The sequence below is a fragment of the Rhinopithecus roxellana genome, chromosome 3 (assembly GCF_007565055.1).
Source record: "Rhinopithecus roxellana isolate Shanxi Qingling chromosome 3, ASM756505v1, whole genome shotgun sequence".
NCBI lineage: Eukaryota > Metazoa > Chordata > Mammalia > Primates > Cercopithecidae > Rhinopithecus > Rhinopithecus roxellana.
Window position 1 is genome coordinate 128,651,051 of NC_044551.1, and position 72,089 is coordinate 128,723,139.

The following is a 72,089-nucleotide window of genomic DNA, read 5'->3' on the forward strand; positions in this document are numbered from 1 at the left end:
TATTACGCAGTTTGGCAGCTCCATAATGCATGGATCCACGAAGGGACATTAGGGAGCACATTGACACCAAGAGTAAAAGAGGAGAAACCTGCAGATAAAACTGGATAGAAGCTTCCTGAGAAAGTATTTTGTGATGTATGCATTCCACTCTAGGAGTTATACCTCTTTTCTCACAAGGCAGCGTTTGAACACTGTTCCTGTGAAACCGAAAATGTGATATTTTGGAACACATTGAAGACTATGGCGAATAGTGAAATATACTGAAATAAAATCAAGGAAGAAGCGTTTGAAGAATCTGCTCTTTGATATGTCCATTCCCTTCACAGTGTTAATGCTTACTCTTTGCTGCCCAGTTTCGAAACTCTGTCTTCAAAGAATCTGTGAAAGGATATTTAGTGGGGGGCGGAGCAAGATGGCCGAATAGGAACAACTCCAGTCTCCAACTCCCAGCGTGAGCGACACAGAAGACCGGTGATTTCTGCATTTTCAACTGAGGTACTGGGGTCATCTCACTAGGGAGTGCCGGACAATCGGTGCTGGTCAGCTGCTGCAGCCTGACCAGCGAGAGCTGAAGCAGGGCGAGGCATCGCCTCACCTGGAAGCGCAAGGGGGAAGGGGGATCCGTTTTCCTAGCCAGGGGAACTGAGACACACAACACCTGGAAAATCGGGTAACTCCCACCCCAATACTGCGCTGTAAGCATACAGGCATTCCAGGAGAATATATCCCACACCTGGCCGGGAGGGTCCCACGCCCACGAAGCCTCCCTCACTGCTAACACAGCAGTCTGCCGCGATCTATCCGCAAGGCAGCAGCGAGGCTGGGGGAGGGGCGCCCGCCATTGCTGAGGCTTAAGTAGGTAAACAAAGCCGCTGGGAAGCTCGAACTGGGTGGAGCTCACAGCAGCTCAAGGAAGCCTGCCTGTCTCTGTAGTCTCCACCTCTGGGGACAGCGCACAGCTGAAGACCAACAGGGGAAGTAGCGGGAGCCGGTGCAGACGCGAACGACTCTGTCTGACAGCTTTGGGGAGAGCCGCGGATCTCCCAACGCGGAGGTTGAGATCTGAGAACGGACAGACTGCCTGCTCAGGTGTGTCCCTGACCCCTGAGTAGCCTAGCTGGGAGAAATCCCCCACTAGGGGCAGTCTGACACCCCACACCTCACAGGGTGGAGTACACCCCTGAGAGGACACTTCCAAAGGAAGAATCAGACAGGTACACTCGCTGTTCAGCAATATTCTATCTTCGGCAACCTCTGCTGCTGATACCCAGGCAAACAGGGTCTGGAGTGGACCTCAAGCAATCTCCAACAGACCAACAGAGAGTCCTTCTGACTGTCAGAAGGAAAACTATCAAACAGGAAGGACACCTATACCAAAACCCCATCAGTTCGTCACCACCATCAAAGACCAGAGACAGATAAAACCACAAAGATGGGGAAGAAGCAGGGCAGAAAAGCTGGAAATTCAAAAAATAAGAGCGCATCTTCCCCTGCAAAGGAGCGCAGCCCATCACCAGCAACGGATCAAAGCTGGTCAGAGAATGACTTGGACGAGAGGAGAGAAGAAGGCTTCAGTCCATCAAACTTATCAGAGCTAAAGGAGGAATTACGTACCCAGCGCAAAGAAACTAAAAATCTTGAAAAAAGAGTGGAAGAATTGACAGCTAGACTCATTAATGCAGAGAAGATCATAAACGAAATGACAGAGATGAAAACCATGACACGAGAAATACGTGACAAATGCACAAGCTTCAGTAACCGACTCGATCAACTGGAAGAAAGAGTATCAGCGATTGAAGATCAAATGAATGAAATGAAGCGAGAAGAGAAACCAAAAGAAAAAAGAAGAAAAAGAAATGAGCAAAGCCTGCAAGAAGTATGGGATTACGTAAAAAGACCAAATCTACGTCTGATTGGGGTGCCTGAAAGTGAGGGGGAAAATGGAACCAAGTTGGAAAACACTCTTCAGGATATCATCCAGGAGAACTTCCCCAACCTAGTAGGGCAGGCCAACATTCAAATTCAGGAAATACAGAGAACGCCACAAAGATACTCCTCCAGAAGAGCAACTCCAAGACACATCATTGCCAGATTCACCAAAGTTGAAATGAAGGAAAAAATCTTAAGGGCAGCCAGAGAGAAAGGTCGGGTCACCCACAAAGGGAAGCCCATCAGACTAACAGCAGATCTCTCGGCAGAAACTCTACAAGCCAGAAGAGAGTGGGGGCCAATATTCAACGTTCTTAAAGAAAAGAATTTTCAACCCAGAATTTCATATCCAGCCAAACTAAGTTTCATAAGTGAAGGAGAAATAAAATCCTTTACAGATAAGCAAATGCTTAGAGATTTTGTCACCACCAGGCCTGCCTTACAAGAGACCCTGAAGGAAGCCCTAAACATGGAAAGGAACAACCGGTACCAGCCATCGCAAAAACTTGGCAAAATGTAAAGACCATCGAGGCTAGGAAGAAACTGCATCAACTAACGAGCAAAATAACCAGTTAATATCATAATGGCAGGATCAAGTTCACACATAACAATATTAACCTTAAATGTTAATGGACTAAATGCTCCAATTAAAAGACACAGACTGGCAAACTGGATAAAGAGTCAAGACCCATCAGTCTGCTGTATTCAGGAGACCCATCTCACATGCAGAGACATACATAGGCTCAAAATAAAGGGATGGAGGAAGATCTACCAAGCAAATGGAGAACAAAAAAAAGCAGGGGTTGCAATCCTAGTCTCTGATAAAACAGACTTTAAACCATCAAAGATCAAAAGAGACAAAGAAGGCCATTACATAATGGTAAAGGGATCAATTCAACAGGAAGAGCTAACTCTCCTAAATATATATGCACCCAATACAGGAGCACCCAGATTCATAAAGCAAGTCCTTAGAGACTTACAAAGAGACTTAGACTCCCATACAATAATAATGGGGGACTTCAACACTCCGCTGTCAACATTAGACAGATCAACGAGACAGAAAGTTAACAAGGATATCCAGGAATTGAACTCATCTCTGCACCAAGCGGACCTAATAGACATCTATAGAACTCTCCACCCCAAATCAACAGAATATACATTCTTCTCAGCACCACATCGCACTTATTCCAAAATTGACCACATAATTGGAAGTAAAGCACTCCTCAGCAAATGTAAAAGAACAGAAATTATAACAAACTGTCTCTCAGACCACAGTGCAATCAAACTAGAACTCAGGACTAAGAAACTCAATCAAAACCGCTCAACTACATGGAAACTGAACAACCTGCTCCTGAATGACTATTGGGTACATAACGAAATGAAAGCGGAAATAAAGATGTTCTTTGATACCAATGAGAACAAAGATACAACATACCAGAATCTCTGGGACACATTTAAAGCAGTGTGTAGAGGGAAATTTATAGCACTAAATGCCCACAAGAGAAAGCAGGAAAGATCTAAAATTGACACTCTAACATCACAATTAAAAGAACTACAGAGGCAAGAGCAATCACATTCAAAAGCTAGCAGAAGGCAAGAAATAACTAAGATCAGAGCAGAACTGAAGGAGATAGAGACACAAAAAACCCTCCAAAAAATCAATGAATCCAGGAGTTGGTTTTTTGAAAAGATCAACAAAATTGACAGACCGCTAGCAAGGCTAATAAAGAAAAAAAGAGAGAGGAATCAAATAGATGCAATAAAAAATGATAAAGGGGATATCACCACTGACCCCACAGAAATACAAACTACCATCAGAGAATACTATAAACACCTCTACGCAAATCAACTAGAAAATCTAGAAGAAATGGATAATTTCCTGGACACTTACACTCTCCCAAGGCTAAACCAGGAAGAAGTTGAATCCCTGAATAGACCAATAGCAGGCTCTGAAATTGAGGCAACAATTAATAGCCTACCCACCAAAAAAAGTCCAGGACCAGATGGATTCACAGCTGAATTCTACCAGAGGTACAAGGAGGAGCTGGTACCATTCCTTCTGAAACTATTCCAATCAATAGAAAAAGAGGGAATCCTCCCTAACTCATTTTATGAGGCCAACATCATCCTGATACCAAAGCCTGGCAGAGACACAACAAAAAAAGAGAATTTTAGACCAATATCCCTGATGAACATTGATGCAAAAATCCTCAATAAAATACTGGCAAACCGGATTCAGCAGCACATCAAAAAGCTTATCCACCATGATCAAGTGGGCTTCATCCCTGGGATGCAAGGCTGGTTCAACATTCGCAAATCAATAAACGTAATCCAGCATATAAACAGAACCAAAGACAAGAACCACATGATTGTCTCAATAGATGCAGAAAAGGCTTTTGACAAAATTCAACAGCCCTTCATGCTAAAAACGCTCAATAAATTCGGTATTGATGGAACGTACCTCAAAATAATAAGAGCTATTTATGACAAACCCACAGCTAATATCATACTGAATGGGCAAAAACTGGAAAAATTCCCTTTGAAAACTGGCACAAGACAGGGATGCCCTCTCTCACCACTCCTATTCAACATAGTGTTGGAAGTTCTGGCTAGGGCAATCAGGCAAGAGAAAGAAATCAAGGGTATCCAGTTAGGAAAAGAAGAAGTCAAATTGTCCCTGTTTGCAGATGACATGATTGTATATTTAGAAAACCCCATTGTCTCAGCCCAAAATCTCCTTAAGCTGATAAGCAACTTCAGCAAAGTCTCAGGATACAAAATTAATGTGCAAAAATCACAAGCATTCTTATACACCAGCAACAGACAAGCAGAGAGCCAAATCAGGAATGAACTTCCATTCACAATTGCTTCAAAGAGAATAAAATACCTAGGAATCCAGCTTACAAGGGATGTAAAGGACCTCTTCAAGGAGAACTACAAACCACTGCTCAGTGAAATCAAAGAGGACACAAACAAATGGAAGAACATACCATGCTCATGGATAGGAAGAATCAATATCGTGAAAATGGCCATACTCCCCAAGGTTATTTATAGATTCAATGCCATCCCCATCAAGCTACCAATGACTTTCTTCACAGAATTGGAAAAAACTGCTTTAAAGTTCATATGGAACCAAAAAAGAGCCCGCATTGCCAAGACAATCCTAAGTCAAAAGGACAAAGCTGGAGGCGTCACGCTACCTGACTTCAAACTATACTACAAGGCTACAGTAACCAAAACAGCATGGTACTGGTACCAAAACAGAGATATAGACCAATGGAACAGAACAGAGTCCTCAGAAATAATACCGCACATCTACAGCCATCTGATCTTTGACAAACCTGAGAGAAACAAGAAATGGGGAAAGGATTCCCTATTTAATAAATGGTGCTGGGAAAATTGGCTAGCCATAAGTAGAAAGCTGAAACTGGATCCTTTCCTTACCCCTTATACGAAGATTAATTCAAGATGGATTAGAGACTTAAATGTTAGACCTAATACCATAAAAACCCTAGAAGAAAATCTAGGTAGTACCATTCAGGACATAGGCATGGGCAAGGACTTCATGTCTAAAACACCAAAAGCAACGGCAGCAAAAGCCATAATTGACAAATGGGATCTAATTAAACTAAAGAGCTTTTGCACAGCAAAAGAAACTACCATCAGAGTGAACAGGCAACCTACAGAATGGGAGAAAATTTTTGCAACCTACTCATCTGACAAAGGGCTAATATCCAGAATCTACAAAGAACTCAAACAAATATACGAGAAAAAAACAAACAACCCCATCAAAAAGTGGGGAAAGGATATGAACAGACATTTCTCAAAAGAAGATATTCATACAGCCAACAGACACATGAAAAAATGCTCATCATCACTCGCCATCAGAGAAATGCAAATCAAAACCACAATGAGATACCATCTCACACCAGTTAGAATGGCAATCATTAAGAAGTCAGGAAACAACAGGTGTTGGAGAGGATGTGGAGAAATAGGAACACTTTTACACTGTTGGTGGGATTGTAAACTAGTTCAACCATTATGGAAAACAGTATGGCAATTCCTCAAGGATCTAGAACTAGATGTACCATATGACCCAGCCATCCCACTACTGGGTATATACCCAAAGGATTATAAATTAGTCTACTACAAAGACACATGTACACGTATGTTTATTGCGGCACTATTCACAATAGCAAAGACTTGGAATCAACCCAAATGTCCATCTGTGACAGACTGGATTAAGAAAATGTGGCACATATACACCATGGAATACTATGCAGCCATAAAAAAGGATGAGTTTGCGTCCTTTGTAGGGACATGGATGCAGCTGGAAACCATCATTCTTAGCAAACTATCACAAGAACAGAAAACCAAACACCGCATGTTCTCACTCATAGGTGGGAACTGAACAATGAGATCACTTGGACTCGGGAAGGGGAACATCACACACTGGGGTCTATCATGGGGAGGGGGGAGGGGGGAGGAGGGAGGGATTGCATTGGGGAGTTATACATGATATAAATGATGAATTGATGGGTGCTGACGAGTTGATGGGTGCAGCACACCAACATGGCATAAGTATACATATGTAACAAACCTGCACGTTATGCACATGTACCCTAGAACTTAAAGTATAATAAAAAAAAAAAAAAAAAAAATATTCTAAAGCACCAAAAAAAAAAAAAAAAAAAAAAAAAAGAAAGGATATTTAGTGAAGCCTGGAGGCTTCTGGTGAGCAAGGAAACGTCTTCTGATGAAACCTGTAGAGAAACTTTCGGAGCAACTGCTTTGGGATTTGTGTATTTGTCTCATACCATTAAACCGTTCTGTTGATTGAGCAGCTTGAAATCACTGTTTCTGTGGAATCTGAGGATGGACATTTGGGAACGATCCTTAAAATATGGAGAAAGAATTATCCTCAAGTAAAATCCAGAAGGAAGCTTTCTGTGAAACTGTTCTGTGTCGTCTTAATTCTCTCACTCTGATAAGTCTCTCTTTTCATTGAATAGTTTTGTAGCCCTGTGTATGTTTAGCGTGTGATGGGATATTCGGGAGCACATTGAGGCTAACGGTGAAAAAGGAAATATGTTCAGACCGAAACTGGAGATAAGCTTTACGAGGAACTGCTTTGTGACGTGTGCATTTCAGTCACAGTGTTAAACCTCTCTTCTCATACAGTGTCGGGTAAACCCTTTTGGAGAAACTGGTACCAAGTGAATTTCAAGAGCATGTTGATGCCGATGGTGACACGGGAAATAGCCTCAGACAAAAACTGGAAAGAAGCTTTCTAGGAAACTACTCTGTGATATGTGTAATCATTTCACATAGATAAAGCTTTCTTTACATTACGCAGCTTGTAAACTGTCTTGGACGGATCCATGAAGGGACCTTCGGGAGCACATTCTAGACGATGTTGAAAAAGGATATATCTTCAGATAAAAACTGGAAAGAAGCATTCTGTGAATCTGCTTTTTGTTATGTTTATTCATCTCACATATATGAAGCGTTCTTTACATTATGCAGCTTGCGAACTCCCTCGTGGATCGATCCGAGAAGGGATATTTGGGATCATATTCGGGCCTGTGGTGAAATAGGAAATTTAGTCAGATAAAAACTGGAGAGAAGCTATCTGACAAACTGCTTGGTGATGTGTGCTTTCCACTCAGGGAGTTATAGCTTTCTTCTCATAAAGCAGTTTGAACACTGTTCCTGTAAAACCGAAAGAGTGATATTCAGAGCCCAAAGAAGACTATGGCAAAGAGTGAAATGTCGTCCAATAAAAAACAGAAAGAAGCACTCCAAGAAACTGCTTTATAACATGTCCATTCTTTTCACAGGGTTAAAGATTATTCTACATTTCCCAGTTTAGAGACGGTCTTTGAGGTTTCAGCAAAGGGGTAGTAGGTGGTGACCAGAGGGCTGTCTGAGGCAAGGAAATGTCCTCCCTCAAAAATCGGAGAGAAGCTTTCTACACAACTCTTTTGTGATGTTTGTATTCATTTCATAGTGTTAAATAATTCTTTGGAGAGAGCAGTTTGAAATCCTTGTTTCTGTGGAATCTGAGAAAGGACATTTGGAAACGCTCTTTAGAATATCCTGAAAAACAAATGACCTCAGAGAGAAACCAGAAGGAAGCTTTCTGTGAATCTGCTTTCTGTCACATGAATTCCGCTGATGCAGTTAAGCTTCTCTTTTCATTGAGCTGTATCATAACACTGTTTTTGTTTAGTCTGCGACGGGATATTCTGCAGGGCTTTGAGGCTTATGGTGAGAAAGGAAACGTCTTCAGATAGAAACTGGAGAGAAGCTTTCTGAGGAGCAGCTTTGTGATGTGTGCATTCCACTCACAGAAATATAGGTTTCTTCTCCTAGAGGATTCTGGAATCCCTTTTGGGGAAAAGCTACCAAGGGATATTCAGGAGAATAGTGACGACTATAGTGACAAAGGAAATATCCTCAGACAAAAACTGGAATGAAGATTTCTGTGAAAATGCTTTGTGTTAGATATATTTATTCATGTCACATTGTTAAAACTTTAATTATATTATGCAGTTTGGAAACTCCGTCATGCACACATCTGCAAATGGACATTCGGGAGCACATTCAGGCCTACGGTGAAAGAGGAGATATCTTCAGACAAAAACTGCGTAGAACCTTTCAGAGGAGCTACTTAGTGATGTATGCATTCCACTCTGGGAGTTATACCTCTTTTCTCACAAGGCAGTGTTTGAACACTGTTCCTGTGAAAGTGAAAAAGTGATATTTTGGACCGCATTGAGTTCTCTGGCGAGTAGTGAAATATACTGAAATAAAATCGAGGAAAAAGCGTTCCAAGAATCTGCTCTCTGATATGTGCATTCACTTCACAGAGTTAATGCTTACTCTATGTTGCCCAGTTTCGAAATTCTGTCTTTGAAGAATCTGGGAAGGGGTATTTAAGGACGCCCGGAGGCTTGTGGTGAGCGAGGAAACGTCTTCCGATGAAACCAGCAGGGTAACGGTCTGAGCAACTACTTGGCAATTTGTCTATTCGTGTCAAAGAGTTAAAATATTCTTTGGATTGAGCAGCTTGAAATCACTGTTTTTGTGGAATCTGAGGAAGGACATCCTTAGAATATGGAGAAAGAAATATCCTCAGGTAAAATCCAGAAGGAAGCTTTCTGGGAAACTGCTCTGTGTCGACTTAATTCCTGTCACTCAGATAAGCCTCTCCGTTCATTGAGCAGTTTTCCAGTCTTGTGTATGTCTAGCGTGTGATGGGATATTCGGGAGCACTTTGAGGCTAACGGTGAAAAAGGAAATATGATCAGACCAAAACTGGAGGGAAGCTTTCCGAGTAACTGTTTTGTGACGTGTGCATTCCAGTCACCGTGTTATACCTCTCTTATCATACAGCATCGGGGAAACCCTTTTGGAGAAACAGGTACCAAGCGACATTTGGGAGCATGTTGATTCCGATGTTGAAAAGGGAAATAGCCTCAGACAAAACCGGAAAGAAGCTTTCTAGGAAACTTCTCTGTGATATGTGTAATCATCTCACATAGATAAAGCTTTCTTTACATTACAGAGCTTGGAAACTGTCATGGACAGATCCACGAAGGGACCTTTGGAGCACATTCTGGACTATGGTGAAAAAGGAAATATCTTTAGATAAAAACTGAAAGAAGATTTCTGTGAATATGCTTTTTGATACGTTTATTCATCTCACATAGATGAAGCTTTCTTTACATTACACAGCTTGGAACCTCCCTCGTGGATGGATCCGTGAGGGGATATTTGGGATCACATTCGGGCCTATGGTAAAATAAGAAATAGAGTCAGATAAAAACTGGAGAGAAGCTTTCTGAGAAATGGCTGGATGAAGTGCACATTCCACTCAGGGATTATAGCTTTCTTCTCATAAGCCACAGTATGAATACTGTTCTTGTAAAACCAAAAAAGTGATATTCGGAGCACATTGAAGACTATGGCGAAAAGTGAAATGTCGTCCAATAAAAAACAGAAAGAAACACTCGAAGAAAATGCTCTCTGACATGTCCATTCTCTTCACAGGGTTAAATCTTACTCTACATGTCCCAGTTTGAAAGACGGTCTTTGAGGATTCTGCGAAGGGATAGTAATTGGAGACCGGAGGCCTGTGTGAGGCAAGGAAATGTCTTCCATCGAAAATTGGAGAGAAGCTTTCTGCGCAACTCTTTTGTGATGTTAGTATTCAACTCATAGAGTTAAATCTTTCTTTATATCGAGCAGTTGGAAATCAATGTTCAAGTGTTATATGAGAAGGGACAATTGGAAACACTCTTTAGAATATCCTGAAAAATAAATAATCTCAGATAGAAACCTGAAGGAAGCTTTCTTTGAAACAACTGTGTGTCACGTGAATTCCACTCACACAGTTAAGCTTCTCTTTTCATTGGGCTGTATCATAACTCTGTTTTTGTTTAGTCTGTGAAGGGATATTCTGGAGGGCTTTGAGGCTTATGGTGAGAAAGGAAATGTCTTCAGATAGAAACTGGAGAGAAGCTTTCTGAGGAGCTGCTTTGTGACGTTTGCATTCCACTCACAGAAATATACATTTCTTCTCCTAGAGGATTCCAGAATCCCTTTTGGAGAAAAAGCTACCAAGAGATATTCGGGAGTATAGCGGCGACTATGGTGAAAAAGGATATATCCTCAGACAAAAACTGGAAAGAAGATTTCTGTGAAACTGCTTTGTGTTAGATATATTTATTCATCTCGCATAGTTAAAACTTGAATTATATTACACAGTTTGGAAACTCTGTCATGCACAGATCCACAAAGGGACATTCGGGAGCACATTCAGGACTACGGTGAAAGAGAGGATATCTTCAGATAAAAACTGGATAGAAGCTATCTGAGAAACTACTTTGTGATGTATCCATTCCACTCAGGGAGTTATACCTCTTTTCTCACAAGGCAGTGTTTGAACACTGATCCTCTGAAACCAAAAAAGTTATATTTCAGAACGCTTTGAGGATTATGGCGAATAGTGAAATATACTGAAATAAAATCGTGGAAGAAGCGTTCCAAGAATCTGCTCTCTGATATGTGCCTTCACTTCACAGGGTTAATGCTTACTCTATGCTGCCGGTTTCGACACTCTGTCTTTGAAGGGTCTGTGAAGGGATATTTAGTGACGCCCGGATGCTTGTGGTGAACGAGGAAATGTGTTCCGATGAAACTTGCAGAGAAACGTTCTGAGTAACTGCTTTGCGATGTGTGTATTCAACTCATTGAGTTAAACCATTCTTTGCATCGAGCAGCTTGAAATCACTGTTTATGTGGAACCTGAGGAAGGACATTTGGGAACGATCCTTAGAATATGGAGAAAGAAATATCCTCAGGTAAAATCAGCAGGAATCTTTCTGTGAAACTGCTCTGTGCAGTCTTAATTCCTCTCACTCAGATAAGACTTTCTTTTCATTGAGCAGTTTTCTAGCGCTGTGTATGTTTAGCATGTGATGGGATATTCGGGAGCACTTTGAGGCTAACAGTGAAAAAGGAAGTATGTTCAGACCAAAACTGGAGAGATGCTTTCTGAGGAAGTCCTTTGTGACGTGTGCATTCCAGTCACAGTGTTATACCTCTCTTCTCATATACCGTTGGTGAAACCCTTTTGGAGAAACAGGTAGCAAGTGATATTCGGGGGCATGTTGATGCCAATGGTGAAAAGGGAAATAGCCTCAGACAAAAACTGGAAAGAAGCTTTCTAGGAAACTACTCTTTGATATGTGTGATCATCTCACATAGATAAAGCTTTCTTTACATTACGCAGGTTGGAAACTGTCATGGACGGATCCATGAAGGGACTTTCGAGAACACATTGAGGACTATGGTGAAAATGGAAACATCTTCAGAAATAAACTTGAAAGAAGCTTTCTGTATATCTCCTTTTTGCTGTTTTCAATCATCTCACATACCTGAAGCTTTCTTTACATTGCACAGCTTGGAAACTCCCTCGTGGATGTAACTGCGGTGGGATATTTGGGATCACATTCGGGCCTACGGTGAAATCGGAAATATAGTCAGATAAAAACTGGGGAGAAGATTTCTGAGAAACTGCTTGGTGATTTGTGCATTTCACTCAGGCAGCTCTAACTTTCTTCTCATAAGGCACAGTTTGAACTCTATTCCTGTAAAACCAAAAGAGTGATATTCGGAGCACATTGAAGACTACGGCAAAAAGTTAAATGTCACCCAATAAAAAATAGAAAGAAGCACTCCAAGAAGCTGTTCTCTGACATGCCCATTCTTTTTACAGGGTTAAAGCTTCCTCTACATTCCCCAGTTTGAAATACGGTCTTTGAGGTTCCTACGAAGGGATATTATGTGGCAACCAGAATCCTGTGAGCAAGGAAATGTGTTCCATCGAAAATCAGAGAGAATCTTTCTGTGCAACTCTTTTGTGATGTTTGTATTCATCTCATAGCGTTATATGATTCTTTGGATTGAGTAGTTTGAAATCACTGTTTCTGTGGAATCTGAGAAAGGACATCTGGAAACACTCTTTAGAATATCCTGAAAAAGAAGTAACCTCAGAGAAAACCAGAAGGAAGGTTTCTGTGAAACTCCTCTGTATCACGTGAATTCTGCTCACACAGTTAACCTTCCCTTTTCATAGAGCAGTATCATAACACTGTTTTTTTTTTTTTTTAGACTGCAAAGGGTTATTCTGGAACCCTGTGAGGCTTACGGTGAGAAAGGAAACATCTTTAAATAGAAACTGGAGAGAAGCTTTCTGGGGAACTGTTTTGTGACATGTGCGTTCCACTCACAGAAAAAACCCTTCTTCTCATATAGGATTCCGGAATCCATTTTGGATAAAAAGCTACCAAGAGACATTCAGGAGTATAGGGAGGGCTATGGTGGAAAAGGAAATATCCCCAAAGAAAAACTGGGAAGAAAATTTCTGTGAAACTGCTTTGTGTTAGGTTTATTTATTCATCTCGCATAGTTAAAACTTTTCTTATGTTATGCATTTTGGAAACTCCTTAAGGCACGGAACCAGTAAGGCACATTCGGGAGCACATTCAGGCCTATGCTGAAATAGGAGATATCTTCAGATAAAAACTGGATAGAAGCTTTCTGAGAAACTACTTTGTAATGTATGCATTTCACTCAGGGAGTGATACCTCTTTTCTCACAAGGCAGTGTTTCAACACTGTACTTGTGAAACCGAAAATGTGATATTTCGGTTCACATTGAGGACTATGGGGAATAGTGAAATATACTGAAATAAAATCGAGGAAGAAGCGTTCCAAGAATCTGCTCTATGATATGTGCATTCCCTTCACAGTGTTAATGCTTACTCTATGTTGCTGAGTTTCAAAACTCTGTCTTTGAAGAATCTGTGAAAGTATATTTAGTGACTCTCAGAAGCTTGTGGTGAGTAAGGTAATGTCTTCTGATAAAACTTGCAGAGAAACGTTCTGAGCAACTGCTTTGTGATGTGTGTATTCGTCTCATAGCGTTAAACCATTCTTTGGATTGAGCAACTTGAAATCACTGTTTTTGTGGAATCTGAGGAAGGACATTTGGGAATGATCCTTAGATTATAGAGAAAGAAATATCCTGAGGTAAAGAGCAGAAGGAAGCTTTCTGTGAAACTGCTCTGTGTCGCCTTAATTCCTTTCACTCAGATAAGCCTCTCTTTTCATTGAGCAGTTTTGTAACCCTGTGTATGTTTAGCGTGTGATGGGATATTCGGGAGCTCTTTGAGGCTAACGGTGAAAAAGGAAATATGTTCAGACCAAAACTGGAGAGAAGCATTCCGAGGAACTGCAATGTGTCGTGTGGATTCCAGTCACAGTGTTATACCTCCCTTCTCATACAGCGTTGGGGAAAACCTTTTGGAGAAACAGGTATCAAGTGACATTCGGGAGCATGTTGATGCCAATTGTGAAAAGGGAAATAGACTCAGACAAAAACTGGAAAGAAGCTTTCTACGAAACTACTCTGTGATATGTGTAACCATCTCACATAGATAAAGCTTTCTTTACATTACGGAGTTGGAAACTGTCATGGACGGATCCATGAAGGGACCCTCGGGAGCACATTCCAGACTATGGTGAAAAAGGAAATATCTTCAGATAAAAACTTGAAAAAAGCTTTCTGTGACTATGCTTTTTGCTATGTTTTTTCATCTCACATAGGTGAAGCTTACTTTACATTGCACAGCTTGGAAATTCCCTCGTGGATGGATTCGCGAAGGCATATTTGAGATCCCCTTTGGGCCTATGGTGAAATAGGAAATATAGTCATATAGAAAGTGGAAAGTAGCTTTCTGAGAAACTGCTTGGTGATGTGTGCATTCCACTCAGGGAGTTATACCTTCTCAGTTATATACAGTTTGAACCCTGTTCCTGTAAAACCAAAAGTGTGACATTCGGACCACATTGAAGATTACGGCAAAAGTGAAATATCGGCCAAGAAAAACAAAAAGAAGCACTCCAAGAGACTGTTTCTTGTCATGTCCATTCTTTTGAAAGGGTTAAAGCATTCTCTACATTACCCAGTTTGAATGTCAGTCTTTGAGGTTTCTGCAAAGGGATAGTAAGTGGCAACCGGAGGCCTGTGTCAAGCAAGGAAATGTCTTCCATTGAAAATTGGAGAGAAGCTTTCTGTGCAACTCTTTTGTGATGTCTGTATTCATCTCATAACGTTAAATCATTATTTGGACTAAGCAGTTTGAAATCACTGTTTCTGTGGACTCTGAGAAAGGACATTTGGAAATGCTTCTTAGAATATCCTGAAAAAGAAATAACCTCAGAGAGAAACCAGAAGGAAGCTTTCTGTGAAACTGCTCTGTGTCACGTGAATTCTGCTCACACAGTTAAACTTCTCTTTTCATTGAGCTGTATCATAACACTGTTTTTGATTAGTCTGAGAAGGAATATTCAGGAGCGCTTTGAGGATTACAGTGAGAAAGGAAACATCTTCAGATAGAAATTCTAGAGAAGCTTTCTGGGGAGCTGCTTTGTGACGTGTGCATTCCTCTCACAGAAATATACCTTTCTTCTCCTATAGGATTCCGTTATCCCTGTTGGAGAAAGAGCTACCTAGAGACATTCAGAAGTACAGGGAGGGCTATGGTGAAAAAAAAAATCCTCAGACAAAAACTGGAAAGATTTCTGTGAAGCTGCTTTGTGTTGATATATTTATTAATCTCAGATAGTTAAAACTTTGATTATATTACGAGGTTCGGAAACCCCGTCATGCAAGGATCCGCGAAGGGACATTTGCGAGCACATTAGGGCCTATGGTGAAAGATTAGATATCTTCATATAAAAATTAATAGAAGCTTCTGAGAAACTACTTTGTGATGTATGCATTCCACTCAGGGAGTTATACCTCTTTTCTCACAAGGCAGCGTTTGATAACTGTTCCTGTGAAACCGAAAAAGTAATATTTCAGAGTGCATTGAGGACTATGGTGAATAGTGAAATATACTGAAATACAATCGAGGAGGAAGCGTTCCTGGAATCTGCTCTGATATGTGCATTCACTTCACAGAATTAATGTTGCCCGGTTTCGAAACTCTGTCTTAAAAGAATCGGTGAAGGGATATTTAGTGATGCCTAGAGACTTCTGGTGAACAAGGTAACGTCTTTTGATGAATCCTGCAGAGAAACATTCTGAGCAACTGCTTTGCGATGTGTGTATTTGCCTCATAGAGTTCAACCATTCGTTGGATTGAGCAGCTTGAAATCACTTTTTTTTGTGTAATCTGAGGAAGGAAATTCAGGAATGATCCTTATATTTTGGAGAAAGAAATATCCTCAGGAAAAATCCATTAGGAAGCTTTCTGTGAAACAGCTCTGTGTCGACTTAATTCCTCTCACTCAGTTAAGCCTCTCTTTTCATTGAGCAGTTTTCTAACCTTGTGTATGTTTAGCGTGTGATGGGATATTCGGGAACACTTTGAGGCTTATGGTGAAAAAGGAAATATGTTCACTGAAACTGAAGAGAAGCACTCCGAGGAGCTGCTTTGTGACGTGCGCATTCCACTCACACTTTTATACCTCTCTGCTCATACAGCGTCGGGGAAACCATTTTGGAGAAACAGGTACCAAGTGATATTCAGGAGCATGTTGATGGCGATGGTGAAAACGGACATAGCCTCGACAAAAACTGGAAAGAAGCTTTCTAGGAAACTACAATGTGACATGTGTAATCATCTCACATAGATAAAGCTTCCTTTACATTACGCAGGTTGGAACTGTCATGGTCGGATCCACTAACTGGCCTTGGGGAGCACATTCAGGACTATGGTGAAAAAGGAAATATCTTCAGATAAAAACTGGAAAGAAGCTTTCTGTGAATCTGCTTTTTGCTACGTTTATTCATCTCACATAGATGAAGCTTTCTTTACATTACAGAGCTTGGAAACTCCCTCATGAATGGATCCGCGAAGGGATATTTGGGATCACATTCGCGCCTATCGTGAAAGAGGAAAAATGGTCAGATGAAAACTGGAGAGAAACTATCTGAAAAACTGCTTGGTGATTTGCGCATTCCACTCAGGGAGTTATAACTTTCATCTCATAGGGCACAATTTGAACACTGTTCCTGTAAAACCAAAAGAGTGATATTCGGAGCACATTGAAGACTATGGCATAAAGTGTAATGTTGTCCAAAAAAAAACAGAAGGAAGCACTCGGAAGAATCTGCTCTCTGACATGTCCATTCTGTTCACAGGGATAAAGCTGACACTACATTTCCCATTTTGAAAGTCAGTCTTTGAGGGTTCTGCAAAGGGATACTGATTGGCAAATGGAGGCCTGTGTCGAGCAAGAAAATGTCTTCCATTGAAAAGTGGAGAGAAGCTTTCTGCGCAACTCTTTTGTGATGTTTGTATTCATCTCATAGAGTTAAATCATTCTTTGGATTGAGCAGTTTGAAATCATTCTTTCTCTGGAATCTGAGAAAGGACATTTGGAAACGCTCTTTTGAATACCCTGCAAAAGAAATAACCTCAGAGAGAAACCAGAAGGAAGGTTTCTGTGAAACTGCTCTGTGTCACGTGAATTCTGCTCACACAGTTAAGATTCTCTTTTCACTGAGCAGTATCATAACACTGTTTTTGTTTAGTCTGAGAAGGGATATTCAGGAGCGCTTTGAGACTCGCGGTGAGAAAGGAAACGCCTTCAGATTGAAACTGGAGAGAAGTGTTCTGAGGAGCTGCTTTGTGACGTGTGCATTCCACTCACAGAAATATACCTTTCTTCTCCTACAGGATTCCAGAATCCCTTTTGGAGAAAAAGCTACCAAGAGACATTTGGGAGTATAGGGACGGCTCTGGTGAATAAGGAAATATCCTCAGACGAAAACAGCAAAGAAGATTTCTGTGAAACTGCTTGTTGTTAGATATAGTTATTCAACTCGCAGTTAAAACTTTTCTCATATTACGCAGTTTGGAATGTCCGTCATGTGCAGATCCGCAAAGGGACATTCGGGGGTACAATAAGGCCTATGGTGAAAGAGGAGATATCTTCAGATAAAAAGTGGATAGAAGCTTTCTGAAAAACTAATTTGTGATGTATGCATTCCACTCAGGGAGTTATACCTTTTTTTCTCACAAGGCAGTGTTTGAACACTGTTCCTGTGAAACTGAAAGGTATTTTGGAGCGCATTGAGGACTATGGCGAATAGTGAAATATACTGAAAAAAAATCGAGTAAGAAGCGTTCCAAGAATCTGCTCTCTGACGTGTGCATTCACTTCACAGAGTTAATGCTTACTCTACGTTGCCCAGTTTCGAAACTCTGTCTTTGAAGAATCTGTGAAGGGATATTTAGTGACGCCTGGAGGCTTGTGGTGAGCAAGGAAACGTCTTCCGATGAAACCTGCAGAGAAAATTTCTGAGCAACTGCTTTGTGATGTGTATATTTGTCTCATGGAGTTAACCTATTCTTTGGATTGAGCAGCTTGAAATCACTGTTCTTGTGGCATCTGAGGAAGGACATTTGGGAACGATCCTTAGAATACGGAAAAGAATATATCCTCAGGTAAAATCCAGAAGGAAGCTTTCTGTGAAACTACTCTGTGTCCTCTTAATTCCTCTCACTCAGTTAAGCCTGTCTATTCTTTGATCAGTTTTCTCATCTTGTGCATGAGTAGCATGTGATCGGATATTCCGGAGCACTTTGAGGCTTACGGTAATAAAGAAAATATGTTCATACCGAAACTGGAGAGAAGCTTTCCAAGGAACTGCTTTGTGACGTGTGCATTTCACTCACAGTGTTATACCTCTCTTCTCATACAGCATTGGGAAACCCATTTTTAGAGACGGGTACCAAGTGATATTCTGGAGCATGTTGATGATGATGGTGAAAATGGAAATACCCTCAGGTGAAAACTAGAAAGAAGTTTCCTGAGAAATTGCCTTCTTATATGTGAATTCATCACACAGCGATTCACCTTTATCTTCTTGTAGCTGTGTGCTAACACTGTTTTCGTGGATTCTGTAAAGTGATAGTTGGGAGCTCATTGAGGGCTATGATGAAAAAGGAAATATCCTCCGAGAAAAACCGGAATGAAGCTTTCTGAGAAACTCCTTTGTGATGTGTGAATTCATTTCAAAGTGTTACACCACTCTTTCATGGAGGAGTCTGCTAGCACTGACTTTGTGGAAGCTCAGAACTGATGTCTTGGATATCGTTGAATCCCATGGTGAATAATGAAATATCTTCAGACAAATCTGCAGAGAAGCCTTCTCAGAAACTTCTCTGTTGTGGGTGAATTCAGCTCACAGTGTTAGATGATTGTTTTCATTCAAAAGCTTGCTAACAGAGTTTCCACAGAAACTGCAATAAGACACACAGTGGTGCTCCGAGACCACAAATAACCTCAGCTCAAACAAGAAAGAAGCTTTCTGAGAAACTGCTCTGTGATGTGTGAATTCAACTCACCGAGTTACTCCTGTGTTTCATGGAGCCGTTGGCTAGCCCTATTTTTGTGGAATCTGAGAAAAGATATTTCGGATGCCTTTGAAGAGTATAGGGCCAAAGTAAATATCCTCCGTTAAAAATGAGAAAGAAGCGTTCTGAGAAACTTCAATGTGATATGTGAATTCACCTCACAGAGTTACACCTTTCTCCTCATGAAGCCGTTCGCTGAGACTGTTCTCGTGGAATTTGCAAGATGATACTGTGGGAGCCCAGGGAGGGTTATGTTGAAAAAGGAAATCTCCTCACATAAAAACTGGAAGGAAGCGTTCTGAGAAACTGCATTGTGAACTGTGAATACAACTCACAGAGTTACACTTTCCTTTTCATTGATCCGTTTGCTAACACTCTTTTCTTGAAATCTGCATTGGGATATTTCTTAGCACAACGAAGCTGACGGAGACAAAGGAAATATCCTCAAATAAAAACTAGGAAGACCCTTTCTGAGAAACTTCTTTGGGACATGTGAATTCATCTCACCGAGTTACAACTTTGTCTTCACGAAGCAGTTTGCTAACACTGTTGTCGTGGAATCTGCAAAGTGATATTTGGGATCATTTGGAGGCCCAGGGTGAAAACGGAAATAACCTCAGAGAAAATCTAGACAGAAGCTTTCCGAAAAATTGCTTTGTGATTTGTGAATTCATCCCAAAGACATTCACCTTTCCCTTCTTGTAGCAGTTTGCTAACAGTGTTTTCATGGAATCTGCAAAGTGATAGTTGGGAGTGCATGGAGGCCTATGGTGAAAACGGAAATATCCTCAGATAATAACTAGAAAGAAGCTTTATCAGAAGTTGCTTTCTGATGTGTGAATTCATAACACAGAGATTCACTTTTCCGCTCTTGCAGCAGGTTCCTAACACTGTTGTCGTGGATTCTGCCAAGTGATATTTGGGAGCCCAGTGAGGTTTATGGTGACAAAGGAAATCTCCTCAGATAAAAACTGGAAGGAAGCATTCTGAGAAACTGTATTGTGAACTGTGAATACAACTCACAGAGTTACACTTTCCCTTTCGTTGATCCATTTGTTAACACTCTTTTCTTTAAATCTGCATTGGGATATTTCTTAGTGCAATGAAGCTGACGGAGATAAAGGAAATATCCTCAAATAAAAACTAGAGGCCGGGCGCGGTGGCTCAAGCCTGTAATCCCAGCACTTTGGGAGGCCGAGACGGGCGGATCACGAGGACAGGAGTTTGAGACCATCCTGGCTAACACGGTGAAACCCCGTCTCTACTAAAAAAAACAATACAAAAAACTAGCCGGGCGAGGTGGCGGGCGCCTGTAGTCCCAGCTACTCGGGAGGCTGAGGCAGGAGAATGGCGTAAACCCGGGAGGCGGAGCTTGCAGTGAGCTGAGATCCGGCCACTGCACTCCAGTCTGGGCGACAGAGCGAGACTCCGTCTCAACAAAAAAAAAAAAAAAAAAAAAAAAAAAAAAACTAGAAAGTAGGGTTCTGAGAAACTTCTTTGAGTTATGTGAATTCATCTCACCGAGATACAACTTTGTCTTCACAAAGCAGTTTGCTTACACTCTTTTCGTGGTATCTGCAAAGTGATATTTGGGAGTGCATGGAGGCCCATGGTGGAAACGGAAACATCCTCAGATATAATTTGGAAAGAAGATTTCTAAGAGATTGCTTTGTGATTTGTGAATTCATCACAAAGACATTCACCTTTCTTTCTTGTAGCAGTTTGCTAACAGTGTTTTCATGGAATCTGCAAAGTGATAGTTGGGAGCGCACTGAGGCCTATGGTGAAAATGGAAATATCCTCAGATAATAACTAGAAAGAAGCTTTCTTAGAAATTTCTTTGTGATGTGTCGATTCATCTCACAGAGTTACACTTACGTTTCATGGAGCAGTCGATTAACTCTGTCTTTGAGGAACCTGAGAAGTGCTACCTTGGATCGCATTGAGGCCTACGCTGTTACAGGAAATATCCTCAATTAAAAACGTGAAAGAAGCTTTGTGACATTCTTCTTTGTTATATGTGAATACTTCTCACAGAGTAACAGCTTAGTCTTCATGAAGCAGTTTCCTAACAGTGTTTCATGGAATCTGCATAGTGACATTTGGGAGCGCATTGAGGCCTATGGTGAAAACGGAAATATACTCAGATAATAACTAGAAGGAAGCTCTCTCAGAATTTGCTTTCTGAAGCTGACAGTGAGAAAAGAAATATCATCGGATGAAAACTAGAAAGAAGCTTTCTTAGAAACTTCTTGGTGATGTGTGAATTCATCCCACAGAGTTACACTTATTTTTCGTGGAGCCGTCCATTAACATTGTCGTTGAGGAACGTGAGAAGGGATAGTGTGGACCGCTTTGAGGCCCACGCTGATAAAGAAAATATCATCAGATCAAAACGTGAAAGAAGCTTTCTGAGAAACTTCTTTGTGATCTGTGAATTCATCTCACAGAGTTACAACTTAGTCTTCAGGAAGGTGTTTGTTAACACTCTTTTCGTGGAATCTGCAAAGCGATATTTGGGAGCCCATTGGCGCCCATGATGAAAAGGGAAATATCCTCAGATAAAAACTAGGGAAAAACTTTCTAAGAGATTGCTTTCTGATCTGTGTCTTCATCACTCAGAGTTCCACACTTCCCTTCTTGGAACAGTTTGCTAACACTGTTGTCGTGGATTGTGCAAAGTTATATTTGGGAGCTACTTGTGGGCTATGGTGAAAAAGGAAATATCCTCATCAAAACTGGAAAGAAGCCTTCTGAAAACTGCATTGCGATGTGTGAATGCAACTCACAGAATTACACGTTTCTCTTCAGTGATCAGTTTGCTAACGCAGTTTTCTTGAAATCTGCACTGGGATATTTCATAGCACAATGAAGCTTATGGTGACAAAGGAAATATCCTGAGATGAAAATTAGAAAGAAGCTTTCTCAGAAACTTGTTCTTGATGTATAAATTTATCTCACAGGGTTACAATTATTTGTCATGGAGCAGTCCATTAACACTGTCTCTCAGGGAAGTGAGAAGGGCTAGTTTGGACCACATTGAGGCCTACGCTGATAAAGGAAATATCATCAGTTCAAAACGTGAACGAAGATTTCTGAGAAACTTCTTTGTGATCTGTGAATTCATCTCACAGAGTTACAACTTAGTCCTCAGGAAGCAGTTTGCTAACACTCTTTTCGTTGAATCTGCAAAGTGATGTTTGGGAGCCCATTGGGGCCCAAGATGAAAAAGCAAATATCCTCAGATAATAACTAGAGTGAAGCTTTCTGAGAGGTTTCTTTCTGATGTGTCACTTCATCACACAGAATTCCACCTTTCAGTTCTTTCAACGGTTTGCTAACACTGTTGTCGTGGATACTGTAAAATGATATTCGGGAGCTCATTGAGGGCTATGGAGAAAAAGGAATTATCCTCAGACCAAAACTGGAAAGAAGCCTTCTGAGAAACTGCATTGCGATGTGTGAATGCAACTCAGAGAGTTACACGTTTCTCTTCAGTGATCAGTTTCCTAAAACAGTTTTCTGGAAATCTGCAATGGGATACTTCTTAGCGCAATGAAGCTTACGTTGAGAAAAGAAATATCCTCAGATGAAAACTAGAAAGAAGCTTTCTTAGACTTCTTGGTGATGTGTGAATTCATCTCATAAAATTACACCTATATTTCATGGAGCAGACCATTAACACAGTCTTTGAGGAACCTGAGAAGGGCTACTTTGGACCGCATTGAGACCTAAGCTGATAAAGGAAATATCATCATTTCAAAACGTGAAAGAAGCTTTCTGAGAAACTTCTTTGTGATCTGTGAATTCATCTCACAGAGTTACAACTTAGTCCTCAGGAAGCAGTTTGCTAACACTCTTTTCGTGGAATCTGCGAAGCGATATTTTGGAGCCCATTGGGGCCCATTGTGAAAAAAGAAATATCCTCAGATAATTACTAGAGAGAAGCTTTCTGAGAGATTGCTTTCTGATGTGTGACTTCATCACACAGGGTTCTACCCTTCCCTTCTGGGAACATTTTGCTAACACAGTCGTCGTTTATTTTGCAAAGTGATATTTGGGAGCTCACTGAGGACTGTGGTGAAGAAGGACATATCCTCAGATAAAAACTGGAAAGAAGCCTTCTGAGAAACTGCATTGCAGTGTGTGAATGCTCCCCACAGAGTTACAAGTTTCTCTTCAGTGATCAGTTTGCTAACACAGTTGTCTTGAAATCTGCAATGGGATCCTTAGCGCAATGAAGCTTACGGTGACAAAGGAAATATCCTCAGAGGAAAACTCAAAAGAAGCTTTCTTAGAAACTTCTTGGTGATGTGTGAATTCATCTCACAGAGTTACACTTATGGATCATGGAGCAATCCATTAACACTGTCTTTGAGGAACCTGAGAAGGGTTACTATAGACCGCATTGAGGCCTACGCTGATAAAGGATATATCATCAGTTCAAAACGTGTAAGAAGCTTTCTGGGAAACTTCTTTGTGATCTGTGAGTTCACCTCACAGAGTTGCAATTTAGTCCTCAGGAAGCAGTTTGCTAACACTCTTTTCGTGGAATCTGCAAAGAGATATTTGGGAGCCCATTGGGGCCCATTGGGAAAAAGGAAATATCCTCAGATAATAACTAGAGAGAAGGTTTCTGAGAGATTGCTTTCTGATGTGTGACTTCATCACACAGAGTTCCACCATTCTCTTCTTGGATCAGTTTGCTAACACTGTTGTCGTGGATTCTGCAAAGTGATATTTGGGAGCTCATTGAGGGTAATGGTGAAAAAGGAAATACCTTCAGATAAAAACTGTAAAGAAGCCTTCTGAAAACTGCATTGCGATGTGTGAATGCAACTCACTGTGTAACACGTTTCTCTTCAGTAATCAGTTTGCTAACACAGTTTTCTTGAAATCTGTAATGGGATATTTCTCAGCACAATGAAGCTTACGGTGACAAAGGAAATATCCTCAGATGAAAACTAGAAAGAAACTTCTTAGAAATTTCTTGGTGATGTGTGAATTCATCTCACAAAGTTACACTTATGTTTCCTGGAGCAGTCCATTAACACTGCCTTTGAGAAACCTGAGAAGGGCTACCTTGGACCGCATTGAGGCCTACGCTGATAAAGGAAATATCATCAGTTCAAAAGGTGAAAGAAGCTTTCTTACAAACTTCTTTGTGATCTGTGAATTCACCGCATAGAGTTATAACGTTGCCGTCAGGAAGCTGTTTGATAACACTCTTTTCATGGAATCGGCAAAGTACTATTTGGGAGTCATTTTGGGCCCATGGTAAAAGAGGATGTCTCCTCAGATAATAACTAGAGAGAAGCCTTCTGAGAGATTGCTTTCTGATATGTGACTTCTACACACAGAGTTCCAGCATTCTCTTCTTGGATCAGTTTGCTAACACTGTTGTCAAGGATTCTGCAAAGTGATATTTGGGAACACATTGAGGGCTATCATGAAAAAGGAAATATCTTCAGATAAAAATTGTAAAGAAGCTTTCTGAGAAACTGCATTGCGATGTGTGAATGCAACTCACAAAGTTACACGTATCTCTTCAGTGATCAGTTTGCTAACACAGTTTTCTTGATATCTACAATGGGATACTTCTTAGCACAATGAAGCTTACTGTGACAAAGGAAATATCCTCAGATGAAAACTAGAAAAAAGCTTTTTTGGAAACTTCTTGTTGATGAGTGAATTCATCTCACAGAGTTACAGTTATGTTTCTTGGAGCAGTTCATTAACACTGTCTTTGATGAAACTGAGAAAGGCTACTTTGGACCGCATTGAGGCCTACGCGGATAAAGGAAATGTCCTCAGTTCAAAACGTGAAAGAAGCTTTCTGAGGAACTTCTTTGTGATCTGTGAATTCATCTCACAGAGTTACAACTTAGTCCTCAGGAAGCAGTTTGCTAACACTCTTTTCGTGGTATCTGCAAAGTGATATTTGGGAGCCCATTGCGGCCCATGGTGAAAAAGGAAATATCCTCAAATAATAACTGGAGAGAAGCTTTCTGAGAGATTGAGGAATTCTGACAAACCTGAGAAGTGCTATTTTGGACCGCATTGAGGCCTACGTTGATAAAGGAAGTATCATCAGTTCAAAAAGTGAAAGAAGCTTTCTGAGAAACTTCTTTGTGATCCGTGAATTCATCTCACAGAGTTACAACTTCGTCATCAGGAAGCAGTTCACTGACACTCTTTTCATGGATTCTGCAAAGTGAGATTTGGGAGCCCATTTGGGGCCCATGGTGAAAAAGGAAATATCCTCAGATAATAACTAGAGAGAAGCTTTCTGAGAGATTTCTCTCTGAAGTGTGACTTCATCACACAGAGTTGTACCCTTCCCTTCTTGGAACAGTTTGCTAACACTGTTGTCATGGATTCTGCAAAGTGATATTTGGGAGCTCATTGAGGGCTATGGTGAAAAAGGAAATATCCTCAGATAAAAACTGGAGGAAGCCTTCTGAGAAGCTGCATTGTGATGTGTGAATGATACTCACAGAGTTACACGTTTCTTTTCAGTGATCAGTTTGCTAACACAGTTGTCTTGAAATCTGCAATGGGATTCTTCTTAGTGCAATGAAGCTTACGGTGACAAAGGAAATATCCTAAGATGAAAACTAGAAAGAACCTTTCGTAGAAACTTCTTGGTGATGTGTGAATTCATCTCACAGAGTTACACTTATGTGTCTTGGAGCAGTCCATTAACACTGTCTTTGGGTAACCTGAGAAGGGCTACTTTGGATTGCTTGGAGGCCTACGCTGGTAAAGAAAATATCATGAGTTGAAAACGTGAAAGATTTATGAGCAATTTCTTTGTGATCTGGGATTCCCTCACAGAGTTACCACTTCGTTCTCAGGAAGCAGTTTGCTAACACTATTTTAGTGGAATCTGCAAAGTGATATTGGGGAGCCAATTGGGACCCATGTTGCAAAAGGAAATATCCTCAGATAATAACTAGAGAGAATCTTTCTGAGAGATTGCTTTCTAATGTGTGACTTCATCACACAGAGTTCCACCCTTCCCTTCTTGTAACAGTTTGGTAACACTGGTGTTTTGGATACCTCAAAGTGATATTTGGTAGCTCACTGAGGGGTACAGTGAAAAAGGAAATATCCTCAGATAAAAACTGGAAAGAAGCCTTCTGAGAAACTGCATTTCAATGTGTGAATGCAATGCACAGAGTTACACGTTTCTCTTCAGTGATCATTTTGCTAACAGAGTTTTCTGTGAGCAAGGAAACATCTGATTTCTGTGAGAATGGTGAGCAAGGAAACATCTTCCGATGAAACCTGCAGAGTAACTTTCTGAGCAACTTCTTTGTGATGTGTGTATTCGTCTCCTAGATTTAAACCTTTCTTTGGATTGTGCAGATTGAAGTCCCAGTTTTTGTGGAATCTGAGGAAGGACATTTGGGAGCGATCCTTAGAACATGGAGAAAGAAATATTCTCAGGTAGAATCCAGAAAGAAGCTTTCTGTGAAACTACGCTGTGTTGTCTTAATTCCTCTCACTTAGTTAAGTCTCTCCTTACGTTGAGCACTTTGAGGCTTACGGTGAAAAAGGAAATATGTTCAGACCGAAACTGGAGAGAAGCTTTCCAAGGAACTGCATTGTGATGTGTGCATTCCAGTCACAGTGTTATACCTCTCTTCTCATACAGCGCGAAGGAAACCCTTTGGGAGAAACAGGTACCACGTAATATTCGGGAGTAAGTTGATTCCGAAGGTGAAAAGGGAAATAGCCTCAGACAAAACCTGGAAATACGATTTGTAGGAAACTACTCTGTGACATGTGTAATCATGTCACATATTAAGGCTTTCTTTACATTACGCACCTTGGAAACTGTTATGGATGGATCCATGAAGGGACCTTCGGGAGCACATTCAGGACTATGGTGATAAAGGAAATATCTTCAGATAAAAACTGGAAAGAAGCTTACTGTGAATCTGTTTTTTGCTATGTTTATTCATCTCACAGAGATGAAGCTTTCTTTACATTACGCAGCTTGGAAATTCCCTCATGGATGGATCCGTGAAAGGATATTTGGGATCACATTTGGGCCTATGGTGAAATATGAAATATAGTGAGATAAAAATTGGAGAGAAGCATTCTGAGAAACTGCTTTGTGATGTGAGCATTCCACTCAGGGATTCATAACTTTCTTCTCATAAAGCACAGTTTGAACACTGTTCCTGTAAAACCAAAACAGTGATATTCAGAACACTTTGAAGACTATGGCAAAAAGTGAAATGTCGTCCAATAAAAAAAAAAAAGAAGCACTCGAACAAACTGCTTTCTCACATGTCCATTGTTTCCACAGGGTTAAATCTTCCTCTACATTTCCCAGTTTGAATGTCGGTCTTTGAGGGTTCTGCGAAGAGATACTAAGTGGCAACCGGAGGCCTTTGTCGAGCAAGGAAATTTCTTCCATTGAAAATTGGAGAGAAGCTTTCTGCGCAACTATTTTGTGATGTTTGTATTATCTCATAGAGATAATCGTTCTTTGGAATGAGGAGTTTCAAATCACTATTTCTGTGGAATCTGAGAGAGCACATTTGAAAACGCTCTTTTAATATATGCTGTAAAAGAAATAACCTCAGAGTGAAACCAGATGGAAGCTTTCTGTGAAACTGCTCTGTGTCACGTGAATTCTGCTCACAAAGATAAGCTACTCTATTCATTGAGCAGTATTATAAGAATGTTTTTGTTTAGTCTGCGAAGGCATATTCAGGAGCGTTTTGACTCTTATGGTGAGAAAGGAAACGTCTTCAGATAGAAACTGGAGAGAAGCTTTCGGAGGAGCTGTTTGGGACTTGTGCATTCCACTCTCTGAAATATACCTTTTCTCTCCTAGAGGATTCCAGGATCCCTTTTGGGGAAAGAAATACCAAAGAACATTCAGGAGTATAGGGAGGGCTATGGTGAAAAAGGAAATATCCTCAGAAAAAACTGGAAAGAAGATTTCTGAGAAACTGCTTTGTGTTAGGTATATTTATTCATCTCACATAGTTAAAACTTTAATTATATTATGCAGTTTGGAAACTCTGTCATGCACAGATCTGCGAAGGGACATTCGGGAGCACATTCAGGCCTACAGTGAAAGAGGAGATATCTTCAGATAAAAACTGGATAGAAGCTTTCTGAGAAACTACTTTGTAATGTATGCATTCCACACAGGGAGTTATACGTCTTTTCTAAGAAGGCAGTGTTTGAACACTGATCTTCTGAAATCGAAAAAGTGATATTTCAGAACGCTTTGAGGACTATGGTGAATAGTGAAATATACTGAACTAAAACTGAGGAAGAAGCATTCCAAGAATCTGCTCTCTGATATGTTCATTCACTTCACAGAGCCTTGCTCTATGTTGCACAGTTTCGAAACTCTGTCTTGGAAAAATCTGTGAAGGGATATTTAGCAACGCCCAGAGGCTTGCGGTGAGTGAGGAAACGTCTTCTGATGCAACCTGCAGAGAAACGTTCTGAGCAACTTCTTTGCGACGTGTGCATTCGTCTCACAGAGTTAAACCATTCTTCGGATTAAGCAGTTGAAATCACTGTTTTTGTGGAATCGGAGGAAGGACATTTGGGAAAGATCCTTAGAATATGGAGAAAGAAATATCCTCAGGTAAAATCCAGAAGAAAGCTTTCTGTGACATTGCTCTGTATGGTGTTAATTCCTCTCACTCAGATAAGCCTCCCTTTTCATTGAGAAGTTTTCTAGCCCTCTGTATGTTTAGCGTGTGATGGGATATTTGGGAGCACTTTGAGGCTAAGGATGAAAAAGGAAATATGTTCAGGCTGAAACTGGAGAGAAGCTTTCCGACAAACTGCTTTGTGATGTGTGCATTCCTGTCACATTGTTATACCTCTCTTCTCATAGAGTATTGGGGAATCCCTTTTGGAGAAACAGGTACCAAGTGATATTCGGGAGCATGTTGATGCCGATGGTGAAAAGGGAAATAGCCTCAGATAAAAACTGGAAAGAAGCTGTCTAGGATACTACGCTGTGATATGTGTAATCATCTCACATAGATAAAGCTTTCTTTACATTGCGCGGCTTGGAAACTGTCATGGACGGATCCACGAAGGAACCTTTGCGAGCACATTCTAGACTAGGGTGAAAAAGGAAATATCTTCAGATAAAAACTGGAAAGAAGCTTTCTCTAAATCTGTTTTTGGTATGTTTAATCATCTCACGTAGCTGAAGCTTTCCTTACATGACACAGCTTGGAAACTCCCTCATGGTTGGATCTGCGATACGATATTTGGGATCACATTCGGGCTTACGGTGAAACAGGAAATACAGTCAGATAAAAAATGGAGAGAAGCATTCTGAGAAACTGCTTGGTGATGTGTGCATTCCACTCTGGCAGCTATAACTTTCTTCTCATAAGGCACAGTTGGAACACTGTTCCTGTAAAACCAAAAGAGTGATATTCGGAGCACGTGGAAGACTACAGCAAAAAGTCAAGTGTCGCCCAATAAAAAACAGAAAGAAGCACTCCAAGAAGCTGCTCTCTGACATGTCCATTCTTGACACAGGGTTTAAGCTTCCTCTACATTCCAAAGTTTGAAAGTCGTTCTTTCAGGTTCCTGGAAAGTGATTGTAAGTGGCAAGCAGAATCCTGTGTCGAGCAAGGAAATGTCTTCCATGGAAAATCGGAGAGAATCTTTCTCTGCAACCCTTTTGTGATATTTGTATTCATCTCAGAGAGTTAAGTCATTCTTCAGATTGAGCAGATTGAAATCACTGTTTCTGTGGAATCTGAGAAAGGACATCTGGAAACGCTCTTTAGAATATCCTGAAAAAGGAATAACCTCAGAGAAAACCAGAAGGAAGCTTTCTGTGAAACTGCTCTGTGTCATGTGAATTCTGCTGACACAGTTAAACTTCACTTTTTATAGAACAGTATCATAACACTGTTTTTGTTTAGTCTGCAAAGGGATGTTCAGGAACCCTTTGAGGCTTATGATGAGAAAGGAAAGGTCTTTAAATAGAAACTGGAGAGAAGCTGTCTGAGGAGATGCTTTGTGACGTGCGCATTCCACACAGAGAAATATACCTCTCTTCTCCTAGGGGATTCCAGAATCCATTTTGGAGAAAAAGCTACCAAGAGATATTCCAGAGTATAGCGACAACTATGGTGAAAAAGGAAATATCCTCACACAAAAACTGGAAAGAAGATTTCTGTGAAACTGCTTTGTGTTAGATATATTAATTCATCTCACATAGTTAAATCTTTAATTATATTACACAGTTTGGAAACCCCCTCATGCACACATACGCGAAGGGACATCTGGGAGCACATTCCGGCCTATGGTGAAAGAGGAGATATCTTTAGATAAAAACTGGATGGAAGCTTTCTGAGAAACTACTTTGTGATGTATGCAATCCACTCAGGGAGTTATACCTCTTTTCTCAGAAGGCAGTGTTTGAACACTGCTCCTGTGAAACCGAAAATGTGATATTTTGGAACGCATTGACGACTATGGTGAATAGTGAAATATACTGAAATGAAATCGAGGAAGAAGAGCTCCACGGTATCTGCTCTCTGATATGTGCATTCACTTCACAGAGTTAATGTTTACTCTATCTTGCCCAGTTTGAAAACTCTGTCGTTGAAGAATCTGTGAAAGGATATTTAGTGATGCCCGGAGGCTTGTGGTGAGCGAGGAAACATCTTCCGATGAAAGCAGCAGAGATACGTTCTGAGCAACTGCTTTGTGATGTGCGTATCCGACTCCTAGAGTTAAACCATTCTTTGGATTGAGCAGCTTGAAATCACTGTTTTTGTGGAATCTGAGGAAGAACATATGGTAACGATCCTTAGAATATGGGGAAAGAAATATCCTCAGGTAAAATCCAGAAGGAAGCTTTCTGTGAAACTGCTCTGTGTCGTCTTAATTCCTCTCGCTTAGTTAAGCGTCTCTTTTCATTGAGTAGTTTTTTAACCTTGTGTATGTTTAGCATGTGATGGGATATTTGGGAGCCCTTTGAGGCTAACGGTGAAAAAGGAAATATGTTCAGACCGAAACTTGAGGGAAGCTTTCCGAGGATCTGCTTTGTGATGTCTGCATTCCACTCGCAGTGTTATACCTCTTTTCTCATACAGCGTTAGGGAAACACTTTTGGAGAAACAGGTACCAAGTGATATTCGGGAGCATGTTGACGCCAATGGTGAAAAGGGAAATAGCCTCAGACAAATACTGGAAAGAAGCTTTCTAGGAAACTACTCAGTGATATGTGTAATCATCTCACATAGATAAAGCTTTCATTACATTGCGCAGCTTGGAAACTGTCATGGACGGATCCATGAAGGGAACTTTGGAGCACATTCTGGACTATGGTGGAAAAGGAAATATCTTCAGATAAAAACTGGAAAGAAGCTTTCTGTGAGTCTGCTTTTTGCTATGTTTATTCATCTCACATACATGAAGCTTTCATTACATTATGCAACTTGGTAACTCCCTCGTGGATGGATCCACGAAGGGATATTTGGGCTGCCATTCGGGCCTGTGGTGAAAAGGGAAATATAGTTATGTAAAAACAGGAGAGAAGCTTTCTGAGAAACTGCTTGGAGATGTGCGCATTCTACTCAGGGAGTCAAAACTTTCTTCTCATAAGGCACAGTCTGAACACTGTTCCTGCAAAACCAAAAGAGTGATATTCAGAGCACATTGAAGACTGTAGCAAAAAGTGAAATGATGCCCAATAAAAAACAGGAAGAAGCACTTGAAGAAACTGCTCTCTGAAATGTCCATCCTTTTCAAAGCTTTAAGGTTACTCTACAATTCCCAGTTTGAAAGTCGGTCTTTGAGGGTTCTGCAAAGGAATTGTAAGTGGCAATCGGAGGCCTGTTTGAGGCAAGAAAATGTCTTCCATCAAAAATCAGAGAGAAGCTTTCTGCGCAACTCTTTTGTGATGTTTGTATTCATCTCATAGAGTTAAATCATTCCTTAGATTGAGCAGTTTGAAATCAGTGTTTCTGTGGAATCTGAGAAAGGATATTTGGAAATGCTCTTTAGAATATCCTGAAAAGGAAATAACCTCAGAGAGAAACCAGAAGGAAGCTTTCTGTGAAACTGCTCTGTGTCACGTGAATTCCTCTCACATAGTGAAACTTCTCTTTTCATTGAGCTGTATCATAACACTGTTTATGTTTAATCTACGAAGGGATACTCTGGAGGGCTTTGAGGCTTACGGTGAGAAAGGCAACGTCTTCAGACAGAAACTGGAGAGAAGCTTTCTGAGGAGCTACTTTGTGACGTGTGCATTCCACTCACAGAAATTACCTTTCTTTTCCTAGAGGATTAGGGAATCCCCTTTTTAGAAAAAGCTACCAAGAGTTATTTGGGACTATAGAGAAGACTATGGTGAAAAAGGAGGTATCCTCAGACAAAAACTGGAAAGAAGATTTCTGTGAAACTGCTTTGTGTTAGATATATTTATTAGTCTTGCATAGTTAAAACTTTAATTATATTAGGCAGTTTGGAAACCCTATCATGCACAGATCCGTGAAGGGACTTTACAGAGCACATTCAGGGCTACGGTGAAAGAGGAGATATCTTCACATAAAAACTGGATAGAAGCTTTCTGAGAATGTACTTTGTGATGTATGCATTCCACTTAGGGAGTTATACCTCCTTTCTCACAAGGCAGTGTATGAACACTGTTCCTGTGAAAGTGAAAAAGTGATATTTCAGAACGCATTGAGGACTATGGCGAGTAGTGAAATATACTGAAATAAAATCGAGGAAGATGCGTTCCAAGAATCTGCTGTCTGATATGTGCATTCATTTCACAGAGTTAATGCCTACTCTATCTTGCCCAGTTTCGAAACTCTGTCTTTGAGGAATGTGTGAAGGGATATTTAGTGACGCTCAGAGACTTGTGATGAGCGAGGAATCTTCTTCCGATGAAACCTGCAGAGAAACGTTCTGTGCAATTGCTAAGTGATGTGTGTATTTGTGACCTAGAGTTAAACCATTCTTTGAATTGAGTAACTTGAAATCACTGTTTTTGTGGAATCTGAGGAAGGACCTTTGGGAACGATCCTTACATTATGGAGAAAGAAATATCCTCAGGAAAAATCCGGAAGGAAGCTTTCCGTGAAACTGCTCTGTGTCATCTTAATTCCTCTCACTCAGATAAGCCTCTCTTTTCATTGAGCAGTTTTCTAGCCCTGAGTATGTTTCGCGTGTGATGGGATATTTCAGAGCACTTTGAGGCTTATGTTGAAAAATGAAATATGTTCAGACCGAAACTGGAGAGAAGCTTTCGGTGGAACTGCTTTGTGACGTGTGCATTCCAGTCAGTGTTATACATCTCTTCTCATACAGTGTCAGGGAAAGCCTTCTGGAGAAACAGGTACCAAGTGATATTCGGGAACATGTTGATGCCAAAGGTGAAAAGGGAAATAGCCTCAGACATAAACTGGAAGGACGCTTTCTAGGAAACTGCTCTGTGATGTGTGTAATCATCTCACATAGATGAAGCTTTCTTTACATTACGCAGCTTGGAAATTCTCATGGACGAATCAATGAATGGACCTTCGGGAGCACATTCTGGAATAGGGTGAAAAAGGAAATATCTTCAGATAAAAATTGGAAAGAAGCTTTCTGTGAATCTGCTTTTTGCTATGTTTATTCATTTCACATAGATGAAGCTTTCTTTACATTATGCAGCTTGGAAAGTCCCTTGTGGATGTTTGCAATCACATTCGGGCCTATGATGAAATAGGAAACATAGTCAGATAAAAGTGGAGAGAAGCTTTCTGAGAAATTGCTTGGTGATGTGTGCATTCCACTCAGGGAGTTATAACTTCCTTCGCATAAAGCACAGTTTGAACACTGTTCCTGTAAAACCAAAAGAGTGATATTCGGAGCACATTGATGACTCTGGCAAAAAGTGAAATGTCATCCAATAAAAAACAGAAAGAAGCACTCGAAGAAACTGCTCTCTGATATGTCCATTCTTTTCACAGTTTAAAGCTTACTCCACATTTGCCAGTTTCAAAGTCGGTCTTTGAGAGTTCTGGGAAAGGATAGTATGTGGCAACCGGAGGCCTGTGTGAGGCAAGGAAATGTCTTCCATCGAAAATTGGAGAGAAACTTTCTGTGCAACTCTTTTGTGATATTTGTATTCATCTCATAGAGTTAAATCATTCTTTGGATTGAGCAGTTTGAAATCACTGTTTCTATGGAATCTGAGAAAGGACATTTGTAAATGCTCTTTAGAATATCCTGAAAAGGAAATAACCTCAGAGAGAAACGAGAAGGAGGCTTTCTGTGAAACTGCTCTGTGTCACGTGAATTCCGCTCACACAGTTAAGCTACACTTTTCATTGAGCAGCATTATAACACTGTTTCTGTTTAGTTGGCGAAGGGATATTCAGGAGAGCTTCGAGAATTACGGTGAGAAAGGAAACTTCTTCAAATAGAAACTGGAGAGAAGACTTTTGAAGAGCTGCTTTGTGACATGTGCATTCCACTATCTGAAATATACCTTTCCTCTCCTAGAGGATTCCAGAATCCCTTTTGGAGAAAGAGCTACCCAAAGACATTCAGGGGTATAGGGTGGGCTATGGTGAAAAAGGAAATATCCTCAGACAAAAACTGAAAAGAAGATTTCTGTGAAATTGCTTTGTGGTACATATATTTATTCATCTTGCATAGTTAAAACTTTTCTTTTATTACGCAGTTTCGAAACTCCGTAATGCATGGATCCGCGAAGGGACATTAGGGAGCACATTGACCCCAACGGTAAAAGAGGAGAAACCTTCAGATAAAACTGGATAGAAGCTTTCTGAGTAGCTACTTTGTGATGTATACATTCCACTCTAGGAGTTATACCTCTTTTCTCACAAGGCAGCGTTTGAACACTGTTCCTGTGAAACCGAAAAAGTGATATTTTGGAACGCATTGAGGACTATGGCAAATCGTGAAATATACTGAAATAAAATCGATGAAGAAGCGTTTCAAGAATCTGCTCTTTGATATGTCCATTCACTTCACAGTGTTAATGCTTACTCTTTGCTGCCCAGTTTCGAAACTCTGTCTTCAATGAAACTGTGAAGGGATACTTAGTGAAGCCCGGAGGCTTCTGGAGAGCAAAGAAACGTCTTCTGATGAAACCTGCAGAGAAATTTTCTGAGCAACTGCTTTGGGATCTGTGTATTTGTCTCATACCGTTAAACCGTTCTCTTAACTGAGCAGCTTGAAATCACTGTTTCTGTGGAATCTGAGGAAGGACATTTGGGAACGATCCTTAAAATATGGAGAAAGAAATATCCTCAGGTAAAATCCAGAAGGAAGCTTTCTGTGAAACTGCTCTGTGTCGTCTTAATTCTCTCACTCTGATAAGCCTCTCTTTTCATTGAATAATTTTGTAGCCCTGTGTATGTTTAGCGTGTGATGGGATATTCGGGAGCACTTTGAGGCTAACGGTGAAAAAGGAAATATATTCAGACCAAAACTGGAGATAAGCTTTACGAGGAACTGCTTTGTGACGTGTGCATTTTAGTCAGTGTTATACCTCTCTTCTCATACAGTGTCGGGTAAACCCTTTTGGAGAAACTGGTACCAAGTGAATTTCGGGAGCATGTTGATGCCGATGGTGACAAGGGAAATAGCCTCAGACAAAAACTGGAAAGAAGCTTTCTAGGAAACTACTTTGTGATATGTGTAATCATTTCACATAGATAAAGCTTTCTTTACATTACGCAGCTTGTAAACTGTCTTGGACGGATCCATGAAGGGACCTACGGGAACACATTCTAGACGATGTTGAAAAAGGATATATCTTCAGATAAAAACTGGAAAGAAGCATTCTGTGAACATGCTTTTGGTTATGTTTATTCATCTCACATAGTTGAAGCTTTCTTTTCATTACGCAGCTTGGAAACTCCCTCGTGGATGGATCCGAGAAGGGATATTTGGGATCATATTCGGGTCTGTAGTGAAATAGGAAATATAGTCAGATAAAAACCGGAGAGAAGCTTTCTGACAAACTGCTTGGTGATGTGTGCTTTCCACTCAGGGACTTATAGCTTTCTTCTCATAAAGCACAGTTTGAACACTGTTCCTGTAAAACCGAACGAGTGATATTCGGAGCACATAGAAGACTATGGCAAAAAGTGAAATTTCGTCTAATAAAAAACGGAAAGAAGCACTCGAAGAAACTGCTCTCTAACATGTCCATTCTTTTCACAGGGTTAAAGATTACATTTCCCAGTATAAAAGTCGGTCTTTGAAGTTTCAGCAAAGGGATAGTAGGTGGTGACCGGAGGCCTGTGAGAGGCAAGGAAATGTCTTCCCTCGAAAATCGGAGAGAAGCTTTCTACCCAACTCTTTTGTGATGGTTGTATTCATCTCATAGCCTTAAATCATTCTTTGGATTGAGCAGTTTGAAATCTTTGTTTCTGTTGAATCTGAGAAAGGACATTTGGAAATGCTCTTTAGAATATCCTGAAAAACAAATGACCTCAGAAAGAAACCAGAAGGAAGCTTTCTGTGAAATTGCTCTCTGTTACATGAATTCCGCTGATGCAGTTAAGCTTCTCCTTTCATTGAGTTGTATAATAACACTGTTTTTGTTTAGTGTGCAAAGGGATATTCTGGAGGGTTTTGAGGCTTACGGTGAGAAAGGAAACGTCTTCAGATAGAAACTGGAGAGAAGCTTTCTGAGGAGCTGCTTTGTGACGTGTGCATTCCACTCACAGAAATATACCTTTCTTCTCCTAGAGGATTCCTTAATCCCTTTTGATGAAAAAGCTACCAAGAGATGTTCGGGAGTATAGTGACGACTATGGTGGACAAGAAAATATCCTCAGACAAAAACTGGAAATAAGATTTCTGTGAAACTGCTGTGTGTTAGATATATTTATTCGTCTCACATAGTTAAATCTTTAATTATATTATGCAGTTTGGAAATTCAGTCATGCACAGATCCGTGAAGGGACATTCGGGAGCACATTCAGGCCTACGGTGACAGAGGAGATATCTTCTAAAATAAAATCGAGGAAGAAAGAAATGTACATTACAAATTAGCTTCTCAGAAAGCTTCTATCCAGTTTTTATCTGAAGATATCTCCTCTTTCACCATACATCTCAGAAAGTCACACATTGGTCTTTGAGGTTTCTGGGAAGGGAGAGTAAGTGGCAACTGGAGGCCTGTATCGAGCAAGGAAATGGTTCCATTGAAAATTGGAGAGAAGCCTTCTGTGCAACACTTTTGTGATGTTTGTATTCATCTCATAGAGTTACATCATTCTTTGGACTGAGCAATTTGAAATCACTGTTTCTCTGGGCTCTGAGAAAGGACATTTGGAAATCCTCCTTAGAATATTCTGAAAAAGAAATAACCTGAGAAAGAAACCAGAAGGAATCTTTCTGTGAAACTGCTCTGTGTCACGTGAATTCTACTCACACAATTAAGCTTCTCTTTTCATTGAGCTGTGTCATAACACTGTTTTTCTTTATTCTGTGAAGGGATATTCAGGAGCACTTTTAGGCTTACGGTGAGAAAGGAAACATCTTCAGATAGAAACTGGAGAGAAGCTTTCTGAGAAGCTGTTTGTGACGTGTGCATTTCACTCACAGAAATATGCCTTTTTTCTCCTAGAGGATTCCGGAATCCCTTTTGCAGAAAAAGCTACTAAGAGATATTCGGGATTATAGTGATGACTATGGTGAAAAAGGATATATCTTCAGAGTAAAACTGGAAAGAAGACTTCTGTGAAACTGCTTTGTGTTAGATATATTTATTCATCTCGCATAGTTAAAACTTTAATAATATTATGCAGTTTGGAATCTCCGTCATGCACAGGTCCACGAAGGGACATTCGGGAGAACATTCAGGCCTACGGTGAAAGAGGAGATATCTTCAGATAAAAACTGGATAGAAGCTTTATGAGAACCTACTTTGTAATGTATGCATTCCACTCAGGGAGTTATAACTCTTTCCTCACAAGGCAGTGTTTGAACACCATTCCTGTGAAACCGAAAAAGTGATATTTCAGAACGCATTGAGGACTACAGCGAATAGTGAAACATACTGAAATAAAATCGTGGAAGAAGTGTTCCAAGAATCTGCTCTCTAATAAGTGTATTCACTTTACAGAGTTAATGCTTACTCTGTGCTGCCCAGTTTCGAAACTCTGTCTTTTTAGAATCTGTGAAGGGATATTTAGTGATGCCCGGAGGCTTGTGGTGAGCGAGGAAACGCCTTCCGATGAAACCTGCAGAGAATCGTTCTGAGCAACTGCTTTGTGATGTGTGTATTCATCTCATACATTTAAATCATTCTTTGGATTGAGCAGGTGGAAATCACTGTTTTTGTGGTGCCTGAGGAAGGACATTTGGGAACGATCCTAAGAATACGAAGAAAGAAATATCCTCAGGTAAAACCCAGAAGGAAGCTTTCTGTGAAACTACTCTGTGTCATTTTAAATCCTCTCACTCAGTTAAGCCTCTCTTTTCATTGAGCAGTTTTCTAAACCTGTGTATGTTTTACCTGTGATGGGATATTCGAGAACACGGTGAGGCTTACGGTAAAAAAGGAAATATGTTCAGACCGAAACTGAAGAGAAACTTTCCAAGGAATGGCTTTGTGACGTGTGCATTGCAGTCACAGTGTCATACCTCTCTTCTCATACAGCGTTGGGGAAACACTTTTGGAGAAACAGGTACCAAGTGATATTCGGGAGCATGTTGATGCCGATAGTGAAAAGGGAAAGAGCCTCAGACAAAAAGTGAAAAGAAGCTTTCTAGGAAACTACTCTGTGATACATGTAATCATCTCACATAGATAAATCTTTCTTTACATTACGCAGCTTGGAAGCTGTCATGGACGGATCCACGAAGGGACCTCCAGGAGCACATTGTGGACTAGGGTGAAAAAGAAAATATCTTCAGATAAAATGGAAAGAAGGTTTCTGTGAATCTGATTTTTGCTATGTTTATTCATCTCACATAGATGAAGCTTTCTCTACATTAGGCAGCTTGGAATCTCCCTCGTGGATGGAGCTGCAAAGGGATATTTGGGATCACATTCGGGCCTATGGTGAATTAGGTAATATAGTCAGACAAAAACTGGAGAGAAGCGTTCTGAGAAACTGCTTGCTGATCTGTGCATTCCACTCAGGGAGTTATAACTATAACTTTCTTCTCATACGGCACAGTTTGAACACTGTTCCTGTAAAATCAAAAGAGTGATATTCGGAGCACATTGAAGACTATGGCAAAAAGTGCAATGTCGTCCAATAAAAAACAGAAAGAAGCAGTCAAAGAAACTGCTCTCTGGCATGTCCATTCTTTTGAAAGGGTTGAAGCTAACTCTACATTTCCCAGTTTCAAAGTCAGTCTTTGAGGGTTCTGCGAAGGGATAATAAGTGGTGATCGGAGGCCTGTGTGAGGCAAGGAAATGTCTTCCATCGAAAATCGGAGAGAAGCTTTCTGTGCAACTCTTTTGTGATGTTTGTATTTATCTCATAGCGTTAAAACATTCTTTGGATTGAGCGGTTTGAAATCACTGTTTCTGGTGAATCTGAGAAAGGACATTTAGAAACGTTCTTTAGAATATCCTGAAAAAGAAATAACCTCAGAGAGAAACCAGAAGGAAGCTTTATGTGAAACTGCTTTGTGTCACGGGAATTTCACTCACACAGTTAAGCTTCTCTTTTCATTGAGCTGTATCATAACACTGTTTTTGTTTAGTCTGTGAAAGGATACTCTGGAGGACTTTGAGGCTTACTGTGTTAAAGGAAACATCTTCAGATAGAAACTGGAGAGAAGCTTTCTGAAGAGCTGCTTTGTGACGTGTGCATTCCACTCACCGAAATATACCTTTCTTCTCCAGGAGGACTCTGGAATCCCTTTTGGAGAAAAAGCTACCAAGAGTTATTCAGGAGATGAGTATGGTGAAAAAGGAAATATCCTCAGACAAAGACTGAAAAGAAGATTTCAGTGAAACTGCTTTGTGTTAGATATATTTATTCCTCTCACATAGTTGAAACTTTAATTATATTGCCCCATTTGGAAGCTCCGTCATGCACAGATCTGCGAAGGGACTTTCGGGAGCACATTCAGGCCTAAGGTGAAAGAGGAGATACCGTCACATAAAAACTGGAGAGAAGCTTTCTGAGAAACTAATTTGTGATGTATGCATTCCACTCAGGGAATTATACCTCTTTTCTCAGAAGGCAGTGTTTGAACACTGTTCTTGTGAAACCGAAAAAGTGATATTTCGGAACGCTTGAGGACTATAGGGAATAGTGAAATATACTGAAATAAAATCGAGGAAGAAACGTTCCAAGAATCTGCTTTCTGATATGTGATTTCACTTCACAGAGTTAATGTTTACTCTATGGTGACAGTTCCGAAACTCTGTCTTTGAAGAATCTGGGAAGGGATATTTAGTGAGGCCCAGAGGCTTGTTGTGAGGAGGAAACACCTTCTGATGAAACCTGCAGAGAAACGTTCTGAGCAACTGGTTTGCCATGTGTGTATTCGTCTCCTAGAGTTAAACCATTCTTTGGATTTAGCAGCTTGAAGTCACTGTTTTTGTGGAGTCTGAGGAAGGATATTTGGGAACGATCCTTAGAATATGGAGAAAGAAATTTCCTCAGGTAAAATCCAGAAGGAAGCTTTCTTTGAAACTGCTCTGTGTCGTCTTAATTCCTCTCACTCAGATAAGCCTCTCTTTTCATTGAGCAGTTTTCTAACCCTGTGTATGTTTAGCGTGTGATGGGATATTCGGGAGCTCTTTGAGGCTAACGGTGAAAAAGGAAATATGTTCAGACCGAAATTGGAGAGAAGCATTCCAAGGAACTGCTTTGTGTTGTGTGGATTCCAGTCTCAGTGTTTTACCTCCCTTCTCATACAGCATCGGGGAAACCCTTTTGGAGAAACAGGTACCAAGTGACATTTGGGAGCATGTTGATGCCAATGGTGAAAAGGGAAATAGCCTCAGACAAAAACTGGAGAGAAGCTTTCTAGGAAACTACTGTGTGATATGTGTAACCATCTCACATAGATAAAGTTTTCTTTACATTATGGAGTTGGAAAATGTCATGGACGGATCCATGAAGGGTCCTTCAGGAGCACAATCCGGACTATGGTGATAAAGGAAATATCTTCAGATAAAAACTTGAAAAAAGCTTCCGTGAATATGCTTTTTGCTATGTTTTTTTATCTCACATAGAAAAAGCTTACTTTACCTTACACAGTTTGGACATTCCCTCCTGGATGGATTCGTGAAGGGATATTTGAGCTCCCCTTTGGACCTATGGTGAAATAGGAAATATAGTCATATAAAAACTGGAAAGTAGCTTTCTGTGAAACTGCTTGGTGATGTGTGCATTCCACTCAGGGAGTTATAACTTTCTTCTCAGTTATAGACAGTTTGAACACTGTTCCTGTAAAACCAAAAGAGTGACATTTGGAGCACATTGAGGATTATGGCAAAAGTGAAATATCGGCCAAGAAAAACAAAAAGAAGCACTCCAAGAAACTGTTCCTTGTCATGTCCATTCTTTTGAAAGGGTTAAAGCATTCTTTACATTTCCCAGTTTGAATGTTGCTCTTGGAGGTTTCTGCGAAGGGATAGTAAGTGGCAACTGGAGTCCTGTGTCGAGCAAGGAAATGTCTTCCATTGAAAATTGGAGAAAAGCTTTCTGTGCAACTCTTTTGTGATGTTTTGTATTCATCTCATAACGTTAAATCATTCTTTGGACTGAGTAGTTTGAAATCACTATTTCTGTGGACTCTGAGAAAGGACATTTGGAAATGCTTCTTAGAATGTCCTGAAAAATAAATAACCTCAGAGGGAAACCAGAAGGAAGCTTTCTGTGAAACTGCTCTGTGTCACGTGAATTCTGCTCACACAGTTAAGCTTCTCTTTTCACTGAGCTGTATCATAACACTGTTTTTGATTAGTCTGAGAAGGAAAATTCAGGAGCGCTTTGAGGCTTACAGTGAGAAAGGAAACATCTTCAGATAGAAACTCTAGAGAAGCTTTCTGAGAAGCTGCTTTATGACGTGTGCATTCCTCTCACAGAAACATACGTGTGCATTTTTCTCACAGAAAAAGGAAATATGTTCAGACCGAAACTGTAGAGAAGCTATCGGAGGAACTGCTTTGTGACGTGTACATTCTGCTCACCGTGTTACACCTCTCTTCTCACACAGTGGCGGGGAAACCCTATTGGAGAAACAGGTAGCAAGTGATATTCGGGAGCATGTTGATGCCGAAGGTGAAAAGGGAAATAGCCTCAGACAAAAATTGGAAGTATGCTTTCTAGGAAACTACTCTGTGACATGTGTAATCATCTCACATAGATAAAGCTTTCTTTACATTATGCAGCTTAGAAATTCTCATGGACGGATCCACAAAGGGACCTTCGGGAGCACATTGAGGACTATGGTGAAAAAGGAAATATCTTCAGATAAAAACTGGAAAGAAGCTTTCTGTGAATCTGCTTTTTGCTATGTTTATTCATCTCATATAGATGAAGCTTTCTTTACATTACCCATCTTGGAAACTCCCTCGTGGATGGGTCCGCAAAGGGATGTTTGGGATCACATTTGGGCCTATGGTGAAATAGGAAATATAGTCAGATAACAACTGGAGAGAAGCTTTCTGTGAAACTGCCTGCTGATGTGACCATTTTAATCAGGGAGTTTTAACTTTCTTCTCATAAGGCACAGTTTAAACACTGTTCTTGTAAAACCAAAACAGTGATATTCAGAGCACATTGAAGACTATGGCAGAAAGTGAAATGTTGATTAATGCATAACAGAAAGAAGCACTCAAAGAAACTGCTCTCTGACATGTCCATTCTTTTCACAGTGTTAAAGCTTACTCTACATTTCCCATGTTGAAAGTCAGTCTTTGAGGATTCTGCGACGGGATAGTAAGTGGCGACCGGAGGCCTGTGTAAAGCAAGGAAATGTCTTCCATCGAAAATCGGAGAGAAGTTTTCTTCGCAACTCTTTTGTGATGTTTCTATTCATCTCTTAGAATTAAATAATTATTTGAATTGAGCAGTTTGAAATCACTGTTTTTGTGGAATCTGAGAAAGGACATTTGGAAACGTTCTTTAAAACATCCTGAAAAAGAAATAACCTCAGAAAGAAAGCAGAAGGAAGCTTTCTGTGAAACGGCTCTGTGTCAAGTGAATTTCGCACACACAGTTAAGCTTCTCTTTTCATTGAGCTGTATCATAACACTGTTTTTGTTTAGCCTGCGAAGGGATATTCAGGAGGGCTTTGAGGCTTACGTGAGAAAGGAAACGTCTTTAGATAGAAACTGGAGAGAGGCTTTCTGCGGAGCTGCTTAGTGACGTGTGCATTCCACTCACAGAAATATACATTTCTTCTCCTAGAGGATTCCGGAATCCCTTTTGGAGGAAAAGCTACCAAGAAATACTTGGGACCATAGTGATGACAATGGTGAAAAAGGAAATATCCTCAGACAAAAACTGGAAAGAAGATTTCTGTGAAACTGCTTTGTGTTAAATATATTTCTTCATCTTGCAAAGTTCAGACTTTAATTATTTTACGGAGCTTGGAAACTCCGTCATGCACAGATCCACGAAGGCACGTTTGGGAGCACATTCAGGCCTATGGTGAAGGAGGAGATATCTTCAGATAAAAACTGGATAGAAGCTTTATGAGGAACAAATTTGTGATTTATACATTCCACTCAGGGAGTGATACCTCTTTTCTCACAAGGCAAGGTTAGAACACTATTCCTGTGAAACCAAAAATGTGATATTCCAGAAAACTTTGAGGACTATGGCGAAGAGTGACATATACTCTAATAAAATCGAGGAAGAAGCGTTCCAAGAATCTGCTCTCTGATATGTGCATTCTCTTCACAGAGTTAATTCTTGCACCATGTTGCCCAGTTTCGGAACTCTGTCTTTGAAAAATCTGTGAAGGGATATTTAGTGATGCCTGGAGGTTTGTGGTGGGTAAGGAAACGTCTTCCGATGAAAGCTGCAGAGAAACGTACTGAGCAACTGCTTTGCGAAGTGTGTATTCGTCTCATAGAGTTAAACCATTCTTTAGATTGAGCAGCTTGAAATCACTGTTTTTGTGGAATCGGAAAAAGGACATTTGGGAACGATCCTAGGAATATGGAAAAAGAAATATCCTCAGGTAAAATCCAGAAGGAAGCTTTCTGTGAAACTGCTCTATGTCATCTTATTTCCTCTCACTTATATAAGCCACTCTTTTCATTGAGCAGTTTTCTAACCCTGTGTATGTTTAGTGTGTGATGGGATATTCGGGAGCACTTTGAGGCTAACAGTGAAAAAGGAAATATGTTCAGACTGAAACTGGAGAGAAGCTTTCCGAGGAACTCCTTTGTGACTTGTGCATTCCAGTCACCGTGTTATACCTCTCTTCTCATACAGCGTCAGGGAATCCCTCTTGGAGAAACAGATACGAAGTGACATTCAGGAGCGTGTTGATGCCGATGGCGAAAAGGGAAAGAGCCTCAGACAAAAACTGGAAAGAAGCTTTCTAGGAAACTACTCTGTGATATCTGCAATCATCTCACATAGATAAAGCTTTGTTTAAATTACACAGCTTGGAAACTGTCATGGGCGGATCCATGAAGGGACCTTCGGGAGCACATAATGGACTCTGGTGAAAAAGGAAATATCTTCAGATAAACACTGGAAAGAAACTTTCTATGAAACTGCATTTTGCTATGTTTATTCATCTCGCATAGATGAAGTTTCTTCACAATACGCAGCTTGGAAACTCCCTCGTGGATGGATCCACGAAGGGATATTTGGGATCGCATTCGGGCCTATGGTGAAATAGGAAATAGAGTCAGATAAAAACTGGAGAGAAGCTTTCTGAGAAACCACTTGGTGATGTGTGCATTCCACTCAGGGAGTTATAACTTTCTTCTCATAAGACACAGTTTGAACACTGTTCCTGTAAAACCATAAGAGTGATATTCTGAGCACATTTAGGATTATGGCAAAAAGTGAAATGTCGTCCAATAAAAAACAGAAAGAAGCACTCGAAGAAACTGCTCTCTGACATGTCCATTCTTTTCACAGGTTTAAAGCTTACTCTACATGTCCCAGTGTGAAAGTCGGTCTTTGAGGCTTCTGCGAAGGGATCACAAGTGGCGAACGGAGACCAGTGCCAGGCAAGGAAATGTCTTTCATGGAAAATTGGGAGAAGCTTTCTGCACAACTCTTTTGTGATGTTTGCATGCATCTAGAGAGTTAAACCATTCTTTGATTTCAGTAGTTTGAAATCACTGTTTCTGTGGAATCTGAGAAAGGACATTTGGAAATGCTCGTTATAATATCCTGAAAAAGAAATAGCCTCAGAGAGAAACCAGAAGGAAGCTTTCTGTGAAACTGCTCTGTGTCACGTGGATTCCGCTCACACAGTTAAGCTTCTCTTTTCATTGAGCAGTATCATAACAATGTTTTTGTTTACTCTACGAAGGGAAATTTAGGAGCGCTTTGAGGCTTACATGAGAAAGGAAATGTCTTCAGATAGAAACTGGAGAGAAGCTTTATGAGGAGCTGCTTTGTGATGTTGCTTTTCTCTCACAGAAATATACCTTTCTTCTCATAGAGAATTCCGGAATCCCTTTTGGAGAAAAAGCTACGAAGAGACATTCGGGAGTTTAGGGATGGATACAGTGAAAAAGTAGATATCCTCAGACAATAACTGCAAAGAAGATTTCTGTGAAACTGCTTTGTATTAGATATATTTTTTCATCTCGCATAGTTAAAAGTTTTCTCATATTATGCAGTTTGGAAACTCCGTCATGCATGGATCCATGAATAGATGTAAGGGAGCACATTCACGCCTATGGAGAAAGGGCAGATATCTTCAGATTAAAACTGGATAGAAGCTTTCTGAGAAACTACTTTGTGATGTGTGCATTCCACTCAGGGAGTTACACCTCTTTTCTCAAAACCAGTGTTTGGACACTGTTCCTGTGAAAGTGAAAAAGTGATATTTCAGAGCGCATTGAGGTCTATGGCGAATGGTGAAATATACTGAAATACAATGGAGGAAGAAGCGTTCCAAGAACTGCTCTCTGATATGTGCATTCACTTCACAGAGTTAATGCTTACTCTTTGTTGCCCAGTTTCGAAACTCCGTCTTTGAAGAATCTGTCAAGGGATATTTAGTGACGCCCGGAAGCTGGTGGAGAGCAAGGAAACGTCTTCCGATGAAACCTGCAGAGAAACGTTCTGAGCAACTGCTTTGTGATGTGTGTATTCGTCTCATAGAGTTAAAACGTTCTTTGGATTCTGCAGGTTGAAATCACTGTTTTTGTGGAATCTGAGGAAGGACATTTGGGAACGGTCCTTAGAATATGGACAAAGAAATATCCTCAGGTAAAATCCAGAAGGAAGTTTCTGTGAAACTGCTCTGTGTCATTTAACTCCTCTCACTCAGTTAACCGTCTCTTTTCATTGAGCAGTTTTCTAACCCTGTGTATGTTTAGCGTGTGATGGGATATTTGGGAGCACTTTAAGGCTTACGGTGAAAAAGGAAATATGTTCAGACCGAAACTGGAGAGGAGGTTTCTGGGAACTGCTTTGTGACGTGAGCATTCCACTCACAGTGCTATAACTCTCTTCTCATACAGCATGGGGGATACCTTTTTGGAGAAAGAGTTACCAAGTGATATTCAGGAGCATGTTGATGCTGATGGTGAAAAGGGAAAGAGCCTCAGACAAAAACTGGAAGGAAGCTTTCCAGAAAACTACTCTGTCATATGTGTAATCATCTCACATAGATAAAGCTTTCTTTACATTGCGTAGCTTGGAAACTGTCATTGACGGATCCACGAAGGGACCTTTGGGAGCACATTCAGGACTATGGTGAAAAAGGAAATATCTTCAGATAAAAACTGGAAAGAATGTCTCTGTGAATCTGCTTTTTGCTATGTTTATTCAGCTCACATAGGTGAAGCTTCCTTTACATTACGCAGCTTGGAAAGTCCCTCGTGGATGGATCTGTGAAGGGATATTTGGGATCACATTCGGGCCTATGGTGAAATAGGAAATATAGTCAGATAAAAACTGGAGAGAAGCTTTCTGAGAAACTGCATGGTGATGTGTGCATTCCACACAGGGAGTTATAACATTCTTCTCATAATGCACAGTTTGAACACGGTTCCTGTAAAACCAAAAGAGTGATATTCGGAGCACATTGAAGACTATGACATAAAGTGAAATGTCGTTCAATAAAAAACAGAAAGAAGAAATCAAAGAAACTGCTCTCTGACATGTCCATTCTTTTCACAGGGTTAAAGCTTACTCTATATTTCCCAGGTTGAAAGTCCATCTTTGAGGGTTCTGCGAAGGGATAGTAAGTGGCAACCGAAGGTCTGTGTCGAAAAAGGAAATGTCTTTCATCAAAAATCGGAGAGAAGCCTTCTGCGCAACTGTTTTGTGATGTTTGTATTCATCACATAGAGTTAAATCATTCTTTTTGTTGAGCAGTTTGAAATCAGTTTCTGTGGAATCTGAGACAGGACATTTGGAAATGCTCTTTAGAATATCCTGAAAAAGAAATAACCTCAGAGAGAAACCAGAAGGAAGCTTTCTGTGAAACTGCTCTTTGTCCTGCAAATTCCCCTCACACAGTTAAGCTTCTCTTTTCATTGATCAGTATCATAACACTGTTTTTGCTTAGTCTGTGAAAAGATATTCAGCAATGCTTTGAGGCTTACGGTGAGAAAGGAAACGTCTTCACATAGAAACTGGAGAGTAGCTTTCTGAGGAGCTGCTTTGTGAAGTCTGCATTCCACACACAGAAATATAGCTTTTTACTCAAAGGGGATTCCTGTATCCCTTTTGGAGAAAAAGGTACCAAGAGACATTCGGGAGTATAGGGACGGCTATGGTGAAAAAGGCAATATTCTCAGACAAAACCTGGAAAGAAGATTTTTGTGGAACTACTTTGTGTTAGATATATTTGTTCATCTTGCATAGTTAAAACTTTCTATATATTACACAGTTTGGAAACTCCGTCATGCACGGATCCGCGAAGGGACATTTGGGAGCACATTCAGGCCTATGGTGAAAGAGGAGATATCTTCAGATAAAAACTGGATAGAAGCTTTCTGAGAAACTACTTTGTGATGTATGCATTCCACTCAGGGAGTTATAGCTCTTTTCTCACAAGGCAGTGTTTGAACACTGTTCCTGTGAAACCGAAAATGTGATATTTCAGGGTGCATTGAGGACTATGGCGAATGGTGAAATACACTGAAATGAAATAGAGTAAGAAGCATTTCAAGAATCTGCTCTCTGATATGTGCATTCACTTCACAGCGTTAATGCTGACTCTATGTTACCCAGTTTCGAAAATCTGTGTTTGAAGAATCTGTGAAGGGATATTTACTGACGCCCGGAGGGTTGTGGTGATCAAGGAAACGTCTTCCAATGAAACCTGCAGAGAAACTTTCTGAGAAACTGCTTTGTGATGTGTGTATTCGTCTCATAGAGTTAAACCTTCTTTGGATTGAGCAGCTTGAAATCACTGTTTTTGTGGAATCTGAGGAAGAACATTTGGGAACGATACTTAGAATATGGAGAAAGAAATATTTTCAGGTAAAACCCAGAAGGAAGCTTTCTTTGAAACTGCTCTGTGTCATCTTAATTCTTCTCCCTCAGTTATGTCTCCCTTTTCATTGAGCAGTTTTCTAACCCTGTGTATGTTTAGCGTGTGATGGGATATTCGGGATCACTTTGTGGCTTACGGTGAATAAGGAAATATGTTCAGACTGAAACTGAAGAGAAGCATTCCGAGGAGCTGCTTTGTGACGTGCGCATTCCACTCACACTTTTATACCTCTCTGCTCATACAGCTTCGGGGAAACCATTTTGGAGAAACAGGTACCAAGTGATATTCAGGAGCATGTTGATGGCGATGGTGAAAACGGACATAGCCTCGACAAAAACTGGAAAGAAGCTTTCTAGGAAACTACAATGTGACATGTGTAATCATCTCACATAGATAAAGCTTCCTTTACATTATGCAGGTTGGAACTGTCGTGGTCGGATCCACTAACTGACCCCGGGGAGCACATTCAGGACTATGGTGAAAAACGAAATATCTTCAGATAAAAACTGGAAAGAAGCTTTCTGTGAATCTGCTTTTTGTTATGTTTATTCATCTTACATAGATGAAGCTTTCTTTACATTATGGAGCTTGGAAACTCCCTCATGGATGGATCCGCGAAGGGATATTTGGGATCACATTCGGGCCTATGGTGAAAGAGGAAAAATGGTCAGATGAAAACTGGAGAGAAACTTTCTGAAAAACTGCTTGGTGATTTGTGCATTCCACTCAGGGAGTTATAACTTTCATCTCATAGGGCACAGTATGAACACTGTTCCTGTAAAACCAAAAGAGTGATATTCGGAGCACATTGAAGACTACGGCATAAAGTGTAATGTCGTCCAATAAAAAACAGAAGGAAGCACTCGGAAGAAACTTCTCTCTGACATGTCCATTCTGTTCACAGGGTTAAAGCTGACACTACATTTCCCATTTTGAAAGTCAGTCTTTGAGGGTTCTGCAAAGGGGTACTGATTGGCAAACGGAGGCCTGTGTCGATCAAGAAAATGTCTTCCATCGAAAAGTGGAGAGAAGCTTTCTGTGCAACTCTTTTGTGATGTTTGTATTCATCTCATAGATTTAAATCATTCTTTGGATCGAGCAGTTTGAAATCATTCTTTCTGTGGAATCTGAGAAAGGACGTTTGGAAACGCTCTTTTGAATACCCTGCAAAAGTAATAACCTCAGAGAGAAACCAGAAGGAAGGTTTCTGTGAAACTGCTCTGTGTCACGTGAATTCTGCTCACACAGTTAAGATTCTCTTTTCACTGAGCAGTATCATAACACTGTTTTTGTTTAGTCTGAGAAGGGATATTCAGGAGCACTCTGAGACTCGCAGTGAGAAAGGAAACGCCTTCAGCTAGAAACTGGAGAGAAGCTTTCTGAGGAGCTGCTTTGTGACGTGTGCATTCCACTCACAGAAATATACCTTTCTTCTCCTACAGGATTCCAGAATGCCTTTTGGAGAAAAAGCTACCAAGAGATATTTGGGAGTATAGGGATGGCTCTGGTGAATAAGGAAATATCCTCAGACAAAAACAGCAAAGAAGATTTCTGTGAAACTGCTTGTTGTTAGATATACTTATTCAACTCGCATAGATAAAACTTTTCTCATATTATGCAGTTTGGAAAGTCTGTCATGTGCGGATCCACAAAGGGGCATTTGGGGACACATTAAGGTCTATGGTGAAAGAGGAGATATCTTCAGATAAAAAGTGGATAGAAGCTTTCTGAGAAACTACTTTGTGATGTATGCATTCCACTCAGGGAGTTATACCCCTTTTCCACAAGGCAGTGTTTGAACACTCTTCCTGTGAAACCGAAAGTTGATATTTTGGAGCGCATTGAGGATTATGGCGAATAGTGAAATATACTGAAAAAAATCGAGTAAGAAGCGTTCCAACAATCTGCTCTCTGACGTGTGCATTCACTTCACAGAGTTAATGCTTACTCTATGTTGCCCAGTTTCGAAACTCTGTCTTTGAAGCATCTGTGAAGGGATATTTAGTGATGCCCGGAGGGTTGTGGTGAGCAAGGAAACGTCTTCCGATGAAACCTGCTGAGAAAATTTCTAAGCAACTGCTTTGTGATGTGTGTATTTGTCTCATGGAGTTAACCCATTCTTTGGATTGAGCAGCTTGAAATCACTGTTTTTGTGGCATCTGAGGAAGGACATTTGGGAACGATCCTTAGAATACGGAAAAGGAAATATCCTCAGGTAAAATCCAGAAGGAAGCCTTCTGTGAAACTATTCTGTGTCGTCGTAATTCCTCTCACTCAGTTAAGCCTCTCTTTTCATTGATCAGTTTTCTCATCCTGTGAATGTTTAGCATATGATCGGATATTCGGGAGCACTTTGAGGCTTATGGTGATAAAGGAAATATATTCAGATCGAAACTGGAGAGAAGCTTTCCAAGGAACTGCTTTGTGACGTGTGCATTCCACTCACTTTCATACCTCTCTTCTCATACAGCGTCGGGAAACCCTTTTACAGAGACAGGTACCAAGTGATATTCTGGAGCATGTTGATGCTGATGGTGAAAAGGGAAATAGCCTCAGAAAAAAACTGGAAAGAAGCTTTCTAGGAAACTATTCTGTGATATGTGTAATCACCTCACACCAGATTAAGTTTTCTTTACATTACGCAGCTTGGAAACTGTCATGGACGGATCCACGAAGGGACCTTCAGGAGCACATTCAGGACTATGGTGAAAAAGGAAATATCTTCAGATAAACACTCGAAAGAAGATTTCTGTGAATCTGCATTTTCCTATATCCATTCAACTCACCTATTGGAAGCTTTCCTTACATTACGTGGTTTGGAAGTCCCTCGTGGATGGATCCGTGAAGGGATATTAGGGATCACATTCGGGCCTATGGTGAAACTGCATTGTGACCTGTGAATACAACTCACAGAGTTACACTTTCCTTTTCACTGATCCGTTTGCTAACACTCTTTTCTGCAAATCTGCATTGGGATATTTCTTAGCGCAATGAAGCTGACAGAGAGAAAGGAAATTTCCTCAAATAAAAATTTGAGAGTAGCTTTCTGAGAAACTTCTTTGTGATATGTGAATTTATCTCACTGATTTACAACTTTGTCTTCACGAAGCAGTTTGCTAACACTGTTGTCGTGGAATCTGCAAAGTGATATTTGGGAGCGCATTGAGGCCCATGGTGAAAACGGAAGTATTCCCAGATAAGAACTAGAAAAAATCTTTCTGAGAAATTGCTTTCTGATGTATGAGTTAATCACAAAAAGATTCACCGTTGCCTTCTTGCAGCGGTTTGCTAACACTCTTCTTGTGGAATGTGCAAAGTGATATTTGGGAGCTCATTGAGGGCTATGGTGGAAAAGGAAATATGCTCAGATAAAAACTGGAACGAAGCATTCTGATAAACTGCATTGTGACATGTGGATGCAACTCACAGAGTTACAGTTTCCTTTTCATTGATCCGTTTGCTGCCACTCTTGTCTTGAAATCTGCATTGGGATATTTCTTAGCACAACGAAGCTGATGGTGACAAAGGAAATTTCCTCAAATAAAAACTAGAAAGTAGCTTTCTGAGAAGCCTCTTTGTGACCTGGGAATTCATCTCACCGAGTTACAACTTTGTCTTCACGAACCAGTTTGCTAACGCAATTGTGGTGGAATCTGTAAAGTGATATTTGGGAGCGCACTGAGGCCCATGGTAAAAGGGAAATACCCTCAGGTGAAAACTAGAAAGAAGTTTCCTGAGAAATTGCCTTCTGATATGTGAATTCATCACATGGAGATTCACCTTTCTCTTCTTGTAGCTGTGTATTAACACTGTTTTCGTGAATTCTGTAAAGTGATATTTGGGAGCTCATTGAGGGCTATGGTGAAAAAGGATTTCTCCTCGGAGAAAAACCGGAATGAAGCTTTCTGAGATACTGCTTTGTGATGTGTGAATTCATTTCAAAGTGTTACACCACTCTTTCATGGAGGAGTCTGCTAGCACTGACTTTGTGGAAGCTCAGAAGTGATGTCTTGGATATCATTGAATCCCATGGTGAATAATGAAATATCTTCAGACAAATCTGCAGAGAAGCCTTCTCAGAAACTTCTCTGTTGTGGCTGAATTCAGCTCATAGTGTTAGATGATTGTTTTCATTCAGAAGCTTGCTAACAGAGTTTCCGCAGAAACTGTTATAAGACACACAGTGGCGCTCTGAGACCACAAATAACCTCAGCTCAAACAAGAAAGAAGCTTTCTGAGAAACTGCTCTGTGATGTGTGAATTCAACTCACTGAGTTACTCCTGTGTTTCGTGGAGCCGTTGGATAGCCCTGTTTTTGTGGAATCTGAGAAAAGATATTTCGGATCCCTTTGAAGACTATAGGGCCAAAGGAAATATCCTCCGTTAAAAATGAGAAAGAAGCATTCTGCGAAACTTCAATGTGATCTGTGAATTCACCTCACAGAGTTACACCTTTCTCCTCATGAAGCTATTCACTGAGACTGTTCTCGTGGAATTTGCAAGACGATATTTGGGAGTCCAGTGAGGGTTATGTTGAAAAAGGAAATCGCCTCAGATAAAAACTAGAAGGAAGCATTCTGAGAAACTGCATTGTGACCTGTGAATACAACTCACAGAGTTACACTTTCCTTTTCATTGATTCGTTTGCTAACACTCTTTTCTTGACATATGCATTGGGATATTTCTTAGCACAATGAAGCTTACAGAGACAAAGGAAATATCCTCTAATAAAAACTAGAAAGTCGCTTTCTGAGAAACTTCTTTGTGACATGTGAATTAATCTCACTGAGTTACAAATTTGTCTTCACGAAGCAGTTTGCTAACACTGTTGTCATGGAATCTGCAAAGGGATATTTGGGATCGTTTGGAGGCCCAGGGTGAAAACGGAAATATCCTCAGATGAAATCTAGAGAGAAGCTTTCCAATAAATTGCTTTGTGATTTCTGAATTCATCCCAAAGACATTCACCTTTCCCTTCTTGTAGCAGTTTGCTAACAGTGTTTTCGTGGAATCTGCAAAGTGATAGTTGGGAGTGCATTGAGGCCTATGGTGAAAACGGAAATATCCTCAGATAATAACTAGAAAGAAGCTTTCTCAGAAGTTGCTTTCTGATGTGTGAACACATAATACAGAGATTCACTTTTGCCTTCTTGCAGCACTTTCCTAACACTGTTGTCGTGGATTCTGCCAAGTGATATTTGGGAGCTCATTGAGGGCTGCGGTGAAAAAGGAAATATCCTCAGATAAAAAATGGAAAGAAGCGTTCTGAGAAACTGCATCATCACATGTGGATGCAACTCACAGAGTTACACTTTCCTTTTCATTCACACCTTTGATAAGACTATTTTCTTGAAATCTGCATTGTGATATTTCTTAGTGCAAAGAAGCTGATGGTGACAAAGGAGATATCCTCAGATAAAAACTAGAAAATAGCTTTCTGAGAAACTTCTTTGTGACATGTGAATTCATCTCACTGAGTTACAATCTTGTCTTCACAAAGCAGTTTGCTAACACTGTTGCTGTGAAATCTGCAAAGGGATATTTGGGAGTTCATTGAGGGCTATTGGGAAAAAGGATATATCCTCAGACTAAAAATGGAAAGAAGCGTTCTGGGAAACTGCATTATGATGTGTTAATGAAACTCACTGAGTTACACTTTTCTCTTCAGAGATCAGTTTGCTAACACAGTTTTCTTGAAATCTGCAATTGGATACTTCTGAGCCCAATGAGGCTTATGGTGACAAAAGAAATATCCTCAGACAAAAACTACAAAGAAGCTCTCTTTGAAACTTCTTTGTGATGTGTCAATTCATCTCACAGAGTTACACTTGCGTTTCATGGAGCAGTCGATCAATACTGTCTTTGAGGAACCTGAGAAGTGGTACTTTAGATCGCATTGAGGCCTACGCTGTTACAGGAAATATCTTCAATAAAAAACGTGAAAGAATCTTTGTGACAAACTTCTTTGTGATATGTGAATTCAACTCACAGAGTAACAACTTAGTCTTCATGAAGCAGTTTGCTACCAGTGTTTTCGTGGAATCTGAAAACTTATATTTGGGAGCGCATTGAGGCCTATGGTGAAAACGGAAACATCCTCAGATAATAACTAGAAAGAAGCTTTCTCAGAAGTTGCTTTCTGATGTGTGAATTCATAACACAGAGATTCACTTTTCCGTTCTTGCAGCAGGTTCCTAACACTGTTGTCATGTATTCCGCCAAGTGATATTTGGGAGCCCAGTGAGGTTTATGGTGACAAAGGAAATCTCCTCAGATAAAAACTGGAAGGAAGCGTTCTGAGAAACTTCATTGTGACCTGTGAATACAACACACAGAGTTACACTTTCCCTTTCATTGATCTGTTTGTTAACACTCTTTTCTTGAAATCTGCATTGGGATATTTCTTAGTGCAATGAAGCTGACGGAGACAAAGGAAATATCCTCAAATAAGAACTAGAAAGTTGCTTTCTGAGAAACTTCTTTGTGATATGTGAATTTATCTCACCGAGTTACAACTTTGTCTTCATGAAGCAGTTTGCTAACACTGTTGTCGTGGAATCTACAAAGTGATATTTGGGAGTGCATGGAGGCCCATGGTGAAAACGGAAATATCCTCAGATAAAATGTAGAAAGAAGATTTCTGAGAGATTGCTTTGTGAATTGTGAATTCATCCCAAAGACATTCACCTTTCCCTTCTTGTAGCAGTTTGCTAACAGTGTTTTTGTGGAATCTGCAAAGTGATAGTTGGGAGCGCCTTGAGGCCTATGGTGAAAATGGAAATATCCTCAGATAATAACTAGAAAGAAGCTTTCTCAGAAGTTGCTTTCTGATGTGTGAATACATAACACAGAGATTCACTTTTGCCTTCTTGCAGCAGTTTCCTAACACTGTTGTCATGGATTCTGCCAAGTGATATTTGGGAGCCCAGTGAGGGTTATGGTGAAAAAGGAAATCTCAGATAAAAACTGGAAGAAAGCGTTCTGAGAAACTGCATTGTGACCTTTGAATACAACTCACTGAGTTACACCTTCCTTTTCACTGATCCGTTTGCTAATACTCTTTTCTTGAAATCTGCATTGGGATATTTCTTAGCGCAATGAAGCTGACGGAGACAAAGGAAATATCCTCAAATAAAAACTAGAAAGTAGCGTTCTGAGAAACTTTTTTGTGATATGTGAATTCATCTCACCGAGTTACAACTTTGTCTTCAGGAAGCAGTTTGCTAACACTGTTGTCGTGGAATCTGCAAAGTGATATTTGGGAGTGCATGGAGGCCCATGGTGGAAACGGAAATATCCTCAGACATAATATAGAAAGAAGATTTCTGAGAGATTGCTTTGTGATTTGTGAATTCATCAGAAAGACATTCACCTTTCCCTTCTTGTAACAGTTTGCTAACAGTGTTTTCGTAGAATCTGCAAAGTGATAGTTGGGAGCGCCTTGAGGCCTACGGTGAAGTCGGAAATATCCTCAGATAATTACTAGAAAGAAGCTTTCTTAGAAATTTCTTTGTGATGTGTCAATTCATCTCACAGAGTTACACTTACGTTTCATGAAGCAGTCGATTAACACTGTCTTTGAGGAACCTGAGAAGTGCTACCTTGGATCGCATTGAGGCCTACGCTGTTACAGGAAATATCCTCAATTAAAAACCTGAAAGAAGCTTTGTGACAATCTTCCTTGTGATATGTGAATTCATCTCACAGAGTAACAACTTAGTCTTCATGAAGCAGTTTGCTAACAGTGTTTTCGTGGATTCTGCAAAGTGATATTTGGGAGCGCAGTGAGGCCTATGGTGAAAACGGAAATATCCTCAGATAATGACTAGAAAGAAGCTTTCTCAGAAGTTGCTTTCTGATGTGTGAATTCATAACACAGAGATTCACTTTTCCGTTCTTGCAGCAGGTTCCTAACACTGTTGTCATGTATTCTGTCAAGTGATATTTGGGAGATCATTGAGGGCTATGGTGATAAAGGAAATATCCTCAGACAAAAACTGAAAAGAAGCATTCTTAGAAACTGCTTTGTGACATGTGGATGCAACTCACAGAGTTACACTTTCCTTTTCATTGATCCACTGCTAAGACTCTTTTCTTACAATCTGCATTGGGATATCTCTAAGCGCAATGAAGCTGACGGTGAGAAAGGAAATATCCTCAAAGAAAAATGAGAAACTGGCGTTCTGAGAAACTTTTTTATGACATGTGAATTCATCTCACCAAGTTACAACTTTGTCTTCATGAAGCAGTTTGCTAACGCTGTTTTCGTGGAATCTGCAAAGTGATATTTGGGAGCTCATTGAGGGCTATGGTGAAAAAGGAAATATCCTCCGAGAAAAACCGGAATGAAGCTTTCTGAGAAACTGCGTTGTGATGTGTGAATTCATTTCAAAGTGTTACACCACTGTTTCCCGGAGGAGTCTGCTAGTACTGACTTTGTGGAAGCTCAGAAGTGATGTCTTGGATATCGTTGAATCGCATGGTGAATAATGAAATATCTTCAGACAAATCTGCAGAGAAGCCTTTTCAGAAACTTCTCTGTTGTGGGTGAATTCAGCTCACAGGATTAGATGACTGTTTTCATTCATGAGCTTGCTAACAGTGTTTTCGCAGAAAGTGCAATAAGACACACGGTTGCGATCTGAGACCACATATAACCTAGCTAAAACAAGAAAGAAGCTTTTTGAGAAACTGCTCTCTGATGTGTGAATTCAACTCACTGAGTTACTCCTGTATTTCGTGGAGCCGTTGGCTAGCCCTGTTTTTGTGGAATCTGAGAACTGATATTTTGGATCCCTTTGAAGACTATAGGGCCATAGGAAATATCCTCCGTTAAAAATGAGAAATAAGCCTTCTAAGAAACTTAAACGTGATCTGTGAATTCATCTCACAGAGTTACACCTTTCTCCTCATGAATCCATTCGCCGAGACTCTCCTCGTGAAATTTGCAAAGTGATATTTGGGAGCCCAGTGAGGGTTATGGTGAAAAAGGAAATCTCCTCACATAAAAACAGGAAAGAAGCGTTGAGGGAAACTGCACTGTGACCTGTGAATACAACTCACAGAGTTACACTTTATTTTTCATTGATCTGTTTCCTAACACTCTTTTCTTGAAATATGCATTGGGATATTTCTTAGCGCAATGAAGCTGACAGTGACAAAGGAAATATCCTCAGATTAAAAACTAGAAAGTCGCTTTCTGAGAAACTTCTTTGTGACATGTGAATTCATCTCACTGATTTAAAACTTTGTCTTCACGAAGCAGTTTGCTAACACTGTTGTCGAGGAATCTGCAAAGTGATATTTGGGAGCTCCTTGAGGGCTACGGTGAAACAGGAAATACACTCAGATAAAAACTGGAAAGAAGTGTTCCGAGAAACTGCATTATGATGTGTGAATGCAACTCACAGAGTTACACTTTTCCCTTCAGAGATCAGTTTGATAACACAGTTTCCCTGAAATCTGCAACTGGATAATTCTGAGCGCAATGAGGATTACGGTGACAAAGAAAATATCCTCAGACAAATTCTACAAAAAAGCTTTATGTGAAATTTCTTTGTGTTGTGTCAATTCATCTCACAGAGTTACACTTACATTTCATGGAGCAGGCGATTAACACTGTCTTCGAGGAACCTGAGTGGTGCTACTTGGATCGCATTGAGGTCTACGCTGTTACAGGAAATATCCTCAATTAATAACGTGAAAGAAGGTTTGTGACAAATTTCTTTATGATATGTTAATTCAACTCTTAGAGTAACAACTTAGTCTTAATGAAGCAGTTTGCTAACAGTGTTTGCGTGGAATCTGCAAAGTGATATTTGGGAGCCAATTGGGGCCCATGGTGAAAAAGGAAATATCCTCAGAAAATAACAAGGGAGAAGCTTTCTGAGAGATTGCTTTCTGATGAGTGACTTCATCACACAGAGATCCACCCTTCGCTTCTTGGAACAGTTTGCTAACACTGTTGTCGTGGATTCCACAAAGTGATATTTGGGAGCTCACTGAGGGCTATGGTGAAAAAGTAAATATCTTCAGATAAAAAATGGAAAGAAGTATTCTGAGAAACTGCATTGCGGTCTGTGAATGCAACTCACAGAGTTACAAGTTTCTCTTCAGTGATCAGTTTACAAACACAGTTTTCTTGAAATCTGCAAAGGGATACTTCTTAGTACAGTGAAGCTTACGGTGACAAAGGAAATATGCTCAGAGAAGAACTAGAAAAAAGCTGTCTTAGAAACTTCTTGGTGATGTGTGAATGCGTCTCACATAGTTACAATTACGTTTCGCGGAGCAGTCCATTAACACTGTCTTTGAGGAACCTGAGAAGGGCTACTTTTGATCGCATTAAGGCCTACGCCGATAAAGGAAATATCATCAGCTAAAAACGTCAAAGAAGCTTTCTGAGAAACTTCTTTGTGATCTGTGAATTCATGTCACAGAGTTACAACTTAGACCTCAGGAAGCAGTTTGCTAACACTCTTTCCGTGGAATCTGCAAAGTAATATTTGGGAGCCCATTGGGGCCCAAGGTGAAAAAGGAAATATCCTCAGATAATAAGTGGAGAGAAGCTTTCCGAGAGACTCCTTTCTGATGTGTGATTTCATCACACAGAGTTCCACCCTTCCCTTCTTGGAACAGTTTGCTAACCCTGTTTTCGTGGATTCTGCAAAGTGATATTTGGGAGCTCATTGAGGGCTATGATGAGAAAGGAAATATCCTCAGATAAAAACTGAAAAGAAGACTTCTGGGAAACTGCATTGCATTGTGTGAATGCAACTCACAGATTTACACGTTTCTCTTCAGTGATCCGTTTGCTAACACAGTTTTCAGGACATCTGCAAAGGGATACTTCTTACCTCAATGATGCGTACGGTGACCAAGGAAATATCCTAAGATGAAAACTAGAAAGAAGCTTTCTTAGAAACTTCTTGGTGATGTGTAAATTCATCTCACAGGGTTACACTTATGTTTCATGGAGCAGTCCATTAACACTGTCTTTGAGGAAACTGAGAAGGGCTTCCTTGGATGGCATTGAGGCCTTCTCTGAGAAAGGACATATAATCAGTACAAAAGGTGAAAGAAGCTTTCTGAGAAACTTCTTTGTGATCTGTGAATTAATCTCACAGATTTGCAACTTAGATCTGAGGAAGTCGTTTGCTAACACTCTTTTCATGAAATCTGCAAAGTGATATTAGGGAGCCCTTTGGAGCCCATGATGAAAAAGGAAATATCCTCAGATAATAACTAGAGAGAAGCTTTCTGAGAGATTGTTTTCTGTTGTGTGACTTCATCACACAGAGTTCCCCCCTTCCCTTCCTGGAACAGTTTGCTAACACTGTTGTCTTGGATTCTGCAAAGTGATATTTGGGGGATCATTGAGGTCTATGGTGAAAAAGTAAACATCCTCTGATCAAAACTGGAAAGAAGCCTTCTGACAAACTGCATTGCGATGTGTGAATGCAACTCACAGAGTTACACGTTTCTCTTTAGTGATCGTTTTCCTAACACAGTTTTCAGTAAATCTGCAGTGGGATACTTCTTAGAGCAATGAAGCTTACGGGGACAAAGGAAATACACTCAGATGAAAACTAGAAAGAAGCTTTCTTAGAAACTTCTTGGTGATGTGTGAATTCATGTCACAGAGTTACTCTTATGTATCGTGGAGCAGTCCATTAACACTGTCTTTGAGGAACCTGAGAAGGGCTTCTTTGGATCGCATTCAGGCCTACACTGAGAAAAGAAATATCATCAGTTCAAAACGTGAAAAAACCTTTCTGAGAAACTTCTTTGTAATCTGTGAATTCATCTCACAGAGTTACAGCTTAAAACTCAGGAAGCAGTTTGCTAACACTCTTTTCATGGAATCTGCAAAGTGATATTTGGGAGCCCATTGGGGCAATTGGTGAAAAAGGAAATATCCTTAGATAATAAATAGAGAGAAGCTTTCTAAGAGATTGCTATCTGATGTGTGACTTCATCACACGGAGTTCCTCCCTTCCCTTCTTGGAACAGTTTGCTAACACTCTTCTCGTGGATTCTGCAAAGTGATATTTGGGAGCTCATTGAGGGCTATGGTGAAAAAGGAAATATCCTCAGATCAAAACTGGAAAGAAGACTTCTGAGGAACTGCATTGCGATGTGTGAATGCAACTCACAGAGTTACACGCTTCTCTACAGTGATCAGTTTGCTAACACAGTTTTCTGGAAACCTACAATGGGATACTTCTTAGCGCAATGAAGCTTACGGTGAAAAAGGAAATATCCTAAGATGAAAACTAGAAAAAATCTTTCTTAGAAACTTCTTGGTGATGTGTGAATTCATCTCAGAGAGTTACAATTATGTTTCGTGGAGCAGTCCATTAACACTGTCTTTGAGGAACCTGAGAAGGGCTTCTTTCGATCGCATTACACTTAAGCTGAGAAAGGAAATATCATGAGTTCAAAACGTGAAAGAAGCTTTCTGAGAAACTTCTTTGTGATCTGTGAATTCATCTCACAGTGTTACAACTTAGACCTAAGGAAGCAGTTTTCCAACACTCGTTTTTGGGAATCTGCAAAGTGATATTTGGGAGCCCATTGGAGCCCATGATGAAACAGGAAATATCCTCAGATAAAAACTAGAGAGAAGGGTTCTGAGAGATTGCTTCCTGATGTGTGACTTCATCACACAGAGTTCCACCCTTCCCTTCTTGGAACAGTTTGCTAACCCTGTTGTCGTGGACTCTGCAAAGTGATATTTGGGAGCTAAATGAGAGCTATGATGAAAAAGGAAATATCCTCAGATCAAACTGGAAAGAAGCCTCTGAGAAACTGCATTGCGATATGTGAATGTAACTAACAGAATTACATGTTTCTCCCCAGTTTTCAGTTTGCTAGCACAGTTTTCTTGAAATCTGCAATGGAATACTTCTTAGTGGTATGCAGCTGACAGTGACAAAGCAAATATCTTCAGTTCAAAAACTGTAAGAAGCTTTCTGAGAAATTGCTTTCTGTTGTGTTACTTCATCTCTCAGAGTTACACACCATTTGTTTGAGCAGTTTCCTAGGACTGTTTCCGTGGATTCCGAGAAGTGATATTTCAGATAGGTTTGAAGAGTAGAAGGACAAAGGAATTATCCTCCTAGAAAAAGCGGAATGAAGCTTTCTGAGAATCTGCTTTGTGATGTGTGAATTCATTTCACAGTGTTATACCAACCTTTCTCGGAAGAGTCTGCTAGCACTCATTTTGTGGAATCTCAGAAGTGATGTATTGGATATCGTTGAATCCCATGGTGAATAAGGAAGTATCCTCAGACAAACCTGCAGAGAAGCCTTCTCAGAAACTTCTTTGTTGTGGGTGAATTCAGCCAACCGAGGTCCACCATTGTTTTCACTGAGAACCTTGCTAGCAGAGTATTCGCAGAATCTGCAATAGGACACGCGGTGGTGCTCCAATAACACAAAAAACCTCATCTTACAAAAGAGAGAAGCTTTCTGAGAAACCGCTTTGTGATGTGTGAATTCAATCCACTGAGTTACAGCTGTATTTCGTGGAGCCGTTGCCTAGCCATGTTTGTGTGGAATCTGACAACTGATATTCTGGATCCCTTTGAAGACAATGGGGCCAATGGAAATTTCGTCCAATAAAAATGAGAAAGAAGCTTTCTGAGAAACTTCTATGTGATCTGTGAATTCATCACACAGAGTTACAAATTAGTCCTCAGGAAGCAGTTTACTAACAATCTTTTCGTGAAATCTGCACGGTGATATTTGGGTGCACATTGGGGCTCATGATGAAAAAGGAAATATCCTCACATAATAAGTAGAGAGAAGCTTTCTGAGAGGTTGCTTTCTGATGTGTGACTTCATCACACAGAGTTCCACTCTTCCCTTCTTGGAACAGTTTGCTAACACACTTGTCGTGGATTCTGCAACGTGATATTTGGGAGCTCATTGTGGGCTATGGTGAAAAAGTAAATATCCTCAGATGAAAACTGGAAAGAAGCCTTCTGAGAAACAGCATTGCGATGTGTGAATGCAACTCACAGAATTACACGTTTCTCTTTAGTGATCACTTTGCTAACACAGTTTTCTGGAAATCTGCAGTGGGATACTTCTTAGTGCAATGAAGCTTACGGTGACAAAGAAATATCCTTAGATGAAAACTAGAAAGAAGCTTTCTTAGAACCTTCTTGGTGATGTGTGAATTCATCTCACAGAGTAACGCTTATGTTTCATGGAGCAATCCATTAACACTGTCTTTGAGGAACCTGAGAAGAGCTTCTTTGGATCGCTTTGAGCCCTACGTTGATAAAGGAAATATCATCAGTTGAAAACGTGAAAGAAGCTTTCTGAGAAACTTCTCTGTGATCTGTGAATTCATCTCACAGAGTTCCAGGTTAGACCTCAAGAAGCAGTTTGCTAACACTCTTTTCGTGAAATCTGCAAAGTGATATTTGGGAGCCCATAGGGCCCCATGGTGAAAAAGGAAATATCCTCACATAATAACTAGAGAGAAGCTTTCTGAGAGTTTGCTTTCCGATGTGTGACTTCATCACACAGAGTTCCACCCTTCCCTACTGGGAACAGTTTGCTAACACTCTTGTCGTGGATTCTGCAAAGTGATATTTGATAGCTCATTGAGGGCTACGGTGAAAAAGGAAATATCCTCAGATGAAAACTGAAAAGAAGCCTTCTGAGAAACAGCATTGCCATGTGTGAATGCAACTCATAGAGTTACATGTTACTCTTCATTGATCAGTTTGCTAACACAGTTTTCTGGAAATCTGCAGTGGCATACTTCTTAGTGCAATGAAGCTTACAGTGACAAAGAAATACCCTTAGATGAAAACTAGAAAGACTCATTCTTAGGACCTTCTTGGAGATGTGGGAATTCGTCTCACAGAGTTACACTTATGTTTCGTGGAGCAGTCCATTAACATTGTCTTTGAGGAACCTGAGAAGGGCTTCCTTGGATTGCTTTGAGACCTACGTTGATAGAGGAAATATCATCACTTGAAAACGTGAAAGAAGCTTTCTGAGAAGCTTCTTTGTGATCTGGGAATTCATCTCACAGAATTACCAGCTTAGACCTCAAGAAGCAGTTTGCTAACACTCTTTTCGTGGAATCTGCAGAGTGATATTTGGTAGACCATAGGGGCCCATGGTGAAAAAGGAAATATCCTCACATAAAAACTAGAGAGAAGCTTTCTGAGAGGTTGCTTTCTGATGTGTGACTTCATCACACAGAGTTCCACCCTTCCCTTCTTGGAACAGTTTGCTACTCTGTTGTCATGGATTCTGCAAAGTGATATTTGGGAGCTCATTGAGGGCTATCGTGAAAAAGGAAATATCCTCAGATGAAAACTGAAAAGAAGCCTTCTGAGAAACTGCATTGCCATGTGTGAATGCAACTCACAGAGTTCCACGTTTCTCTTCAGTGATCAGTTTGCTAACACAGTTTTCTGGAAATCTGCAGTGGGATACTTCTTAGTGTAATGAAGCATACGGTGACAAAGAAATACCCTTAGATGAAAACTAGAAAGAGTCATTCTTAGTGAAGGGGTGGCCTGCCCCTCCACACTTGTGGGTGTTTCTCGTTAGGTGGAAACGAAAGACTTGAGAAAAGGAATAAAACACAGAGACAAAGTGTAGAGAAAGAAAAGCGGGGCCCAGGGGACCGGCGCTCAGCTTACAGAGGACCAACGCCGGCACCAGCCTCTGAGTTCCCTTAGTATTTATTGATAATTATCTTTACCATCAAAACGATAAGGGAGTGGCTGGACAATAGGATCATTGTAGGGAGAAAACCAGCAGTAAGACATATGAACAAAAAATCCTTGTAACATGAATAAGTTTAAAGGAAAATGCTGTGCCTTGAGATGTATATGCGACATCTCCATAAACCTTTTAGCAGTATTGCTCCAGCAAGTCCCACCTTATTCCTAAAGGCGGTTTCTCCTCACTCAGTAAACAAGGCACACAATGGGTATTACCCGGAGATGTTCCATAGCCCAGGGAGGGGCAGGAGACAAATGTTTTTCTCTTTCTTGAGATTAAAGAGAATGGTGATGACCTTTAACCATAAGCAGCCTTTAGGCACTTTTTTAACAAAGCACATTCTGCACCGCCCAAAATCCTTTTAACCTTAAGTCACCACAGCACATGTCTCTTGCAAGGACAAGGTTGGAGGTAAGGTCACAGTTTAACAGCATCTCAAATACAGAACTAAATGGAGTCTTTTATGTCTACTTCCTTCTATATAGACACAGTAACAGGCTGATCTCTCTTTCTTTTCCCCACATTTCCCCCTTTTCTTTTCAACAAAACCACCATTGTCATCACGACACCGAGATTACATACTTCACAAGGTAATAGAATATCACAAAGCAAGTGGAGACTGGACGAGATCACAGGATGGTGTTAAAATTAAGGTTAAAATTGCTAACGAAATTTTGGGCACGCATAGTCATTGATAACTTTTTATCAGGAAATAGGGTTTGAGAGCAGACAACCTGACTGACCAAAATTTATTAGGTGGGAATTTCTTCATCCTAATAAGCCTGGGAGCACTACAGGAGGCCGGGGCTTATTTCATCCCTTCGGCTTCAACTGTAAAAGGCGGCACGCCTCCAAGGGGGTCATTTATAGGCCTACCCTCAGAGCGCATTCTCTTTCTCAGGGATATTCCTTGCTGAGAAAAAGAATTCAGCGATATCTCTCCTATTTGTGTGCAAAAGGAGAAAAGATATGGCTTTGTTCCGTCCGGCTCACCGGCGGCCAGTTCAAGGTTACCTCCCTTGCTTCCTGAACATCACTGTTATCTTGTTCTTTTTTCAAGATGCCCAGTTTTCGTATTGTTCAAACACACGTGCTCTACAAACAATTTGTGCAGTTAAGGCAATCATCAGTGTCCTGAGGTGACATATATCCTCCTCAGCTTACAAAGAAAATGGTGGGATTAAGAGATGAAAGTAAAGATATAGGAAATTATAGAAGTATTAATTTCGGAGAACTAATAAAATGTCCATGAAATCTTCATATTTTTTGTTTTCCTGCTGTCACCACTTGATTCATCTTGCGAATCAATGGTGCTCGATTGCGATGTTTCCATCTCCGTGGAGGCACTTTTCTTTGCATCTCCGATGGGTTCATTGTAGAACTTCAAATGTCTAGTGGGTATCCAAACAGGAAGCTGATTTTCTCCTGGTGAAACACAAGCAAAACCTCTTCCCCAGGTTATCACCTTCCCTATTTCCCATGTCCTATTTTTGTTGTCTTTCCACCAAATCAGTTTTCCTTCATGTGGACTGTTCTTTTTACCAGTAAGATGTTGTTCTGCAGAAGTAGTAGTCTGATTTCTATAAATGTTTAAAAAATTTAAAGTATAGAGTGCTAGATTAAGCTGCATCTGAGGAGAGGTACACTCCTTACTGTCTCCCCCTTTTTTTTGTTTAACTAACTGAGTTTTGAGTGTTCTATTAGTTCTTTCAACTATGGCCTGTCCTTGGGAATTATAAGGAATTCCTGTTGTATGTGTGATATTCCACTGATTTAAGAATTTTTGGAAAGCTTTACTACAATAACCTGGTCCATTGTCAGTTTTAATTTTTTCTGGAACTCCCATCACAGCAAAACAAGATAATAAATGTTTTTTAACATGGGAAGTACTTTCTCCTGTCTGGCATGTTGCCCATATGAAATGTGAATAAGTATCAACTGTTACATGAACATATGATAATTTTCCAAATGAAGGTACATGGGTAACATCCATTTGCCATAATGCATTAGGACACAGACCTCTGGGATTAACTCCTGCCTCTTGAGTGGGCAGGTGTAGTACTTGACACTGGTTACAATGTTGTACAATATTTTTTGCCTGTTTCCATGTCACATCAAATTTGTTTTTTAACCCTGCTGCATTTACATGAGTCAAAGCATGAAGTTCTTGTGCTTTTATGAATGCAGAGGATACCAGTAAGTCAGATTTTTCATTTGCTTTAGTTAAAGGTCCTGGTAAATTAGTATGTGCTCGAATATGAGTAATATAAAATGGGAAATTCCTTTTTCTTACAGATTGTTGTAACAAATTGAACAGCTGGTTTAACTGATTATCCATGCTATATTTAATTAGAGCTGTATCAACTTCCCTTGTAGCCTGTACTACATATGCAGAATCTGATATAATATTAACAGGTTGATTAAAATCTTCTAACACTGTAATGACTGCAACCAACTCTGCCCTTTGAGCTGATTGATACTGAGTTTTGATTACTCGCTCCTTTGGCCCTGTGTAAGCCGCTTTTCCATTGCTGGAACCATCAGTAAATACTGTTAGAGCATTTTTTAAAGGTTTATGTCTGGTAATTTTAGGTAAGATCCAAGTAGTCAATTTTAAAAACTGGAAGATTTTTGTTTTTGGGTAATGATTATCAATAATTCCTACAAAATCAGCAAGGCCAATCTGCCATGCACCAGAATTGATAAAGGCTTGTTTAACTTGTTCCTTGGTTAAAGGAACAACTATTTTGTCTGGGTCATTACCACACAATTTTATTATTCGTAATCTTGTCTGACCAATTAACGTAGCTATTTGGTCCAAGTACAATGTAAAGGTCTTAATTGTACTGTGAGGAAGGAATGACCACTCCACAAATCAGTATTTTGAACAATGATGCCTGTTGGAGAATATGTAGTGGCAAAAATCAAAAGTTGGAGTGGGGCTAAAGAATCTATTCTACTTATTTGCGCTGACTGAATTTTTTCTTCCACTAATTTAATTTCTTTTGTTGCCTCTGGGGTTAATATCCTTCTACTATTTAAGTCTGGATCTCCTCTTAGGATAGAGAACAAATTTGACATGGCATAAGTAGGAATGCCTAGAGTTGGCCGAATCCAATTAATATCACCTAACAATTTCTGAAAGCCATTTAATGTTTTTAATGTGTCTTTTCTTATTTCTATTTTTTGTGGCTTAATTTTTCTATTTTCTATTTGCATCCCTAAATAATGAAAAGGATCAGAGGTTTGGATCTTATCAAACGCTATTGTTAGTCCTGCGTTGGCAACCTCTGCTTGCAGAAATGTGTAACAGTCAATTAATTTGTCTCTTGTTTCTGCAGCACATAAAATATCATCAATATAGTGAATGATATAACAATCTGAAAATTTGTCTCTAACTGGTTGAAGGACTTGACCTACGAAAGTTTGACAAATAGTTGGACTATTAAGCATTCCCTGAGGTAATACTTTCCACTGAAACCTGGTGGCTGGTTCTTTATTATTTATGGCTGGTATAGTAAAGGCAAATTTTTCACAATCTTGCTCTGCCAGAGGAATGGTAAAAAAGCAATCCTTTAGATCAATTATAATTAAAGGCCAGTCTTTTGGGATCATGGCCGGAGAGGGCAATCCAGGTTGGAGAGGCCCCATGGGTTGAATTACAGCGTTTACGGCTCTTAAGTCCATTAACATACGCCATTTGCCTGATTTTTTCTGAATTACAAATACAGGAGAATTCCAGGGTTAGAATGAAGGCTCAATGTGTCCCTTTTCTAATTGTTCCTTTGTTAATAAATGTAAAGCCTCCAGTTTTTGCTTTGGTAGCGGCCACTGATTTACCCATACCGGTTTTTCTGTTTTCCAAGTTAATGGAATGGGTTTAGGAGGCTCTACAGTGGCCGCTCTTAAAAAGGATAGCCTATTCCTTTTCTTTCTTGATTTTTCTCAGTCTCAATTGGGACTTTAATGCCATTTTCATTTTTTCCTAATCCCTTTCCTGGTATATATCCCATCTTAGTCATGATTTTTTGACTTGTGGGGCTGTATAATGGAGCAGGCATAATGATCTCCGCACCCCATTGTTGTAACAAATCTCGACCCCATAGATTAACGGGAATTGAAGTAATCATTGGCTGAACAGTACTTTCTTGATTATCTGGCCCTAAACAATGTAAAATCATTGTACTTTCATACACTTCTGAGGCAGTGCCTACGCCGACAAGTCTTGTAACAGCCTTTTGTTTAGGCCAATTTTTAGGCCACTGATTTAAAGCAATGACAGAGATATCTGCTCCTGTGTCTACCAACCCTTCAAACTGTTTTCCTTGAATAATGGCCTTACACACAGGTCTGCTCTCAGAGACCAGACTTGCCCAATATGCAGCCTTTCCTGCCCGATCAGTGCTTCCGAACCCTCCTGTTCTTTTTATCTCACTGTTTCCAATTTTAATATAAGGTAGGAGTAATAGTTGAGCAATTCTGTCTCCTGGACTGGCACTCCAAGGAATTGAGGAACTAATAACCAATTGAATTTCTCCTTCATAGTCTGAATCAACCACACCAGTATGAATTTGAACTCCTTTTAGATTTAAACTTGATCTTCCTAAGATTAGTCCTACAGTCCCCTCAGGCAATGGGCCGTATACCCCTGTGGGGATTTTTTGTGGAGGCTCCCCTGGAAGCAGAGAGACTGCTTGTAAAGCACATAGATCTACTGCTGCACTGCCACTTGTGGCGGGGGATAATTGCTGTACTGTGATAACTGGCTTATTCCCTGAGACACTTGCGACAGTGGGGGTTGTTGTTCCTGAAAACCCTGAGGAACAAAGGGTTGAATTTGGAACGCCCCAGTTTGTTGCGGGGACTGAGGCTGGCCCCTCCTCTCGTTTCCCGACAGTGGTTGCCCATTTTTATCAAATTTAGAACGACATTGAATACTCCAATGTTTTCCCTTTTTACATCTTGGACATAGGCCAGGTGGCCCTTTATCTGTTGTTGTAGTAACTTGAGTAGTTACATTTTGCTTATTTGTGACTAGGCAATTCTTTTTTAGATGACCAATTTGACCACAATTATAACATTTTCCCCCAAATGTTTTCACTTGTCCTCCTAAAGCAACCCCTGTGATTGCTTGAGCCATAAGCATAGCTTTATGCATAGCTCCTCCAATTCCATCGCAGGCTTTAACGTACTCTGAGATTACATCTGATCCTGTGGGAACTCTTCCTTTTAATGGCTTAATGGCTGATTGACAATCAGGATTGGCGTTTTCATATGCCATTAACTCCACTATGACTTTGCCGGCATTCTCATCGGTAATTGACTTTTGAGCAGCATCTTGAAGTCTTGCTACAAAATCAGGGTAGGGCTCTTTAGAGCCTTGTCTTATTGTGTTAAAGGAAGGGCAGGCAGTTCCTGGGTCTTGGATTTTCTCCCAGGCCCTAAGGCAGATAGCCCTGATTTGCTCAATGGCCTCATTTGGCATTATTGCCTGTTGGTCAACAGTGCTCCAATTATGACCTATTTCTAATAGTTGATCTGCATCTATGTTAATTGGAGGATTGGCAGTCCTATTTCTTCGGACTTGTACTTGTGCCCCATCAATCCACCAAGTCTTAAATTGTAAAAATTGAGAGGGGGAAAGTGATGATTTTGCCAGAATCTCCCAATCATAAGGAATGAGTCTATGTCCATGAGCAATGGAATCTAATAATGTTCTCATGTAAGGAGAGTTGGGTCCATACTGTTTTACTCCTTCTTTCATCTCTTTTAGCATTTTTATAGAAAAGGACTGATATCTGGCTTCAGCCACGGGAGGCTCTCCCTCTTGGGCCCCTTCTCCAGGTGGTCTTGCTTCTAATATTACTGGGAATTGCCACGCCTCAATATCTCCCTGTTTTCTTGCCTCATCGATACTTTTATGTATTGCACTACCTTGTGTACTAGGCGGTGCTGTAGGATTAAGTCTCATGGTGGGCGGCTGAGGATATGGCACCCTGCCCTGTGGCACTGGAAGTGTTCCTGGCTGTCCATACAGATTTTCTGGGGGCTGCCGATACTGCAGTTCAGCTGGCGGCCAGTATTGATAGGGTACTGGCGGCTGGATCTTACTTTCTACCTGCTGATATTGTGGACACTGTATTTGGATTGGCATTGCCGCAACAGAGACTCTATCTTTTTCTATTTGATCTTCTTTTGGAGTTTGTACTTGTTTAACCTGCATTTGAGGTTCTAAGGTTGCAGGCATCTGAGCTGTTGTAAGAGTTGGCCATCGTGGTTTAGACTCTGATGGCTCTGCTAATTCTAGATCTTTTTCCTCTAATTTTAACGTTTCAGGATATATTACCTCCTGTAATTGATTATTGTCAACATTTTGCGTTGACCGAGCCATTACCAGCTCTGCTACACATTTACAGTGTGAACTTTCTTTTCTTTTCCGGGATTCTATCCCTGCCTCTTTTTCACAATCTACTGCACAGCTTTTAGGGACATCGGAAATTGGAATGCTATCTTCTTCTGTTTGCAACGGTTCTAAAGCTACTTTAATAATGACCCAATCATTCCATACTGTAAGTGGAATGATTTTACCTTCCCTACTTGCTTGTTTTAATTCTTTGCCAATTTTTTCCCAATCTTTTAGATCTAAAGTTCCCTGTTCCGGAAACCATGGACAAAACTGTTCTATTGTTTGAAAGAGCGTATTTAGATTTTTGGTAGACACTTTAACTCCCCCTCTTTTTAAGAGAATTTTTATAAAGCTGCGATAAGAGGCATATTTACTTTTAGTTTGCCCCATTGTTACCCTAGGTTCTTCCGAGCGCACAAGCTTACCGCAAGGCTGACTGTAGACGTACTCGGGAGTCTCTCGTCGACTTGTCCTCAATGACCACGCTCCAGCGTACCTTCATCTTAGAGAAAAGCTTCCACGTTGGGCACCAGATGAAGGGGTGGCCTGCCCCTCCACACTTGTGGGTGTTTCTCGTTAGGTGGAAACGAAAGACTTGAGAAAAGGAATAAAACACAGAGACAAAGTGTAGAGAAAGAAAAGCGGGCCCAGGAGACTGGCGCTCAGCTTACAGAGGACCAACGCCGGCACCGGCCTCTGAGTTCCCTTAGTATTTATTGATAATTATCTTTACCATCAAAACGATAAGGGAGTGGCTGGACAATAGGATCATTGTAGGGAGGAAACCAGCAGTAAGACATATGAACAAAAAATCCTTGTAACATGAATAAGTTTAAAGGAAAATGCTGTGCCTTGAGATGTATATGCGACATCTCCATAAACCTTTTAGCAGTATTGCTCCAGCAAGTCCCACCTTATTCCTAAAGGCGGTTTCTCCTCAATCAGTAAACAAGGCACACAATGGGTATTACCCGGAGATGTTCCATAGCCCAGGGAGGGGCAGGAGACAAATGATTTTCTCTTTCTTGAGATTAAAGAGAATGGTGATGAACTTTAACCATAAGCAGCCTTTAGGCACTTGTTTAACAAAGCACATTCTGCACCGCCCAAAATCCTTTTAACCTTAAGTCACCACAGCACATGTCTCTTGCAAGGACAAGGTTGGAGGTAAGGTCACAGTTTAACAGCATCTCAAATACAGAACTAAATGGAGTCTTTTATGTCTACTTCCTTCTATATAGACACAGTAACAGGCTGATCTCTCTTTCTTTTCCCCACACTTAGGACCTTCTTGGAGATGTCGGAATTCGTCTCACAGATTTACACTTATGTTTCGTGGAGCAGTTCATTAACATTGTCTTTGAGGAACCTGAGAAGGGCTTCCTTGGATCGCTTTGAGACCTACGTTGATAGAGGAAATATCATCAC